This window comes from Bos mutus, chromosome 23, assembly GCF_027580195.1.
Source record: "Bos mutus isolate GX-2022 chromosome 23, NWIPB_WYAK_1.1, whole genome shotgun sequence".
Taxonomy (NCBI): domain Eukaryota; kingdom Metazoa; phylum Chordata; class Mammalia; order Artiodactyla; family Bovidae; genus Bos; species Bos mutus.
The window spans coordinates 37,381,392-37,441,203 of NC_091639.1; the positions used below are offsets into that span (position 1 = coordinate 37,381,392).

The window sequence follows — 59,812 nt, forward strand, 5'->3', positions numbered from 1 at the left end:
TATCTGCATATCTGAGTTATTGATATTTCTCCCGGCAATCTTGATTCCAGCTTGTGTTTCTTCCAGTCCAGCGTTTCTCATGATGTACTCTGCATAGAAGTTAAATAAGCAGGGTGGCAATATACAGCCTTGACGTACTCCTTTTCCTATTTGGAACCAGTCTGTTGTTCCATGTTCAGTTCTAACTATTGCTTCCTGACCTGCATATAGGTTTCTCAAGAGGCCATACAACACAGCAATCCCACTGCTGAGCTTAGGAAACCAGAATTGAAAGAGACACATGTACTCCAGTGTTCATTGCAACACTGTTTACAATAGCTAGGACATGGAAGCAACCTAGATATCCATCGGCAGATGAGTGGATAAGGAAGTTGTGGTATATATACACAATGGAATGTTATTCAGCTATTGAAAAGAATACATTTGAGTCAGTTCTAATGAGGTGGATGAAACTGGAGCCTATTATACAGCATGAAGTCAGAAAGAAAACACCAATACAGTATATTAAAGATGGTATCAATGACCCTATATGCAAGATAGCAAAAGAGAACAGACTTTTGGACTCTGTGGGAAAAGGCAAGGGTGGGATGATTTGAGAGAACAGCATTGAAACATGTATATTACTATATGTGAAATAGATGACCAGTCCAAGTTTGATGCATGAAACAGGGCATTCAAAGCTGATGCACTGGGACAACCCAGAAGGATGAGATGGGGAGGGAGGTGGGAGGGGGGTTCAGGAGGGGGGTTCAGGATGGAGGGACACATGTACACCCATGGCTGATTCTTGTCAGTGTATGGCAAAAGCCACCACAATATTGTAAAGTAATTAGCCTCCAATTAAAATAAATTAATCAATTTTTTAAAAAAGAATATGAGAATTCTGTTAGATGGCTGCTTGCAATATTACTATGCAAAAAATCATCAGTCTTCCTAGTCACAACCATAACCTATTTGAAATATGATAAAAGAATGTTTTACATTGCTATCACAAAACTGTAAACATCTTTTGTCTGCCCAGCCCTCCTTCCTTTGGGTTTGGGGAATTTCTCCTGTCCTCTGATTCTGGAGGACACTGGTCTCAGAGCCCTGCGGGGATATGCATGTGAAAACTAGATTAGTTAGACTCTCGGCAAGACTGTAAATCTTGAATGGAGACACACAAAGATAAAAGGGGATTTGAGCAAATCGGTCTACTGATGAATCCAGAGAAACTATCCTGAATCCATGGAAAGTCTTTATTCCTATTTCTCCCAAGACCTGGATTGTTCAACTAGTTCTAAATTTTGTGAACTACCCAAATGTTTGAATGTTTTGCTTACTTTAGATACTGTCAAATTATTTTCCAAAATGTTTATAATAATTTTGGTTTCCACCAGCAAACATTGCTCCTCATTCACAACAGCACTTGATACTGATAGACAACAAAATTAAAAATTTTTCTCAATCAGAAGAATATGAAAGAAACCTCATTTTTATATTTAATTGCATTTCCCTGTTTTCCAGCAAGTTAGAGCATTTTTTCATATGCTTATTAGCTACTTGTGTTTTGTCTTTTGTAAACTGCTTATTTTTCTCTTTTGACAGTTTTTCTATTGAGTTACCTTTCTCTCATGATTTGTAAGGGTTTTTACATGTTATGGATACTGATCCTTTGTTGGCTATGTGTGTTTCCCCTACTTTCTCCCCCTTTGTGGTTTGTCTTTTTCCTTTTTTAATGGTGGGCTTTAGTGAGAATATTTTTTCTTTTATATTTTGTGCTTTTACATCTCATTAAGAAATTCCTACCATGAATTTATAAAGCAGTTCTCTGATATCTTATTCTTTACATGTTTAAGTTTTGCCTTTTCACTTTTATATCTTTAATACAGTTGGACTTCTGTTTTTCTTTATGGTATGAAATGGAGAAAATTACTTTATTTATATGGATAAATGAGAGTGTTCCAGCACAGTTCATTGAAAAAGTCATCCTTTACCCACTGATCTGCAGTATTAGCTCTGATCTAAATCAAATTTTCATGTGCATGCATGTGTGTGTTAGCTGTGTATCACGGCATAACAAATTACTCCAAAACTTTAGCAGCTAATAAACAACAAAAATTTATTATCTCATAGTTTCTGTAGGTTAGGAATCTGGGAGTGGACCAGCCAGGTAGTTCTGGCTCAAGATTTCTCACAAAATCAAAGTTAAGGAGTCACCTGGGGCAGCAGTCATCTCAAAGTTCCCTAGGAGAGAACTTCCAAGCTCACTTACGTGGTTGTTGGCAAGTCTCAGGTCCTGACTGGCTATTCACGGGAACATCAATTCCTTGTTACCTGGGTCTCTCTATAGTGCTGCTCGCAACGTGGCAGCTTAACTTACCCTCTTAGTAGAGATTGGAGAAAAAGAGAGAGAGAGAGAGATCCCAAGACAAGAATTACAGTCGTTACATAGTGTAACTCGGAAGTTACAGCCCATCACTTCTGCCATATTCTCTTTCTTAGAAGTGAGTCACCAAACTTATATTCAAAGGGAGGGCCTAACTCAAGAGCATAAATACCAGGAGTTGGGGATTACTGGAGTTGTTTTAGAGTTGCTTGCCAGAGTTTCCATTTATTGATCTATACCAGTGCCATCATCGTATTGTTTTCCTGTACATTTATTTATTTATTCATTTCCTTGGCTGCATCAGGTCTTGGTTGCAGCACTCAGAATCTTCATGTGGCATGTGGGGTCTTCCGTTGCAGCTCCAGAGCTCCTCTAGCTGTGGTGTGCAAGCTCCAGGGCTCCTTGGCTCGGTAGTTGTGGCCTATGGGCTTAGTTGCCCCAATGCATGTGGGCTCTCAGTTCCTCGAACAGGGATCAAACCTGTGTCCCTGCGTTGGAAGGTGGATTCTTAACCACTGGACCACCAAGCAAGTCCCTTACTCTTGTTATCTAGATAGGTAGGTTTCCCTACTTTTTTTTTTTGGCCTTGCCAAATGGCTTGGGAAATCTCAGTTCCTCGGCCCAGGCCACAGCAGTGAAAGCGCTGAATCGTAACCACTAGGCCACTAGGATACTCCCCTTATTTATTCTTCAAATGTGTCTTGTCTATTTGGGGTTCTAAAATTAGAATCTACAATTGGCTTATTCAATTCATTGAAAAACCTATCAGGATTTTAATTGGAATTGAATTACATTAATGTATTAATTTATAAAGGAAAAAGCATTTAATGATATTGGGTCTTCCTATCCATTTATATGGTTTATCTCTCATATATTCTGGGAAATTCACCAGAGGGGTTAGAGGAAAAACAGTTTGGAATGTCTTTTCAATAAAATATTTCAGACAAATTTATTTCATCTGGATTTCCTATGCAAAAATTTACTGGTAATACACAGTGTGTTGAAGGTCTTGCCTCAATCCCTGGGTTTAGCAGCTTTAAGGTCTAAGTACTCCATGTCTAAGTACTGTAATTCTAGTACAATGAGTTTTTACTCAATATTCCCCGGTAAGTTAGTACCAAGTGTGAAGGAAAGCTACACGGCTCAAAATAGCCTGGAGTTAAAACTCCCCTCCAGGTCCTCCCCACCATTCTATACAGAATAAAGAACTTTCTCTCCCAAAGAAAGGAATGAACATTAAGATTGATTATGTTCAGCTCCCAGCCAATCCCAGTCTCCAGCCAGTCTCAGGAATTCCTTGCCCCAGTTGTTGAAAGCTAACTAATCAAAATAATCTTGAGGAAAAACACACCCCCTCAAAAGAATGTATCTCCGTATATATATGTTTTCTATATATACCTGCTCTTTTCTTGACCTAGCGCAGCAGTTCACAGTCTGACTGCTGCCCCTTCTCGCCTCATTAAAGGTGATCTGTTCCTGTAGAGTATCGGTCTCATCCTTTCTCCAAACCTCACCTTCTCCAGTTCCTTTACCTTACAATTTTGGTGGCAAAACCCAGGAGGTTGAGGTTCCTTCTCATTCTCCACGGCCAGCTCTTTGGAGGGTGGAAACCTGCCAAGCTCACTTTCCCGCCTGGGCTTTCAAGATCTCCTCTAGAGGACGCCCTGTGCCTTCGTGAGCCATACAAGCCCTGTGTAAGGGCTTTATTGGTTTTCCACATACCCCAAGGAATATTGGCCTCTCTCTCTCTCTCTTTCTCTCTTCCTCTTTTCTCTACACTCTCTTTTTTGAGAAACTGACCAACTCCAGGACAGAGGCCTTTTGCCATTCAACCTCCCTCCATCCACCACGAATTCACGCCTGACCCAGTAGCCCAGGTAAGCTCGGATGGTATTCTAGGGTGCCATAGACTATCCTCCTTTCTGAGTTCCCGGGGAATCCTCCAGCCAAAAGGCCCTCTGGAGAGGGACTTGGGGGATGCCCTTCCCTCCTTCAGAGTCTCTCTCTCTTCCTTTGCCCAGTCGAAGGATTAGGTGACGAACTTTTCTCTCGACCAGACAGTTGCTAGCCATTTGCTATGGGGTCAAGCCAATCTGTCCCGCGGGACTCTCCCTTGGCCTGCGTAAAATGAAACCTCAAACCTCTACTCTTGACTAATCTCAAGGGTCATAAACTCAAGTCACTTTGTACTCAAATTTGGCCTCAGTACAAATTGGATAACCAAAACCGCTGGCCTGAGTTTGGGATTTTCTATTTTAATATTTTATCAGATATTACTAACTTCATCAAACAGAATGGCAAATGTTCAGAGGTCCCCTGTATTCAAGACTTCTGGAACCTTAGAAGCCGTCCTTCTCTCTGCAAGGACTGTTCTACCTATCAAACCTCCTGTTTTCTCTCCCCCTCCACTACAAAAGAATCCAAATCTAAAGACCTTAAAAGGCCCCCTAAACCTCCTGATTTCAACCCAGCGGTTGAGCCTCCTTCCTACCGCCCCGGAGATGAGGCTTCCAGAGACAAGACCTCACCCTCTAGCCCTTCTTCCTCCAAACTGGGAAGCAATGACCCCCCAAAACCCCAAAAGAGATTTCCACTCCCCCTCCATTGACTGGGTCCCGAAGCAAACACATGTTTCTACTCAGAGAATAAGCAGGACCAGAGGGCCTACACGGGTTCATGTGCCTTTCTCAATTTCCGATATGAGCCAAACTGAAGAAAAATTGGGATCTTTTTCAGAAAATCCTACTAGATATAGAAAGGAATTCTTCTGCCTTACACAAGCATATCATTTAATCTGGAATGATCTTTATTACATCCTAAATGCCACTTTAACCCCTGATGAAAAGGAACAGATATGGCAGGCAGCCGGAACTCATGCTGATCAGCTCCATAACCAAGATAGGACTAATCCAGTGGCTGATGATGCAGTTCCTTTAACTGAGCCACGGTGGACATAAGCTGGCAATGCCGGTGTCTGGTACCTACATGATACGATCACTTGTTTACTAAAAGGAATGCTAAAAACTCTCACATTCACGTGAACTACGATAAGATTAGAGAAGCTACTCAAGAAAAGGATGAAAACCCTGCCCTTTTTCTTTCACAGCTTACTGAAGCAGTCCAGAAATACAATAACCTGGATATTTTCACCCCCGCCGGACTCCTATACTTACACATCCAGTTCATAAGTTAGTCAGCCCCTGATATTCACCAAAAACCCTGAACCCCCTCAGCAAGATCTCCTAGAAATAGCCTTTAAAGTTTTCAATAATAGAGAGGAAGAAGCGAAAAGGGAAAAAGAAAATGAAAGAAAGGCCAAATATGCTTTATTCGCTACAGCTATCCAAGAAAAAAATTCAATCCCTTTGGCCCATCAACCTTGGCCCACCTGTATGGGACCTAACCTTCCAGGCCCCTGCTTCAGATGCAACCAAATGGGACACTGGGCTAAGTCCTGCCCAAACCCCCGGCCACCCACCAAACCCTGCCCCACCCGCAAAGAATGGGGCCAGTGGAAAATGGATTGTCCTTGGGCACTACCTACCAAATCTCGGGGTCCACCTCAGGCCCAACAACAATGGGCCGGGAACCAGACTCTGGGGGGCCCTGACACCCCAGACCATGGTTCATCAGATGAGCTGAGAGACGATCCAATTGTGCCTAAATTATTCCAGTGACAGAGCCCAAGCTCCAGACCCCAAGTATGCCCCATGTGGACAGACTCGGAGCTTCAGGTAATTGGCATAGTGACCAGACACGAAGTCTCGTTCATAATAGACACTGCAAGTGAAAGTGAAGTCGCTCAGTCATGTCCAACTCTTTGCGACCCCGTGGACTATAACCTACCAGGCTCCTCTCTCCATGGTCTCCAGGCAAAAATACTGGAGTGGGTTGCCATTTCCTTCTCCAGGGGATCTTCCCAACCCAGGGATCGAACCCTGGTCTCCCACATTGCAGACAGACGCTTTAACCTCTGAGTCACCAGGGAAGCCCTGTAATAGACACTGGAGCGGCCTTTTCAATTTTAACCTCCTCTCAGGGCCCTCTCCAACCTTCAGAAGTGGCCATCAAAGGGGTCTCATGAAAAGGTCCTTTTTCATCCCAAAATAACCCCTCCTCTCCTTTGTTCTTTTGGCAAAACAACATTAACACATTCTTTTATAATAGTTCCTCAATGCCTAATGGCATTAATGGGATGTGATCTTCTCGCTAAGCTGCAAACTTCTTTAAATCTCCCATTCTTAGATCCCACATCAATTCTTTGCATCCAAATGGCACCTGAACCTTTGGCCAGCCCTCACTCCCAAAACCTGCTCCCTGATCTTCCCCCAATAGATCCTCAGGTTTGGGACACCGAAGCCCCACCAGTAGCTCAGCACCATTCCCTGTGCAGGTTTTTCTTAAGAATCCCTCTCAGGTCACAACCCAAACTCAGTATACCCTGACTACAGAACCCCGACAAGGGCTTAAACCAATAATCTCCCGACTGCCCAAAGCCGGCCTTTTGTGGCCTATCTCTTCACCTCATAATACCCCCATGCTGCTGCTGCTGCTAAGTCGCTTCAGTCATGTCCAACTCTGTGCGGCCCCATAGATGGCAGCCCACCAGGCTCCCCCGTCCCTGGGATTCTCCAGGCAAGAACACTGGAGTGGGTTGCCATTTCCTTCTCCAATGCATGAAAGTGGAAAGTGAAAGTGAAATCGCTCAGTCGTGTCCGACTCCTAGCGACCCCATGGACTGCAGCCTACCAGGCTCCTCTGTCCATAGGATTTTCCAGGCAAGAGTACTGGAGTGGGGTGCCATTGCCTTCTCAATAATACTCCCATACTGGCAGTCAAAAAGGTACCCCACTCCTGGTGTCTAGTCCAAGATCTTCGCAGGATCAATGAGGCCATAATAGCCGTACACCCTGTGGTCACCAATCCCTACACCCTTCTCTCACATATTCCCCCGACACACTCTATTTCACAGTGTTAGACCTCAAAGGTGCTTTCTTTACTATACCTCTACACCTCTCCTCACAGTCCCTATCTGCCTTTACCTGGACGGATCCAACCACATATCAGTCTCAACAATTAACTTGGACCGTTTTGCCACAAGGGTTTAGAGATAGCCCTCATTTTTTGGGTCAAGCCCTTCAAAGAGACCTACAAACTTTAGACCTAGGCTCTACTACCTTACTTCAATATGTAGACGATTTATTGTAATGTAGTTCCTCTCACCATAACTGCCTAGTCCACACTGCGATGGTATTAAATGCCCCAGGCAACTGGGGCTACAGAGCCTGTCTCTCCAAGGCACAAATCGCTTCCACCACTGTCCTTTACATGGGATTGTGACATGGCCCTATCTCCTTTTATAATAATATAGCAGATCACGAAGCAAAGAGGCAGGCCGCCTCTGTTAGTCCTGTCTTTACTATAGCCCAAATTGACAAGCCTAACATCCGCACATTACTTTCATATTTACATTCCCTTGTCCACCCCTCTGCAAAAGTACTTAAGACTTTACTTTAGAACTTTATTGAGCTGACTAAAGATAATGTGGCTTATTTAAATAATCTCACCCAAACATGTATCACTTGTCAGAGGACAAACCCTGATTCTAACATTCGCTCTCCCCCCTCCTTTCCCCACCCACCAAATTTGCGGGCATCTTCCTGCACAAGACTGGCAAGTAGATTTCACCTACATGCCACCCAAAAAAGGATTAAATTCCTCCTAGTCTTTGTAGATACATTTTCTGGATAGATTGAAGCTTTCCCAGCTACTAACAAACAAGCCCCTACTGTGACTCACCTTACTCTTACTGAAATTCTCCCTAGGTTTGGAATGCCCTCCTCCCTCCTGTCTGACAACAGGCCCGAGTTCACATCCCAAATCACCCAAAATATTGCACAAACCCTTCAAGTTCCTTGGAGGTTTCACATTCCTCATCATCCCCAGTCCTCAGGTAAGGTTGAGAGAGCCAACCGAATCTTAAAAGAAACTCTAACCAAATTAACAATTGAACTTCATCAAGATTGGACTAAACTCCTTCCTTTAGCCCTCTTAAAGGTCCGGGCCTTACCGAAAAAACCTCTAAATATCAGTCCATTCAAGGCCATGTATGGGAGGCTCATAGTACCTTTAGGATTCCCCTACTCCCATGACGGTCCCAAACTACCATCCCACCTTCCTTTTCCCTTACTTGCCCAGATACGAGATGCCCTTTGGCAACATATGGATAACCTACTCCCTTGACCACATCCCAATCTCCTGTACCCATCCCTCCAAATGGGAGAAAAGTCTATATGACAGTTCAGTTCCACTCAGATCTAACCCCAAAATGGCAAGGACCCTACAAGGTAATTCTCCTGACCCCTACTGCTGCAAAATTAAAAGAAATCACCCTTTGGGTGCACATTACTTGACTAAAAAAGATTATGCAGCCCAATGATGAGAATGCTTATGACTAATACTTACCAAGTTCCTCACAGAGGCCCTACAGCTCTAAAGTTCTCCCAGCTTCCACTGGCCCCAACTGATGACGGATGAACCTATCGGTTTCACAGCTACAATTATTTCTGGAACACCTCCTGGCAGATATCTGGGTTGTGAGTCCTCAAGGATCCACATTCAAACACGTTGAAGATTACATCTTCACCCTGTGGCTGCAGGAAACCTTTTATAACTTTTACCCTTTTGAAATCCAATTCTTCTCCACAGTAGTCTATCATATATTCACTTCCCCAAATGTTGCTTGACATCTTCTTTTTATCTTCTCTCTTTCCTCTGACCCAAGAACTCTTTCAAAATCCTCACCTCAACTATCTATTCCAGACCCTTAATTTAACCCATACTCTCCTCAATGCATCTAACCAACAATTGGCTAAAGACTGCTGGATATGTCTATCTATAACTCCTCTGGGAGATTCAGCCCTCTCCACATCCATCCTTGACTGGACCACTGATAACATATCCCTACACCACTCATACTGTGGAGAGCCTTTATATGTCTCAAATCTTAAATATCTTCACACTAATGATCAAATCTGAAATTCGGACAAACTTAGAATCTTTACTCACTGACCTTCCCTCCTACAATGGAAAACCTCCAATAGGAGGCCCTATCACCCAGAGAGTAACACTATTATGACCAGCTCCTTTTTGCATATCTAGAAATTCCAGAAATATCTCATATGACCAACCCGTGGGCATAATCCCTAAATCCATGTGTAATCATACCTCCACTTTACTCTTTGCCACTGGAAAAGCTATATATAATGTTTCTGGTCCTACAGGACACTCTTTAACCTTTACAGGACAGTTTCCCTCAGCATATTCCTCCACTTCTCCCATTGTTGGGGCCACCTTAGTGGGTTCCCTGACTGTTCTTGAACGAATGATCAAACCCCCACTCCCCGACTCCTCTTCGCCATCAACTTCTGCTGTTGTATGGTCAAAGTCAAAGTGAAGTTGCTCAGTCGTGTCCGACTCTTTGCGACCCCATGGACTTCAGCCTCCCAGGCTCCTCTGTCTATGGATTTTTCCAGGCAAGAGTACTGGAGTGGGTTGCCGTTTCCTTCTTCGGGTTGTATTGTGACACCTGGCCGTTTTTCTTGTGTGGGGCGTCTGCATATCTCTGTTTACTACTAATTGGACTGGAACCTGCACCCTGGTATACTCCAGTCCAAACATTTTTATAGCCCCCAATGATCAATCCCTACCCATTCCTCTCATTCACAAACGAATGAAACGAACCATCATTTCATTCCTCTCTTAGTGGGACTAGGAATAGCAGCTAGAATTGGAACAAGAACTGCTGGCCTAACCACCTCCATCCAAAGCTACCATGCACTATCTAAAGACCTATCAGACAGCCTCCAGGAAATAGCCCAAGGTCTAATAACTATCCAGTTCAGTTCAGTTCAGTTCAGTTGCTCAGTCGTGTCTGACTCTTTGCGACCCCATGAATTGCAGCACGCCAGGCCTCCCTGTCCATCACCATCTCCCGGAGTTCACTCAGACTCACGTCCATCAAGTCAGTAATGCCATCCAGCCATCTCATCCTCTGTCTCCCCTTCTCCTCCTGCCCCCAATCCCCCCCAGCATCAGAGTCTTTTCCAATGAGTCAACTCTTCTCATGAGGTGGCCAAAGTACTGGAGTTTCAGCTTTAGCATCATTCCTTCCAAAGAACACCCAGAGCTGACCTCCTTCAGAATGGACTGGTTGGATCTCCTTGCAGTCCAAGGGACTCTCAAGAGTCTTCTCCAACACCACAGTTCAAAAGCAGCAATTCTTCAGTGCTCAGCTTTCTTCACAGTCCAACTCTCAAATCCATACATGACCACAGGAAAAACCATAGCCTTGACTAGACGGACCTTTGTTGGCAAAGTAATGTCTCTGCTTTTGAATATGCTATCTAGGTTGCTCATAACTTTCCTTCCAAGGAGTAAGCATCTTTTAATTTCATGGCTGCAGTAACCATCTGCAGTGATTTTGGAGCCCCAAAAAATAAAGTCTGACACTGTTTCCACTGTTTCCCCATCTATTTCCCATGAAGTGATGGGACCAGATGCCATGATCTTCGTTTTCTGAATGTTGAGCTTTAAGCCAACTTTTTCACTCTCCTCTTTCACCTTCATCAAGAGGGTTTTTAGTTCCTGTTCACTTTCTGCCATATGGGTGGTGTCATCTGCATATCTGAGGTTATTGATATTTCTCCTGGCAATCTTGATTCCAGCTTGTGCTTCTTCCAGCCCAGCATTTCTCATGATGTACTCTGCTGCTGCTAAGTTGCTTCAGTCGTGTCCGACTCTGTGCCACCCCAGAGACGGCAGCTCACCAGGCTCCCCCATCCCTGGGATTCTCCAGGCAAGAACACTGGATTGGGTTGCTAGTGCCAGAAGGATTGGGTTCCTTTTCCAATGCATGAAAGTGAAAAGTGAAAGTGAAGTCATTCAGTCGTGTCTGACGCTTAACGACCCCATGGACTGCAGCCTACCAGGCTCCTCCATCCATGGGATTTTCCAGGCAAGAGTACTGGAGTAGGGTGCCATTGCCTTCTCCAGATGTACTCTGTATATAAGTTAAATAAGCTGGGTGACAATATACAGCCTTGACGTACTCCTTTTCCTATTTGGAACCAGTCTGTTGTTCCATGTCCAGTTCTAACTGTTGCTTCCTGACCTGCATACAAATTTCTCAAGAGGCAGGTCAGGTGGTCTGGTATTCCCATCTCTTTCAGGATTTTCCACAGTTTATTGTGATCCACACAGTCAAAGGCTTTGGTATAGTCAATAAAGCAGAAATAGATGTTTTTCTGGAACTCTCTTGCTTTTTCAATGATCCAGTGGATGTTGGCAATTTGATCTCTGGTTCCTCTGCCTTTTCTAAAACCATTCTGCCCCTTCTTGGACCATGCATATTCATTATGCTCCTATTCACATTTGGATCTTATTTGCTTAATCTTTTCAAGGGATTCCTCCAGGACCGAATCCGAGTCATTTCTCAAGATCAAGTCAAGACTGTTGCTTGACTGTCTGCTCGAGACCTTGGCAGCTAGAATAGAAAATCAACACTCAGGGCCTTAGACTTCCTTCCTCCCAGACCACAAACCCCCGACCCTTATTTACGAGCACGAAAAAGCCCTGAACATTAACAACATCCATCTCTCTTTCTCTTTTTATATATTCCTTAAGGGTCTGGAATGAAGGAAAGCTACATGGCTCAAAATAGCCTGGAGTTAAAACTCCCCTCCAGGTCCTCCCCACCATTCTATACAGAATAAAGAACTTTCTCCCCCGAAGAAAGGAACATTAAGATTGATTACGTTCAGCTCCCAGCCAATCCCAGTCTCCAGCCAGTCTCAGGAATTCCTTGCCCCAGTTGTTGAAAGGTAACTAATCAAAATAATCTTGAGGAAAAACACACCCCCTCAAAAGAAAGTATCTCTGCATATATATGTTTTCTATATATACCTGCTCTTTTCTTGACCTAGCGCAGCAGTTCACTGGTCTGACTGCTGCCCCTTCTCGCCTCATTAAAAGTGATCTGTTCTCATTAAAAGTGATTAAAAGACTTATAGAGTATCGGTCTCGTCCTTTCTCCAAACCTCGCCTTCTCTAATTCCTTTACCTTACGAGGTGTGCACAAAATTTATTTTGAAAATCTTATCCTGCCCGCCTTTTTGCAGTGGGCATCTATGCTTCAGTTTGCACAGGATGATAAAGAATCTGGCTGCAATGTGTGAGACCTGGGTTTAATCCCAGACTTGGGACAATCCTCTGGAGAAGGGAATGGCTACCCACTTCAGTATTCTTGCCTGGAGAATTCCATGGACAGAGGAGCCTGGTGGGCTACACTCTATGGGGCTGCAGAGAGTGGACATGACTGAGCAACTAACACTTTCACACTTTTCTTCCTATATGAGCAGCATCTCTTTCCTTTGGGAGAACTGCTTCACCCCCCAACTCCAACCTGTTGGTTCTAACCCAGGCTGTCAGTCACAGTGCCCTGACCATAGGAGTAAGTACAGGTCCTAGTCTAGGCCAATCATAGGCTCCTCTCTGGATTTTATCAAAATCAGAATTCAGGGAAGAGGTTCCCTCTCTCTCTGGTGAGAGGCTGAGAGTTCCAGGTTTCTAGACTAGTGGAGCAGGTGTATGGAACAAAATGAAGCTGAGATGAGAAATGGAGACATCTTGGTGGTGGCCAGGTGCATGGTACTAGGTGCCTCCCTGCCCTGCTTGTTTGATTTGGTGAGTAAGTTAGTTTCTATTTTGCCCAACTCCCTGCAATCCAAATTCCTGACATCCATCTGTTATCTTTTTGCTAATTTAGAAAGACCCTGCTCTTCATTAGAAACTCTTGTCAAATCTCATGCCTCATTCATTTATTAACATAAAGTCCTTTTCTAAATTATTTTTACATTGGTCATGATCATTTAGTCTTAACAACATGAAGTATTTATCGACAATCTATTATGTGCCAGTCACCAAAACACAGTGATGACTAAGTCGTCCAATGAACATAATTAAAATACATGCCTTAGCAAAATCAACATAAAAGACAATGAAAGTCATGGACGTTTAGATAAGTAGTGAAACCGTAACTTAAATCGTATTTGATCCTCACCAAAATCCATCAAGGAAGCTCAGAGAAACGTCAGTAATTATTCCAGGCTCCTAGAACTAATAAATAGTGGAGCCAAAACTCGAAACCTAGGTTTTTCACTAAGTCAGAGTTGCTTTAATTATCCTCTGCTGGTTAAACTGAGAAAATCGTTTTGGGTCCTTACAATTTAAAAATTATAGCTCCCAATTCTCTTTTCATCAGATTCCTATCTCCTACCACGTGGCAGCCTTGAGGTATGGGTGATTATTAAACTTTAATAGTTAAATGGAAACAAAATTAGGTTATCAAGCGACGTAGAGAAACCGCACTTTCTTCGGGCCGATTTGGGTTTGGTTTTTGTTTTTTTTTTTTAAACCACACGCAGGCCTCCATCATACGCAAAGCACCTTGGGAATTGTAGTCTTGGGCGTAGAGCGCTGTGGGCGGAGGAACTGGGACCCAATCAGCAGAAAGCCAACTTCCTTTCCAGCAAGCGAGTGGCTGGAAGTCAGCGGCGCCCGCCCCTGGGCGCAGTCGCGCCGGCGCTGGTGAAAAGCGCTTAGGAGCCGGCGGAGTGTGGGTACGTCTTGAATTCCCGGGGACAGGCGTCCGTGATACAGCAGTGCGGCCATGGCAGAACCACAGCCCGCGTCCGGCGGCCTCACCGACGAGGCTGCCCTCAGCTGTTGCTCCGACCCGGACCCCAGCACCAAGGTGGGCACAGAACCTAATTTTCCCGAGTCGGGGCCCTCTCTGCGTGGCGCGGCTGGGGCCCCCAGAGGGAGCAGTTCCCGGGCTCGACGAGGCCCGGCTTGGGCTGGATGATTCGAACTCTGGACTTGAACCTCATCCGGCCACCGCTGCCCTTCCGCCCGCCTTGGACGGATCGGAGTGGGCTGTCCCAACAGGAGATCAGAGAAAGCATCCGTTTCTTTTAAGTTGTTTGAAAGACTGTGACCCTGCTTGCTCTACCTTGTTTGACTTGGGACAGTTACCTGAAACGTTGGCTCAGTCAGGATCAGAGTCCTTGTCTGTGGGTTGTGAGTGTTCCCCAGGTCAATAGCCCTGGCGGGTAAGAGCAGTTTCAGAACTCAAGTCTTGGTCGAAAGTTTCTACGTGCCGCCGGATCCTCCCAGCCTGGATGATTTTTCTTTATTTTTTCTTTTAAAAAAATTATTTATTTTTATCGATTTGCGGCGTGTCTTAGATGTGGCAGGCGAACTCCTAGTTGTGGCGTGTGGGATCTAGTTCTCTGACAAGGGATCCATCGGGAGCTTCTTATGTTGAGAGTGCAGAATCTTAGCCACTGGACCACCAGGGAAGACCCTGTCATTTTTCTGTAACTGCCCTGGCCCCGGGTTTAACTCCTCCAAACCAATCTGATGGCTCCTGACTTTAACCGCGCCCAGAATTTCGCTTTAGGTTGGCCTTTACAGTTGTTAACAGCTTTACTCCTCTGCTTGGGCTTAGTGCCCCACGGGAGGAATGTTAGAATCCTGGAGCTTAGGTCCAAAGAGAATCATGGAAATTCCTTCACTGATCCTCTTATTGCAGCTGAGACCCATTGAGAGGAATAACTGGTTGCATAGGAAGGCTTTTCAGCTTGCTTAACGTGTTTGTACTGAGAGTCAGTTGTAACTCACTCAGGTGTGGTGCCTACAGGCCTTATCAAGTTCAGACAGGGCAGCCACTCCGGGGTTTGCTCCAGCATACTCAACACTGTCTGCAAATGCCTTTGTATGCATTCATTTGACTGGATAAGCTCTAATTCCTTGAAGATTGAGTGTGTGCTTTGTACAGACCTTTAAGACCAGTTGCTGACTTTATTCCCTGCTTGCTTTTTACATTCAGGGTGAAGAGTCAAACACTTCTAATTGCTAAAGCCTTTGACTACCACCTGATAATACTTAGCTTAGGAAAAATGTTAGTCACTGCAAGACTAAGGGGGAAGAAATAAATATATACATTTCCTCTCACACTTATCTTATTTTTACACTCTTTAATGTTAAATACCTTGTTATTTCACATAATACCGATTGAGTTATTCAGTGTAAATTAATTTCCCAGATAGGACATTTTATATACTGGACTATTTAAAAAAAAAAGATTCCAAAGAGAGCTTGATGAAATTGATTGAATACAATCCCTGTGATCTTAATTTATGCATTCTTAATTTAAGTAGATTTCTCTTGATTTGAAGGAATTATTTTTGGGAATTAGTCATTTTCGCTCTTGAGGTGCCATATGGGGGACATAAAATGGACTGTGTAATAGTAATAGTAGCTGGTATGTGTGGAGTTGTGCCAGACCCTGGTTTGTTAAGTGCGTGTGCTTAGTTGCTCAGTCCTGTCCAACTCTTTGCGACCCCATGGACTGTAGCCCACCAGACTCCTCTGTCCATGGGATTCTCAAGGCAAGAATACTGGAGTGGATTGCCATTCCTTCTCCATTGTTAAGTACATTACTTCATTTAATCCTCACAACTGTGCGAGGAAGCCTACTCATTTCCATGTTACATATAAGTAGACAATGGCACAGTGGTGCTGAGTAAGTTGCCTAGGGAGAGCCCACACTCTAGTCTCCACCCTGTTCTGCTTCTAGATACTGACTATAGTGTTTTGAAACTTGACTCAAAGAAGGCGTAAATTCAATGATCATTGATCATCTGATATATGTAAAGAGCATGATAGGTACCTTGGGGGATATTGAAATAAACGAAAAAGTGAAGTTCCTTCCTGCACCAAACATACACCAACTATAACATAAGGTGGAACTGGGATTATATATATTGGAATTATAAAGCACTGTGGGAGCACAGAAGATAGAGATTTTCAAGGGTGGCATCTCTTGTTGTTCAGTTGCCAAGTCGTGTCTGACTCTTTCTGACCCCATGGACTACTGCACACCAGGCTTCCTTATCCTCTGCTATCTCCCAGAGTTTGCCCAAATTCATGTCCATTAAGTTGTTGATGCTATCTAGTTATCTTATGCTCTGCCACACACTTCTCCTTTGCATTCAGTCTTTCCCAGCATCAAGGTCTTTTCCAGAGTCAGCTCCTCCCATCACGTGGCCAAAGTATTGGAGCATGAGCTTCAGCATTAATCCTTCCAATGAATATTCAGGATTGGTTTCCTTTAGCACTGACTGATTTGATCTCCTTGCTGTCCAAGGAACTCTCATGTCTTCTCCAGCACCACAGTTTGAAAACATCAATTCTTCAACACTCAGCCTTCTTTATAGTCCAACTCTCACAGCCTTATGTGACTACTATGGAAAAACCACAGCTTTGACTATACAGACCTTTGTTGGCAAAGTGATGTCTCTGCTATTTAATATGATATCTAGGTTTGTGGCACTAGTGGCAAAGAACCCACCTGCCAGTGCAGGAATCATAAAAAGACACAGGTTCATTCCCTGGGTGGGGAAGGTGCCCTGCAGAAGGGCATGGCATCCCACTCCAGTATTCTTGCCTGGAGAATCCCATGGACAGAGGAGCCTGGCAGGCTACTGTCCATAGGGTTGTAAAGAGTTGGACATGTTGAAGTGACTTAGCATGCATTAGGTTTGTCATAGCTTTCCTTCCAAGGAAATGTCTTAATTTCATGGCTGCAGTCACTGTCCAGAGTGATTTTGGAGCCCAAGAAAATAAAATCTGTCACTGCTTCCACTTTGTCACCTTCTATTTGCCGAGAAGTAAGAAAGCTGATTGCCGAAGATTTGATGCTTTTGAACTGTGGTATTGGACAAGACTCTTGAGAGTCCCTTGGACTGCAAGGAGATCCAACCAGTCCATTCTGAAGGAGATCAGACCTGGGTGTTCTTTGGAAGGACTGATGCTAAAGCTGAAACTCCAGTACTTTGGCCACCTCATGCAGAGTTGACTCATTGGAAAAGACTCTGATGCTGGGAGGGATTGGGGGCAGGAGGAGAAGGGGATGACAGAGGATGAGATGGCTGGATGGCATCACTGACTCGATGGACGTGAGTCTGAGTGAACTCCGGGAACTGGTGATGGACAGGGAGGCCTGGCGTGCTGCGATTCATGGGGTCGCAAAGAGTCGGACACGACTGAGTGACTGAACTGAACTGAACTGATGGGACCAGATGCCATGATGTTAGTTTTTGAACGTTGAGTTTCAAGCCAGCTTTTTCACTCTCCTCTTTTTCATCCTCATCAGGAGGTTCTTTAGTTCTTTTTCACTTTCTGCCACTAGAATGGTATCATCTGCATATCTGAGTTTGTTAATATTTCTCCCAGCAATCTTGATTCCAACTTGGGATTCATCTATCCTGGCATTTAACATGATGTTCTGCATATAAGTTAACTAGGCAGAGTGACAATATACAGCCTTGTTGTACTCCTTTCCCAATTTGGAACCAGTCTGTTGTTCCATGTCCCATTCTAACTGTTGCTTCTTGACCCACACATGGGTTCCCCAGGAGTCAGGTAAGGTGGTCTGGTATTTCCATCTCTAAGAATTTTCCACAGATTTTTGTGATCCACATAGTGAAAGGCTTTAGTATAGTCAATGAAGCAGAAGTGGATGGATTTTTTTTTTGGAATTCTCTTGCTTTTTCCATGATCCAATGATTGTTGGCAATTTGATCTCTGGTTTCTCTGCCTTTTCTAAACCCAGCTGATACATCTCAGAGTTCTTGGGGGTACTGCTTAATCCTATCTTGAAGGATTTTGAGCATAACTTTGCTAGCACATGAAATGAGTGCAATTGTATGGTGGTTTGAACATTCTTTGGCATTGCCCTTCTTGGGGATTGGAATGAAAACTCACTTTTTCCAGTTCTGTGGCCACTGCTGAGTTTTCCAGATTCGCTGACATTTTGAGTGCATCATTTTAACAGCATCATCTTTTTGGATTTGTAATAGCTCAGCTAGAGTTCCACTGCTGCCACCTGCTTTGTTTGTTATATGCCTCCTAAGGCCCACTTGACTTCACACTCTGGGATGTCATGCTGCAGGTCAGTAGCATCTATAGTATGATATGTAATCAGAGTATTTGGAGGCTGAAGACCTACGTTTGAATCCCTAATTCTATCATTGGCCATAATGATCTTAGCAGGACACTTGGGCCGAGTTTGTAAAAGCAGCTGCTATAAGGATAAAATGTATCTACGATCTCTAAACTATGAAAAGCAATACAATTCAAGGTTGTATTTTAACTGTGGATATCAGGGAGTGAGTCAAGAAGAAGGTGGGGGTGAGCCTAGACCTTGAAAGATAGATGGGATCCCAACATCACATAGGAGATGGTTGCATGGGAAGGCTTCTAGGTGGAGGAGACATCTGAGCAAAACTGTGGTGAGGTGGCAGAAAGATGCAGTGTGAAACGTGTTCTGGAGAAATGAGTTATGTGTTTTTGGTTCAAGTTATTTAAGCAGTGGTAGAGAAGACTGGAATGGTAGGTTGAAGCCAGATCTTGGAGAGAGCCTGGAGTGTCACTTCTAAGAAAATTGGATTTCATATAGTTAGTGGGGAACCACTGAGGGATTCAAATCATTCTATAGAATAGATTGGAGAGATCTAAGCCTAGAGATGATGAGGACACCTAAAAGGTGAGAAAAGTGATGAGGACCTGGTTTGGAAAGGAGAAAGTGGTAGAAGGTCAACTTGTTTGTTGATCATTTGCATCTTTGTCATAGAGGCAGATCAAAGAATATACAGCTACACCACATCCCGGGCAGACATACTAACTTGCTTCAAAAAGCCAATGCTGCTATCCCCAAATAGTGATCTCCTGACATTCTGTTTACTGTCTCTGTCAGTCCTCTTTGATACAGTTACTTGATGTCCCTTCCCATCTGAGTGGTAGATGAGGAGGTCAGGGAATACTTTTAGTGTTGGTGACTCTTCAGTTTAGTTCAGTCGCTCAGTCATTTCCGACTCTTTGCGACCCCATAGACTGCAGCATGCCAGGCCTCCCTGTCCATCACCAACTCCCGAAGTTTACTCAAACTCATGTCCATTGAGTCAGTGATGCCATCCAACCATCTCATCCTCTGTCATTCCCTTCTTTTCCCGCCTTCAATCTTACCCAGCATCAGGGTCTTTTCCAATGAATCAGTTCTTTTTATCAGATGGCCAAAGTATTGGAGTTTCAGTTTCAACATCAGTCCTTCCAATGAATATTCAGGACTGATTTCCTTTAGGATGGACTGGTTGGATCTCCTTACAGTCCAAGGGACTCTCAAGAGTATACTCCAGCACCACAGTTAGAAAGCATCAATTCTTCGGTGCTCAGCTTTCTATATAGTCCAACTCTCAAATCCATACATGACTAATGGAAAAACCATAGCTTTAACTAGACAGACCTTTGTTGGCAAAGTAATGGCTCTGATTTTTACTATGCTGTCTAGGTTGGTCATAGCTTTTTTTCCAAGGAGCAAGCGTCTTTTAATTTCATGGCTGCAGTCACCATCTGCAGTGATTTTGGAGCCCCCAAAAATAAAGTCTCTCATTGTTTCCATTGTTTCCCCATCTATTTGCCATGAAGTGATGGGACCGGATGCCATGATCTTAGTTTCCTGAATGTTGAATTTTAAGCTAACTTTTTCACTCTCCTCTTTCACTTTCACCAAGAGGCTCTTTAGTTCTTCTTCACTTTCTGCCATAAGGGTGGTGTCATCCGTATACCTGAGGTTATTGATATTTCTCTTGGCAGTCTTGATTCCAGCTTGTGCTTCATCCAGCCCAGCATTTCTCATGATGTATTCTGCATATAAAGTTAAATAAGCAGGATGACAATATACAGCCTTGACGTACTCCTTTCCTGGTTTGGAACCAGTCTGTTGTTCCATGTCCAGTTCTAACTGTTGCTTCCTGACCTGCATACAGATTTCTCAAGAGGCAGGTCAGGTGGTCTGGTATTCCTATCTCTTTAAGAGTTTTCCAGTTTTTGTGATCCACACAGTCAAAGACTTTGGCATAGTCAATAAAGCAAAAGTAGATGTTTTTCTTGAACTCTTGTTGCTTTTTCGATGATCCAACGGATGTTGGCAATTTGATCTCTGGTTCCTCTGCCTTTTCTAAATCCAACTTGAACATCAGGAAGTTCACGGTTCATGTAGTGTTGAAGCCTGACTTGGAGAATTTTGAGCATTGCTTTACTAGCATGTGAGATGAGTGCAATTGTTCAGTAGTTTGAGCATTCTTTGGCATTGCCTTTCTTTGGGATTGGAATGAAAACTGACCTTTTCTAGTCCTGTGGCCACTGCTGAGTTTTCCAAATTTGCTGGCATATTGAGTGCAGCACTTTGACAGCATCATCTTTTAGGATTTGAAATAGCTCAAATGAAATTCCATCACCTCCACTAGCTTTGTTTGTAGTGATGCTTCCTAAGGCCCACTTGACTTTGCAATCCAGGATGTCTGGCTCTAGGTGAGTGATCATACCATCGTGATTATCTGAGTCATGAAGATCTTTTTTGCATAGTTTGTATTCTTGCCACCTCTTCTTAATATCTTCTGCTTCTGTTAGGTCCATACCATTTCTGTTCTTTATTGAGCCCATCTTTGCATGAAATGTGTCCTTTGTATCGCTGATTCTCTTGAAGAGATCTCTAGTCTTTCCCACTCTATTGTTTTCCTCTGTTTCTTTGCATTGATCACTGAGGAAGGCTTGCTTATGTCTCCTTGCTATTCTTTAGAACTCTGCACTCAAATGGGTATATCTTTCCTTTTCTCCTTTGCCTTTTGCTTCTCTTCTTTTCACAGCTATTTGTAACACACCCTCAGACAACCACTTTGCCTTTTTTGCTTTTCTTTTTCTTGGGGATGGTCTTTATCCCTGTCTCCTGTACAATGTCATGAACCTCCGTCCATAGTTCTTCAGGCATTCTGCCTATCAGATCTAATCCCTTGAATCTATTTGTCACTTCCACTGTATAATCTTAAGGGCTTTGATTTAGGTCATACCTGAATGGTCTAGTGGTTTTGCCTACTTTCTTTAAGTCTGAATTTTGCAATAAGGAGTTCATGATCTGAGCCACAGTCAGCTCCCTGTCTTATTTTTGCTGACTGTATAGAGCTTGTCCATCTTTGGCTGCAAAGAATTTAATCAGTCTGATTTCAGTATTGACCGTCTGGGGATGTCCATGTGTAGAGTCTTCTCTTGTGTTGTTGGAAGAGCGTGTTTGCTATGACCAGTGCTTTCTCTTGGCAAAACTTTATTAGCCTTTGCCCTGCTTCATTCTGTACTCCAAGGCCAAATTTGCCTGTTACTCCAGGTAGCTCTTGACTTCCTACTTTTTCATTCCAGTCCCCTAGTCCCCTATAATGAAAAGGATACCTTTTTTGGGTGTTAGTTCTAGAAGGTCTTGTAGGTCTTCATAGAACTGTTCAACTTCAGCTTCTTCAGCATTACTGGTCAGGGCATAAACTTGGATTACTGTGATATTAAATGGTTTGCTTTGGAAACGAACAGAGATCATTCTGTCATTTTTGAGATTGCATCCAAGTACTGCATTTCAGACTGTTTGTTGACTGTGATGGCTACTCCATTTCTTCTAAGGGATTCTTGCCCACAGTAATCTCCTGTTTGACCACTTCCAATTTACCATGTTTCATGGACCTAAAATTCCAGGTTCCTATGCGATATTGTTCTTTACAGCATTGGACTTTACTTCTATCACCAGTCATATCCTCAACTGGGTGTTGTGTTTGCTTTGGTTCTGTCTCTTCATTCTTTCTGGAGTTATTTCTACCTTGATCTCCAGTGGCATATTGGGCACCTGCCAACCTGGGGAGTTCATCTTTCAGTGTCCGAACTTTTTGCTTTTTCTTACTGTTCATGGGGTTCTTAAGACAAGCATACTGGTGACATTTATGTTGGGTTTTACCGAATACAAAGGAAGTAGCTAGGTAGAATTGGGTGCAGGGATTGAGGGAAGAAAAATGGAAAGGAAAGAATAAGGACAGTGGCTAGATGGATGAATGACTTTTCTCAGCAGAGAGAACTGTAGTTTATATAAAGCACAGTGAAAATAGAGAACCGATGCAGGGACTTGCAAGTATACAATGAGACTGAAGTTATAAGGCAGAGGAGTTAATGGTGAGGTACACAAAGCAGTCACTGGGATTCTCAGAGAAAATATGAACATTCCCACTTGGTTCGTTTTTCTCATCCTGCGAAGATTTTTGTTTGGCAAATACATTTTTAATATATTTGGTTTTTTTAGTATATTTCTGTGCATAATTTTAAAAAGATATATATGTATATACACACACACACTTATGGTGGGTGCATGCTCTTTTTTTTTTTTAAACTGCTAAGAGTATGAAATCAGAACCATTTAAGATGACCAGTTTAGTGGAGTAATGACAAAAGATGAAGTTAGAGAAGTATGCAACAACTGTATGCGCTTGCTTTGGGGATTTTCTTCTTAAAGCTGTAAGGCACCATTGAAATTCTGATCTTTAACCCAGAAATGACACAACTGGGTTATTATAGAAAGCTCAGTCTGGTAGCGTTCTCGGAATTCTGGATTGCATCACTCTGGATTGCATTTGGGTTTGAACTGTGGTGTTGGAGAAGACTCTAGAGAGTCCCTTGGACTGCAAGGAGATCCCACCAGTCCATTCTGAAGGTGATCAACCCAGGGATTTCCTCGGAAGGACTGATGCTAAAGCTGAAACTCCAGTAGTTTGGCCACCTCATGCGAAGAGTTGACTCATTGGAAAAGACTCTGATGCTGGGAGGGATTGGGGGCAGGAGGAGAAGGGGACGACAGAGGATGAGATGGCTGGATGGCATCACTGACTCGATGGACGTGAGTCTGAGTGAACTCCGGGAGTTGGTGATGGACAGGGAGGCCTGGCGTGCTGCGATTCATGGGGTCGCAAAGAGTCGGACACGACTGAGCGACTGAACTGAACTGAAGCTCACAAGAAGCAGACAGACCTGGGAGGCTTCTTTTTTTTTTTTAATGTGGATCACTTTCAAAGTCTATTGATTTTGTTACAATGTTGCTTCTGTGTTTATGTTTTGGTTCTTTTGGTGGCAAGGCTTGTGGGGTCCTAGCTTCCCACCCAGGAATCAAACTGCACCACCTGTACTGGAAAGCCAGCTCCTGACCAACGTGACCAGCAGGGAAGCCCTCCAGGGAGGTTTGGACACTCGCTCAGGCAGGAAGTAGTGAAGACATGAGCAAGGTAGTAGTGATCATTGGAGAGGCAAGGACAAAGATTCCAGAGGGACTTGAGCAGTCAGGTTGATCCAATCCAACGCTTGGATTGGGTTACAGAAGGAGTGGCAGAACGAAACTAGGAACTAGGAAGATTTGTCCATATGTCTGACTTGGGCTAACAAGGGATTCTAGAGACATTCCCTGAGGGGGATGTATTAATAGTAGGAGTGTTTATCTGGGCTGTGATTAATTTGATATTTGACTCAGGTGGAAATGAGTAGACAGATGGAGATGTAAATCCAGAGCTGAGGTTAGAGGTATGGGCTGGGGAATACAGACTTGGGAATCAAAAGCAATAGTTGGTAGTACAAATTCTGGGGTATATTTTATAATAATAACAACAAGAGCAATAGTAAGTAGAGTAACTTACTCTGAGACAGTACTCTGCTAAGCACTTACATGCATTTTCCCATTTATTTTCCAACTCAGCCCTAAGAGCTGAAAACCATTATTATTTCCATTCTAAACATGTGAAAACTGATGTTCAAGAAAAGTAATGATTTACTCAGGGTAACAGAGAGAGCCAGCATTTGAATCACATTGCCTCTGAAGAATTATTAATATTTCTTTCCTACTTGTGTATGTTTTTCTCCCTTTGCATGAGATTTGAAAGGCCTCATGATACTGAGGGCTTCCAGGATATTCCTGTTTCTTTTATTTGTTGTAAGAGTAGTCGGGTGCAGGTATGTTTACAAATACCATAGGTAATTTTTAAAATAAAACTAATTTCCTTTGTGTCTCCTACCTGTTTTTGTCTTCCTTATTTATAGGTCAAGTATACTTGCAGTATGTTGTTAGCTGTTGAGTGGGAAGAAGGAAAGAACCACATGAAATCAATTTAGATAGGACAATAAGTGTAGAGGAAGTGGCTGAATTATTTTCTGGAACAACTGTTATTCTCTGACATAGGTTGAATCAGAGAAGTAATAGTAGGAAAAAGATAGTAAAAAAAAAATGTATCATAGCATAGTATATCAACCATGTGCTCCAGCTGTCACATAGTAAATAGTCTTCCCCTCAAATACACTTCTTTTTCCAAAATGAACTTTCACAGAAGGCAATTGCAATTTTTTTTTTAAGTCAGGAAAAAGCAAAACTTTATCCTTTTCTAATTCATAGGAGATGTGACACCTAGGGGTTAAAGAGTTAGGCTTTTTTTCCTTGATAAGAATCTGACCTTTGGTTATCTCTAGCTCTCTTTCCTCGGAGAAGGCAATGGCACCCCACTCCAGTACTCTTGCCTGGAAAATCATATGGACGGAGGAGCCTGGTAGGCTCCAGTCCATGGGGTTGCTAAGAGTCGGAAATGACTAAGCGACTTCACTTTGACTTTTCACTTTTATGCATTGGAGAAGGAAATGGCAACCCACTCCAGTGTTCTTGCCTGGAGAATCCCAGGGACGGGGGAGCCTGGTGGGCTGCCATCTATGGGGTCGCACAGAGTCGGACATGACTGAAGCGACTTAGCAGCAGCAGCAGCTCTCTTTCCTACGAAAATGCTATTTGCTACTTGGCAATATTGCTTTCAGTAGAAATAACTTGACTGGAAGGTTGCATCTGCAAAGGGAGAATTATAAATATCTAATATAGCTTTGGGTATGCCTGAATTCAGTGACTCTTATCACTGTCCCATGTGAAAATTCTGAAAGCTGTGCCTGTGGAGTTGCTACTAGAGATAGTGGTACACAGGGCTTCGACACCAGGGTGATTCCCACTCCTGCCCTAACGTGGATCTTCTCCCTGCACCCGAGCTGTATAGATTCTTTTCCAAACTCTTGCTGAAGAGAGACACCTAACACCACTCTGTTGGTAAACTGTCTTTTCCTGACGGATAGCCTCCTAGCCTATAGTTGTCTTGTGACTCTGAATGCTTAGTTGAACCTGAAGAAGACCCTTTGCTGGGGGTAATGCATCACATTTGAAAATTCATTGGGAGAGAGAGTTGATAGGCTCCATGGAGAGTTGGCCTCACTGTTATTAAGACGAGAACACACAGTTCAGACAAGTATAAAAATTTCTGAAAGTTTAGCTAATGCAAGATTGAAACTTTTATCCTGAGGTTGCACCTATTCAGTCACATCTTCAGGATCCACTTCTAATTTTAGTTCTCTTGTTATTTCCACCACATCTGCAGTTATTTCCTCCACTGCAGCCTTGAACTTCTCAAAGTCATCCGTGAGGGTTGCAATCAGCTTCTTCCAAACTCCTATTAATGTTGATACTGTGACCTCTTCCCATGAATCATGAATGTTCTAGATGGCATCTAGAATGGTGAAGCCTTTCCAAAAGTTTTTCAATTTACTTTGCCCAAATTCATTAGCGGAATCATCATCTATGACAGCTATAGCCTTACGAAATATATTTCTTAAAGAATAAGTCTTGGGAATCAGAATTACTCCTTGATGTATGGACTGCAAGAATGGATATTGTGTTAGCAGGCATGGAAACAAAATTAATCTCATTGTTCACCTCCGTCAGAGCTCTTAGATGGCCAAGTGCATTTTGAATGAATGTATTAAAGGAATCTTATTTTTTTTCTGAGCAGTAAGTCTCAACTGTGGGCTTAAAATATTCAGTAAACGATGTTGTAAGCAGATACGCTATCATCCAGGCTTTATTGTTCATTTATAAAGACCACAGGCAGAGGAGATTCAGCATGATTCTTAACAACCCTAGGATTTTCAGAATGGTAATGAGCATTGGCTTCAACTTAAAGTAACTAGCTGTTTTTGCTCCTAGAAGAGAATGAGCCTATCCTTTGAAGCTTCGAAGGCACTGACTTTTCTCCAATTGTGAACGTCCTAGATGGCATCTTCTTCCAATAGAAAGCTGTTTCATCTACATTGAAAGTCTGTTTAGTGCAGCCACCTTTGTTCATTATCTTAGTTAGATCTTCTGGATAACTCACTGCAGCTTCTACATCAGCACTTGCTACTTTACTTGCACTTTTATGTTATGCAACTAGCTTCTTTACTTAAACTTCATGAACCAACCACTGATAGCTTCAGACTTTGCTTCTGTAGCTTCCTCACCTCTCTCTGCCCTCTAGAATGGGAGAGAGAGCCTTGCTCTGGATGAGGCTTTGGCTTGAAGGAATGTTGACTGGTTTGATCTTCTATCCAGATCTCTAAAACTTTCTCCATATCAGGAATAAGGCTGTTTTACTTTCTTATCATTTGTGTATTCACCAGAGTGCACTATTAACTTTGTTAAAGAGCTTTTTCTTTGTCTTCACAACTTGGCTAACTTGGTGCAGGAGGCCTAGCTTTCAGTCTGTCTTAGGTTTTGAAACGCCTTCCTCGCTCAGCTTAATCATTTCTAGCTTTTGATTTAAAATACGAGACATGGAATTCTTCCTTTCATTTGAACTCTTAGAGACCATTGCACAGTTATTAATTGATGTAATTTCAGTATTGTGTCTCAGGAATAGGGAAGCCTGAGTATGGGGAGAGAGATGGGGCAGTGGTCTGTCAGTGGAGTAGTCAGAACACACACAGTGTTTTTCAATTAAGTTTGTCATCTAATGTGGATGTGGTTCATGGCACCCCAAAACAATCACAATAATAGCATCAAAGATCATTGATCACAGATCATCATAACAAATGTAATGAAAAGTTTGAAGTATTGTGAGAATTACCAAAATGTGATCAGGGATACAAAGTGAGCAAATGCTGTTGGAAAAGTATCACTGATAGACTTGTTGGACACAGGATTGTTACAGACCTTCAATTTGGGGGGAAAAAACAACCAGTATCTGTGAACTACAACAAAGTGATGTGCAATGAAACAAGATATGCTTATATAAAATAAAAATAGGAAGACTCTGCAAAGCAGAGAGAAGAAGGCAGACTGGGTAGGGACTTTGAAACCCTAGGAACCTCATGGCAGTAAGTTTTCTGGGTTTTCTCTCTGCCTCATATAGCCCAGACTTAGAGCTAAAGGCTTAGTGATCTGGAAATGCCAATGGATGCACACACAAAAAAGCCGAATGAATGCTTACTTTCTCTACCCACAGGACCAGGAAATACACAGTATTTCCTGATAAGTCAGAAAACTTTTAGACAACAAGTGCTCTACTACAACCAAATCCCATAGAGAAAACAGTGGCCTCAGCCACACCTGTGCCAGCAGAGGCTGAGTGGGGAGTTTAGTCTTCCAGCCAACTGGCTATAATAAGGTGCTCAACCTCCCCGTGCTACGGTAGCATCAGAGAAGACTAGGGAGCGATGATTTCGTCTTGCCAGGCAGTAACAATCTTTCCCCTCGTGCTGTTATCAGTGGAGAAACACGGAAAACCTAGCATTCTGCCCTGGCCCAGCAGTGGAAATATTTTAAGACAGTTATAAATCAGAGAGAGGAAAGGGATATAAGGAGAGATAAGGTTTCTACACTTCACTCAAACCATTTTATGATGATGCCAAATGCTGTGTGAGTTACAACTGATATAGATCAGTGGAAAAGAGTAGAACCCAGAAATAAACTCACTAATAAAAACCCAACAAATTTTTCACAGAGATGCAAAAGTAATTCAGTGGAGAAAGGATAGATTTTTTGAACAAATAGTGCTGGAGCCATTGGACATTCGTAAAAAGTGAAGCCCTACGTTCACGTCTTATACCAAAAAAAAGGTCCATTTAAAAGTGCTTAAAGGGACCTTGACCTTGATCCTCTGGTTCACTCCCGGCTCCACTTTTTATAGTTTTGTCAAGATTATATTGTAGGCACATAGTACATGTACTAGAAACATGCCTGATTGGACCTTTAACGTTTTTACACTGTAGTTTTAAATTAATTAAATTTGGAAATTGCCCTCTCCCACTCCTGCAAAAGACTGATTATTTCTATTATTCTTTCTTTTTGTAAGCAGAGGAGCAAATCTTTGTTGCTTAGCAGTTAACCGAGAAAGCCTGAAACTTTTTGAGCATAAAAGACATCTTTTACTGTTCTGAATTTAGAGCATAATAAGGGAAAGACATCCTTGGGGGCTCAGTTGTAAAGAATCCACCTGCAATGCAGGCAATGAGGATTCCATCCCCAAGTTGGGAAGATCCCCTGGAGAAGGAGATGGCAACCCACTCCAGTATTCTTGCCTGGGAAATCCCAAAGACAGAGGAGCCTGTCAGGCTGTAGTCCATGAGGCTGCAAAGGTTGGACACGACTTAGCAACTGAACACCCAAAGGGAGAGACAAAGTTAAAAACTGTCCCATGAGATAAGACATCAACTTTTAGGCACAAGTCTTTTTTTAGACACAAGATATATTTATTTCAAACAATATTTTAGAACAATAGCAATAAACAGTGATTTTTAGTAACTTTTAAAGAAACTTTTTTCCAAAATCATTTGAGTGTTTATCAGAAGTAACAGAGTGGTTTAACATTCTGTTACAGAGAATTAACAGAATGTTTTGGTGATAAAAAGAAAACTGTTACCTGAGCATAGAATAACTAAATCATTTTATAAAAAGCAAACCCTGCTTGTTTTTTTAACTATCATCCAAATAATACTTTGGCAGCAAAGGATTTATATGCCTTTACTTTTATGAATAAATCCATTAACATTGAATGTATTTGTTAATCTTTTTGCCATATATAGACTTTTTTTTAAGGTTAAATGATTTTGGAATTTATATTACTCTGTGTTTTCTTAGAAATAATGTATTTATCTTATTAAGTCTTCTCAATCAGAAAAGTGGTGTATCTTTCCATTTTCTAAACTGTTTTTGCCATCTTTATTGAGATAAAATTGACATATAACATGTATGTCATAATATCATATGTATGTCCACATACTTCTAAAACAGCATTTTAAATGTCTTCATATATTCTATTATGCCTGTGTTAAAGCAGGAGATGCAAGTTCAATCCCTGGGTCGGGAAGATCCCCTAGAGAAGGAAATGGCAACCCACTCCAATATTTTTGCCTGGGAAAACCCATGGACAGAGTAGCCTGGTGGGCTACAGTCCATGGGATTGCAGAGAGTCTAACACGACTTCACTACTAAGCAACAACAACTAGTTTATCTAACTATTTCTTCATTGTTAGAGGCAGTTTAGCAAGGTGGTTGAAAGCAAGGACTTTGGAACCAAACTGTTTGGACTGAGGTTTTTTTTTTTCTCTCTGCCAGTTACTTTCTCAATAGTAAAATGGGGATGGTATAATATATACATTATATATATATATAATATATATATCATAAGGAGGGTTGTTATGAAGATCATATAAGTTAATTTCTATAAATCATTTAGAACAGTATTTGGCACACAGTTACTTTGTAAATGCTGTGATGAATGTCTTTATACATAAATCTTTGTCAAAGTTTCTAATTATTTCCTTAGATAGATTTTTAGAAGGGCAATATCTTGATCAATGAGTATGAACTCTTTAGGATTCTTGAGATCCAGATTGCTGCTTAAAAAGATTTTAGGATAGAATAGAAATAGGGATAGGATAAACAGAGTTGTTGAACTTGTTTTATAGAACTTGGCACAAAATCTATAGAAAAGAAAAAAATTTTAAAAACCCAACTCTTTGACCGAGCTACACAAATTTCAGCATAGCTTTTATGGACCGAACAGAAGCAATAATAAAGCCATGATGGACTAAGGGATTGCCATAGTGGGCTGTTGGTATCTTGTTACAGAAAGCAAAGCTAATGTTGGTAACAAGTAGTAAAAATTAAAGGTGTTTAATACATGGACAGGGAGGCCTGGCGTGCTGCAATTCATGGGGTTCCAAAGAGTCGGACACGACTGAGTGACTGAACTGAACTGAACTGAATACATACTGTTTCCCCTTAGGATTTTCTCTTGCAGCAGACCATGTTGCGAATTAAGGATCCTAAGAAGTCACTGGATTTTTATACAAGAATTCTTGGAATGACGTAAGTAAACTGTTGGTACCTGTGATGTTTAAATACATAGCTTTGCAAATATAGGCAATGTTTTCAGATCTATTTTAAAAATAGATTAAAGTTTGCTTCAAAGGTCACAAAAGTGCTTTTGGCCAGGAGTCTGGGACTAGGCTTGACTGACTGGCCAGGGCTTCCGTCAGGTTCCTGTCCTCTCTCCCAGCCAGGTTCACTGGGCAGCAAGACACCAGTGCTTGCATTTTCTCTAACTCCCTTTTCACTGAGAGCTGCCAGTTAAATCCTTAACGTGCCCAGACCATTTTGATGTTATGGCCACTCTTAGCCTCTTATTTTCTTCAGAAAAGATATAGCTATAAAGACACATTATTTAGAAAATTTAGTGAGTTTACCTAAAGTTGACCATCTGTCCCATTTTATAGGATATGTTCTCTTTTTCCAAATAAGTAATATTCACTGATTTGATACCTTTAACATATTTGCTTTTCTTGATTTGTTTCCCTAAATAATATGAGGGTTTTTATTTATTTCTGGTAGTATAGAGAGTAAAATAATCTTTAATTTACTGCCTAGATAACCTTCATTGACATTAAGAGAAAACGTCAAGTAATACAGTATATGTCTATATTTAGAAAATCTGACTGCTTCCGAGAAATACAAAGTGAAAAATGACAGCCTCCCTCTCCTAGTTCTCTTCAAAGATAACGGCTGTTAACAGTTTCTTGTCATTCTTTCCAGAAAAAGTGGTTTTGCGCATAGCTCAGTCAGTAAAGATTCTGACTGCAATGCAGGAGACCTGGGTTGGATTCCTGGGTTGGGAAGATCCCCTGGAGAAGGAAATGGCAACCCACTCCAGTGTACTTGCCTGGAGAATCCCATGGAAAGAGGAGCCTGGCAGCCTGCAGTTCATGGGGTCATAAGAGTCAGACACGACTTAGCTACTAATGCACCATGACATATTTAAAGGACGTAATGAAACAAATGTATTGAATGTCTGCTATTTGCCAGGCCCTTTATATGTTCTTTCATTCAGTCTTCACAAAAGGCTTATGAAATAGCTTATATTTCCATTTTACATGGAAAGGAAGAAACCAAAGCTTAAAGGCATTAACTTATGGCACTAAATCCCACAGTGGGAACATGGCAGAGCTGGAATTTGAATCCAGGTCCAAACAACTCCAGTGTTGACATTATTTTTAAAGAGCCCCAAATAGAGTACTCAGATGGTGAAGAATCTGCCTGCAATGCAGGAGACCTGGGTTCTATCCCTGGGTTGGGAAGATCCCCTGGAGAAGGAAATGGCAATCCATTCCAGTATTCTTTTTTTTTTTTTAAACGTATATCTTCATTTTATTTGCCTGGAGAATTTCATGGACAGAGGAGGCTGGTGGCTACAGTCCATGGGGTTGCAAAGAGTCCGACATGCCTGAGCGACTAACACAAGAGTACAGCTTGATGTTCTAGTGAAAGATAATGCTGTGCTGAGAAGAGCAGTGTAAAACACATTCAAGTGCTCCATTTGACTGGTCTGTAAGAGCTTAGGCAGTCTGCTTTGGTAGGTGCAGAGATAGTTTTTTGTGATTGGAGTATTTGAATTGTATGACACTTCATCATAAACATGTTTGAGTAAGAGCTATTTGTGATGAGTCAGTGGGTAGATCTTAGTGGGCTAAGGCATATTACATAGCAGTAATAAGTAGAAGATTTGGAACAGAACTCTAGAAACTTTTTATTTGCTATGCTTCAGTCATTCCCTCTTATTGGTGTTGAATGAAGTCATTTTTGAGCATTTAATCCTCCGTAATCTAAAGAAAACTATACTGTGTGTATCCTCATTTCACCCTACTCCTTGCGAAATAACGTCACACTCTAAGTTCATTTTAGAAGCCACAGCTTTGTTGAATCTTCTTCAGAACCTCAGGATGCGGAATTCATGCACTTCCTCTCACAGTCTCTCCTTTTCCACTGCTCTTTTCAACCTACAAAAGAAACTTAAGTCTTCTCTATTGTAGGATAATTGTCGCTCTCTGCTCTCTTGCGGTCCATCCCATCATTAGGACTGTCTGTACAGATAGATCCCACTTGCTCACCTCCCATTCTCCAGCCTCTGCTGTGCGTGCTGGTGAAACTGCCCTCACAGGACCTTTCTGTATCTACTCACCTCTCCTCAAACTTAATCCTGTCTGACCTTTCTGCAGTATTTGGTACTGTCAACCACTTTATTATGGACATTCATGTCTTCTGTGCTGTTAATCTGCCCTCTCTTAACACCTGTCCTCACCTTATCTTCCTAGGAGTTTTGGCACAGTAACTGAATGCCATATATCCTAAAGGTGTGAGACATTATATTTTACACTGAAAAACAAAATTTTCTTTTGAAGATATCTTTTGACACTTATCCAGGTACCATAAATCCAGCTAATTTTCATTGTATTTGAAGAACTGATGAATTACAAGTTTACATTTAATTTTTTAAAATTTCACTGATATTTACAGATAAGTTTTTTAATTAGACTTTTTTATTGATTTTTCCTTGCTTTTTCTATTAAAACAGCCTCAATGTGTACTGTTCTTATTCTCAGTAGAACTCGAATATCGTCATGTTGATTTTAGTATTAATCGACTTTTCTTGTAAGTTGAGTCAGGCTTGTTATTTAATTTCAGACTACTCCAGAAACTTGATTTCCCCACTATGAAATTTTCACTCTATTTCTTGGCTTATGAGGATAAAAATGACATCCCAAAAGATAAAGATGAAAAAGTAGCGTGGGTATTCTCCAGAAAAGCTACACTTGAACTGACACAGTAAGTATGAGTCTTTATTTTGTTTATATATTCTACATTTTTTGGAAGCTTTTTTTTTTTTTTTTTAAACTTTTCCCCCTTACTTACCAGCTTAATTCAAACTGGGTCTTATCTAACCACTTTCCATTTGTAACAATATCTTTGAGTATTTTTTCATGGATCTTTATATTGTTCTTATGGTGCAAGTAGGGCAAATGAGATCATTTGCAGAGAATGTAATAATGAAATGGCAAGATGTTTGTCAAAATGTAGCTAATGAATGTTTGGATACTACAGCTGAGATTGTCATAGGCATTCTCCTTTCTGTTTTATTCTGTATGCTGTTTTTGTGCAGTCTTTAAAAATAAACAAAACAGATTTGTTTCAGGGTGTGGTATTTCATGTGTCTCCTGAATCAGAACAGCTCTGGAGTCAGACAGACCTGGCCTGAGTCTTGCCTCTGATGACAGCTCTGTGATCGAGTTATACCACCTCCCTAAGTGGCAGTCTCATTTGTAAAATGGAGATGCTCAGATCTAACCCATGCAGCTGTTTTGAGGGCTTCATGAAATATAAAGTCCATAGCACAATGAATGGTAGTTGCTATTATTATCATTTTTATTCTTATCCAGATGCCTAGTTTTATTGTCTCCTTAGTCTAGTTCATCATTCTTTGCCTGTTTGCTCTTTCTGTTGTTGAAAACTTAACGTGTACAGTAGCAGAGATTAGACCAAGTGTATTAAGTAGCATATATACATGGAAAGATTTCAAAGATTGTTGCAGCTTTCTTTTCAGAATTTCTGTTCTCCAGGTCACTTAGAATTATGTTTTCTCTCCATCTGTAGCAATTGGGGCACAGAAGATGATGAGACCCAGAGTTACCACAGTGGCAATTCAGACCCTCGAGGATTTGGTATGTTTGCCTATTTGTGTGTAATACACTTTTATGGTTTTGTGATTTTGCATTGGGTACCTATTTATGATTGTAAGCAATCTAAAACATTAATTTTTAGATTTTTGTTAGTATGGCTATTTTTATTTCCACATGTAAGTTGTGTCCAACTCTTGGTGAACCTATATACCCTGTGGAATTAGACAGAGGACTAATTCCTCTGTCTGTGGAATTCTCCAGGCAAGAATACTGGAGTGGGTAACCATTCCCTTCTCCAGGGCATCTTCCTAACCCAAGGATTGAACTTGTGTCTCCTGCATTACAGGTGGATTCTTTACCATCTGAGCCACCAGGGAAGCCTAATTTTATTTAGGAATATAATTTCATCATGTCAATCTAAACTTTACATTTATTCTCTCACCATGGTTTCATTTTTCAGTCTCAGTACTGTATTTCCAGTAGACTTTTAAATTAAAGAACAAAACCAAAAATGATGGTTAATAATAATCCTAATTTCTTCTAGTATACACTTCTGCCTTAATCTAAAATCTCTCAATCAAATGCCAGGATTATCAGTTTAAATGGACTGGTATATAGTCATTATCAACAATTAGCTTATTAAGCATGAATAAATGGATATCGTTTTTTTAAGTAGGTTATTAACAGGTTGAACTGTTTATGAGCAAATATTGGGCTTATGTCAAATAATTTATAATTTAGAGCAACTAATTATTATACCCAGCCACTTAGATTCTTGTTCTTTAATATTTTATAGGTTTTGAACCAACTTGATTCAGTCTGTTTACAGATGCCTTGTGTTTTGAAATTAACTAGTTTTGGAAGCCACTTGTGGCACATGGATACCCTGTTGTAATTTTTCCTTCTTTCTCTCTGCCTTGTTTTGGGGGCGGTTTTACCTAAGGTCACATTGGAATTGCTGTTCCCGATGTTCATGGTGCTTGTAAAAGATTTGAAGAACTGGGAGTCAAATTTGTGAAGAAACCTGATGATGGTGAGTCTGCTACTTGTTTTTTTCAGGCCTCTCTTTAGTTCTGTGACATTTACTAAGCACTCACAGAGGGTGCTGTTGTAGTTAAACCTTTTGGTTGCAAGTGACTTTGAATCCTACTCCAACCAGCTTAAGGAAAGAGAAATGATTGGAAGCACACTGGGTTACCTTAGGAAACTGAAAGGCAAACTCGAGGGTGGCTTCACATGGGACTAATTGCAGGATCTGGAGAGCCATCAAAGACCGAGGCCGCCTCTCCACCCCTCATCCCTGCCCGTTTCTCAGTGACCACCAGCTTTTACTATCTCAGGTCTATCTAGCCACCCAAAAACTAAGTTCCTTAAAGTCTGTTTCTTCTGCTCTTAATGTAACTACAGCAAGTCTGTTCAGTTCATAATTATTTGATTTTTCTTTTTCATCCTTTTACAACTTTCGCATGTCCTTATGATTTAGGTATGTCTCTTGACAATAGTATGTATCTGGATTTTGTTGGATTTACATGCATTATAATTATTTTATTTAGATCTATTTTTGCCATCCCATTTTATTTTTTAAATTTTTAATTTGGAATATTTCACTGTTTCATTTCCATCTTTTTTTTTTTTTTTTAATTCCAATTAGGGGATTTGATATCCAAAAATCATCCTCCCCAGTAAGACAAGAACTTGCTCCCTTCTACCTCCATTATCTTACTATACCCAGGCTGGGATAGTATTGATTTATTTTTCTTTTTTCTTTGGCTTGTTTTTTTAAGATAATAAATATGTAAAGGTATATTTTTTTCTCCATATATCTCTTGCTGTAACATCTTTTGGATTTTTCTGTCCCTTTATTAAGTACCTCAACCAAAACTGCTTTCAAAGGGTTTGTGAGGCAGCACTCTTGAGGCATTCCAATTACCCCAGAACCTCGCCTTTATATATATATAAATGACAGTTTTGTTGTCTATAAACCTTAGGTTTATTTTCCTTCAGTCTTGAAAATACAACTCTGTTGTCTTATTTTTCCCATCCAGTGTTGCTGCTGAAAAATCTGCTGATTTGTGTTCCTTTGTTTATTTTCTTCTGTTTTGTCCTAGAAGCTTTTTATATTTGTTTTCTTTGTCCTTGACTTCCTTCTGGGGATTTCTTCAAACTGGCATACTAATTAGCTAATTTTCCCTCAGATGTATCTGTTCTTATATTCGTCTTTTGTATTCTCATCTATTGTATTATTTCACCTATTATAATTTTGATTTCTAATTTTTGCTGACTTCCTTTTATATTGCTCAGCTGGTAAAGAATCCATCTGCAGTGCAGGAGACCCCAGTTCAATTCCTGGGTCTGGAAGATCCCATGGAGAACAGATAGGCTACCCACTCCAGTATTCTTGGGCTCCGTTGGTGGCTCAGACAGTAAAGAATATGCCTGCAGTGCAGGAGACCTGGGTTCATTTCCTGAGTTGGGAAGATCCCCTGGAGAAGGGAATGGCTACCCAGTCCAATATTCTTGCCTGGAGAATTCCATGGACAGAGGAGCCTGGAAGGCTACAGTCCATGGGGTCACAAAAAGTCGGACACGACTGAGCAACTTTCACTTCACTTCATTATAATTTTGATTTCTAATTTTTGCTGACTTTCTTTAATATTTTCTTATTCTTATTTCATATTGGTTATATTTAATATTCCTCATTGTTTTTACATATTTCAATAGTTCTTGGTCCATCAATCTCATATTTGTTCTTCAGTTAGAATTTATAATCCGTTGTTTGTTTTATAGTTATATTCCTCAAATTCTTATTATTTTGGTCTCAGAGATTTGGGTGGGTTTGTTTTTATTTTTTTACTGAAACTATTAGCTATTCCAACCATCAGTTCAGTTCAGTCGCTCGGTTGTTTCTGACTCTGTGACCCCATGAACCGCAGCACGCCAGGCCTCCCTGTCCATTACCAACTCCAGGAGTCCACCCAAACCCATGTCCATTGAGTCGGTGATGCCATCCAACCATCTCATCCTCTGTCATCCCCTTCTCCTCCTGCCATCAGGCAATGTGAGTGGGGGAAGACCAGACCTTGGTTCTTAAAATTCCAAGTGATATCAGGGACATGTGCAGGGCAGAGAGAGAAAATAAGAGTTAAGACAAATACTTCACATTCTGTAGTCATATCCTTTTCCCCCTTTGTCCCTGATGTAGTATTTGTAGGAGACGCTCCTGGCATTGTTTTTCCCTAACTCTGGTTGTGTGGCACGTGTAACCTCTGGGAGATGAGTTGCTCCCCACCTGTTTTTCTGCCCTTACCTACCCCCGAGGACATCTGAACCAGTCGTTCGAACCTCCCGCACTGTGGGAGTAGGTGCTGAGGCCCAAGGCACTGGGAGAAGCAAGAGCCAAACTAGCAAAACTCCTTGTTTATTCTCCCACAGCCACGATGGCCTGCCTTGTGGTCTGGCCACAAGTACCCCTTCCACACCAAGTGGGTTAAAATAGTCACCACCTCACCCCTACCATTTCTCTCCCCAACTGTCACATCAGAGGCATCATACTTTTCCCCCCCCATTTTTTATCTGTGTTCCTCTGAAGCTGATCTTGAGGAGGGGAGCCAGAGATAAAGTCAAACTAATTCAGCATCTTGGTACCAAAATAAATTTCTGAGGTCACACTTTTTCCATTTAGGCAAACAACTCTACTCCTAGACCTATTACCCTCTCAGTCCCAGTCATGAGGTCCTGGGAGAAAGAATCTGATTGGCACAGCTTGGGTTACACAGAATAGTGTATGACCAAGCATCTGGGTCCCTTGGCTGGCTAGATGCGCCATGCTACCGGCTCCCTTGAGCATCTGCTGTCGTTTTCCTCTTTAAAATAAGGCAGTTTCTGTGACTACTCAACTAGCTGCATGAAGTTACATTGTGCAGGTGCAGTAGTTACCTGATACCTACAAGATACAGCCAGTCCCACTGTTTATTTCAGGAGAGTTGGTTTACAGCTATGTGTAGAAGATAAAATGTGTCATTCTGAAACTCGTGCATCTGGGCCACACCAATAGATTTTTTGAAGTTAAAACTATAAACGAAATAATGTAATTAACTAAAATGCAAAATAAAATTTGAATAAACATTATTTTAAATTTATATATATATATATATATTTTTTAGGTCTCTCAAATAATGAAAATTATTTTGTTTTACAGGTAAAATGAAAGGCCTGGCATTTATTCAAGATCCTGATGGTTACTGGATTGAAATTTTGAATCCCAACACATTGATAACTATTATTTAGTTCTGTGAGAATGCTGATTTGAAATATCAGTGGAGACATTGTAGAAGGTAAAACAGGAAATCATGTGATTCAAGATATTCAGATAACAGAAGCATCCAGGACTGATGGATCCTTGTCCCAACTCAGATTATTCTTAAATCTCTCTCCCTTTACTCTTTCAGCTGTTTCCCCCTAACTGTTGTTCAGTCATCCTAGTTTTAATGTAGTGCCTTGTTTTATGTCCTTGAATATAGTTGTATAATTTTACTTTTTTAGGCAATAATTAGAACAGTTCCCTTCAGAGGCTGCATTTGCCTTCCATCTCCTGAAGAGATACAAGTCTACAAGTCTGCCTTTGAACCATCATTTAAAATATAAAAAAACACTGAACATGTTTTTGTTATGGTTACCTTCTGGGGTTTCAGTTCCTCAGAAGTAACTTTTCACAATGAGAAGTTAAAAACCCTGAACAAAAATGAAGCTTCACGTATATTTCAAATAGTATAAAGTTTATTTTACAAAAGAGAAGTGACTCTCGGGAGAAATTTAGAATCATGCTGACACGGATGCAGATAGAAATACTAATTTTTTCTTTACAGAGTACTCTGAAAGTTCAAGGACTAGCCTCTTTGGGGATGGGGAGGAGGATGGGAATATTATATACTGGTTATGCAGACACAAACTAGACTGTCACATACTTTATCTCACTTAATCCTCCACAGTGTCCTGTGAGATAGAAAGCAGACTAACATGCAAAATCAGTGAATCCAAGGCAATATAAATAGGCTCAAGTACTCAAGATCTCATCATCATCATCACTTTTAGTATTTAGCTGTACCTCACAACATCTCCTTCATTAGTCTTCTTTGTAAAAGCCTTCAGTGAGTTTAAGCATTGCCCTCTCAGCTTTGGAGGCTTGAGTACCATGGTGAGGAAGAAGCAGTGGAGGAAGTCAGGAGCACACGGCTGCTCTGGGAATGCCCGGGCCATTCCTGTGCAAGTGGTGCTTGTGTTACTTATGAAAAGCCCCTACCCCAAGGTCTTCCGTATGGCAGCAATCATGTAGGATACGTTACGTTCAGTGATAACATAACTTAGTTATCAGAAGTCAGCTCAGTGGTCTTCCTTGCCATGACTGATATTTGATGGGTTTTTAAAAACAAACTGATGTTGAATATTTCTTACGGCACAGATAATAAGAACATCCAGTTTATGGCTTAACTCCATTTAGATTTTTTTTTTTGCGTGCGGACACTATTGGAAGACCTTTGGATAGGCCATGCCAACTGTGCTTATGCTGTTAGAAGCATTTTATATTTCCTTTTTGGATGGAATGGGTTTATGTGAGCTATTTGAACAAGTGGCAATACTCAGACTGAAATAAAATAAAATTTTAGATAAGACTATGCTTAATTTGTACACTTCTATCCTGTACATTCTTTCTTAAAAAAAGAAAAGAAAAGAAAAACTGCCCTTGAGGAGTACTGCAAGGATTTGAAGGGGCTTGCAGACTCATCGAGAACTGGGAATAGTTTGTAATTCTCTACATCCAGCAAAGCACACAGTTTGTATGAATAATGAAGAGTGAGGAAGATGAGAAGAGGAAAGGAGATAAGGATGAAGGATTTTGATAGAAAAAGTGCAGAGAAGAAAGCTGAAATGTCAACAGTGAGTTGTGGTTAAGCATTGCTAGTACATTTTGGGTTAATGGGTTATTAGATTCGTAAATAAGCCTCCCCTAGTGGGAGGGTTATTAGATTCATAAATTTAATCATTTAAACCGTATTCCCACAGAAAGAAGCCTTCTCTGCCTGCTAAGTAAAACTTGCCAAAAAGATAGCCCTTGCTTATTCTTGAAGTTCATCCTTAGATGTGTTGAAAAATATGTGTTGTATCACCAGGCTTTGCTAGGGATTAGGACAACTCACTTCTAGATTAATTTACCTGAGCAGTGGTGACATGAAAGGATGAATTCGAGCACAAGAAATGTTGTTGCTTTCCATGGTTGGACAGCAAGACTGTATAGCTCACTGTCAATGTAAAATAAATCAGTCTCAGGAACCCTCCACACCTAAGCCTGGGACTCAGTTATAACTCAGATGGTCTGAACAGGAGCTGCTGGCTGAGAGAAAATCACTTAGAGCTTCCCCATGTAGCATTCTCACCAGGATTGGGTACTGTGTGTATAACTATTCCTCAGCAACACAACTGCTTGTGAAGAGGTCTGTATCAGTAGACGTGCATACTGCTGACAATAAGAAAAGACCCAACTCTGTTGGATGTAACACACACTTTAGAGGTTCTGCAATGGGTTGAGAGAGGGTTCAGAAATAACAAGTATCGTGGTTTTCTCCTATCTTTCCCAGCAATTTGGGGAGGGGGGTTGCGAATAATACTTGCAATCAAAAAACCCCGACTATGATTCCAGGTGTCATTGTATAAACAATGTTCAGTGAAAGAAAATAACCTTTTCTTCTTGGTGTCTGTAACGAGTGTAAAACCTTGCTCAAAGCTCATCAACAGAATCCTCTTCATGTCTCAAAACTGGGATCAGGTCACTCGCCTGGCTCTGATGATCGGCAGAGGGAATGAGGCCATTCTGATTTGGACTGGTCATATTTATCTGAGTTACCTGCCTTAGGGTGGACACTGCATCAAAACTGGGACTTCCAGAATGCAGGAGCAAATGGGGGCTTCTGAAGAGGCAAACAGAAACTGCAATAGGGTGATATTAAATATTCAGAACTTGGTGCAAGGGTGCTCATAGAAATCATAAGGCATTTTCTGCCCTCGAAGAACTTGTTCTGAGATTACGGTTCTCAACTATATCAGACTTAGCAGATCCTCATTAAAACATGGGAACATTTATAACATCTATTACACCACTATCCTGAAACAAAATTCATATATAATGTAAACCTATATACACAATTTCAGAAAGGATTAAGCCAATGCCTTTATTGTAATAAAAAATAAGTCAATTTGTGATAAAATGTGCATTTCAGTATGTAAATGCCCATATACTACCACACTAAGAAACAATGGAGTAGTCAAGTGCTTTCTCTTAGGTATACAAGTGTGTGTGTGCTCAGTTGCTCAGTCGTGTCCTCCTCTGCAGCCCCATGGACTGTAGCCCACCAGCTCCTCTATCCATGAAATTTTCCAGGCGACAATACTGGAGTGGGTTACCATTTCCTACTCCAGGGGATCTTCCCAACCCAGGGATGGAACCTGTGTCTCTTGCATCTCCTGCATTGGCAGGTGGATTCTTTACCACTACTGTATAGAAGAAGTAAAATCGTTTAATAGTGCACTGGTAACTCTACTGGTACTTTAAAATAGAGGCTGAATTCATGACTCCTGTAGAGTTCTGTTACAACTTTTAAATGCATATTGATAACAGGTATGTTTTATTGGTCACTCAAATTGAGTGATGGTAACTGTTGGAAACATCATTTTCCAAAATGGTGATCAATTCTTGTGGAAGTTTTGAATAAAAGAATAATATTCCTTCTGTTTATGAGATAGTTTTGTCTCTAGTGAATATTAAGATTAGGTATACAAGTAAGTAGAAATTCTAGGCTCAGATGATAAAAGAAGGTGTTATAATTTTTTAGTTGACGTGTGTAAGTTTAAGGTGTGTAGTATGATTTGATATTTATGTTTGCAGTATTACCACCACAGGCTTAGCTGACACTTCTGTTGTCACATAATTACCTCTTCTTTTTTGTGATGGGAATAATTAAGATCTAGCCTCTGCCTAAAAATAAACAAGGAAAAAAAAAAGCTGCAAGAAAACACAAACACTGAGGCTGAACAATATGCTACTCAATAACCAGTGAGTCACTAAAGAAATCAAAGAGGAAGACATTGGAGACAAGTGAAAATGGAAACAACGATCTAACAGCAAAAGCAGTTCTAAGAGGGAAGTTTATGGTGATACAAGCCAGCCCACCTCAGGAAACTAGAACTCTTGGTCTTAACCTTACACCTAGAAGAATTAGAAAAAAGAACAAGCAAAACCATCCTTGGCTAGCACTTCTGCTGGTACAGGTGGAAAATGGTGGAGTAACCCATACCGTCACCTCTGAGAGGTCTGGGCACCTGGACAACGTGTCCTTTTCAGACCAGCCAGGGTTGCTGCACTTGTCCACTTACCCTTAAACCTGGGCATGCGGATACCAACAGGCACCTAAGCGGGTCACAGGGATGCTAAGGAGCAGTACTCCGGCTGCTCCCATTGTGCAGCAGCAGCCCTACTTCGTAATGATAAGGGTCACTTACTAACACCAGAATGCTGATGATGATTCTTGCCCAAAGTAACAGGGCATCAGCCACAACTTAAAATTAATGGGATTAATCCCAAAGCAATCTATAGATTCAATGAAAAACCTATCAAAATTTTAATGACTTTTTTTTTTTCCAGAAATAGGAAAATTCAAACTAAAATTCACATGGAATCTCAAGGGAACCCAAATAACCGAAACAGTCTTGAAAAAGAAGATTAAAATTGGAGGACTCACACATTGTGATTTCAAAACTTACCACAAAGCTTCAGTAATCAAAACAGCATGGTACTGGCATGAAGACAGACATACAGACCAATGGGTTTGTTCCTGGGCACTGAGCCTCACACATATGTTCAGATTTTTGATGAGGATACCAAGACCATTCAATGGGGAAAGGAAAATGTTTTCAACAAATATGCTGGTAAAACTGAGTATCCACACAAAAGAGGGAAGTGTAGTGTAGGTGGATCTTTATCTCACACCGTCTGTAAAAATTAACTCAAAATGAATCAAAGGTCTAAATGTAAAAGCTGGAAGTATAAAACTCATAGAAGAAAACATGAGAAAAGGCTGCATGACCTTGTATTTAGCAACAATGTCTTAGCTATGACACCAAGAAACACAGGCAACAAAAGGAAAAAAGTCAACAAATTGTACCTCACTAAAATTTAAAACATTTAAATTTAAATTTTAAAGGATGCTATCAACAGTGTAAAGGCAACCCACAGAATGGGAAAACATACTTGCAAATCATATGTCTGATATAACATTCAGAATATATAAAGAACTACATGCAACAATAACAAAAACAACCCAGTTTTTAAATGAGCAGAGAATTGCAAGTCAAAACGGCAGTGAGATACCATCCATACCCAGCCATACCATAAGATGGCTGTTGTTTACTGGCTAAGTTGTGTCTGACTCTTTCGATGCCATGGACTGTAGCCCGCCAGGCCCCTCTGTCCATGGAATTTCACAGGCAAGAATTCCTGAGTGAGTTGCCATTTCTTTCTCCAAGGGATCTTCCCAACCCAGGGATTGAACCTGAGTCTCCTGCATTGGCAGGTGAATTCTTTACCGCTGAGCCACCAGGGAAGTATGTAAAAACAAAAACAAAAAATAACAAATGTTTTAGGGAAAGCCTGAATATTTACATTTTGGATTAATACTTTTATTACAAGTAACTTCATTTGTACATGCAATTTATCCAAATAGGTCACTAGTTATCATATTTACATCCTATAAATGTTAACATTATGGATTAATATGAAGGTGAAAGTTGCTCAGTCATGTCCGATGCTTTGCAACCCCATGGACTAAACAATCCATGGAATTCTCCAGGCCAGGATACTGAGTGGGTGGCCTTTCCCTTCTTCAGTGGATCTTCCCAACCCAGGGATCAAACCCAGGTCTCCCGCATTGTAGGTGGATTCTTTACCAACAGAGCTATCAGGGAAGCCCCAATATAATATATCCTATAAGAATTTAGAAGCTTTTTTTCCCTACTAAATCAGAGTCAGGAATGAACACTGAGCTTTCAGGCTCTGCAGGTGATTTTTATGTGTCATTGAGAAATAAAAATCAGTTTTAAAGATGTTTGGGAGTTCCCTGGTGGCCTTGTGGTTAGGATTCTGGCTTTCACGGCCACGGCCCAGGTATTGCTGGCGGGAATGTAAACCAGTGCAGCTGCTGTGGAAAACAGTAGGGCAGTTCTTCCAAAAATTAAACAACTACCATATGTTCAGCAATTCAACTTTTGGATATATACCCAAAAGAACTGAAAACAGAGACTCAAACTGATACTTGTACACCAAGGCTTGTTAGCAGCAGTATTCATGTAGCCAAAAAGTGGATGAGTTTGAGCAGACTCTAGGAGATAGTGAAGGACAGGGAAGCCTGGTATGCTTCAGTCCATGGGGTCGCAGAGTTGGACATGACTGAGCGATTGAACAACAAAAGGTAGAAACAACCCAAATGTCCACTGATGGATGAATAAGTAAAATGTGATATAGGCATACAATGGAATGTTATTCAGCCTTGAAAAGGAACGAAATTCTGAAACATGCTACAACATGGATGAACCTTGAAGACACTGGGCTGAGATAAGTCAGACAAAAAGATAAATACAGTATGATTCCATTTATATGAGATACCTGCTGCTGCTACTGCTGCTAAGTCGCTTCAGTCGTGTCCAACTCTGTGTGACCCCATAGACAGCAGCCCACGAGGCTCCGCTATCCCTGGGATTCTCCAGGCAAGAGCACTGGAGTGGGTTGCCATTTCCTTCTCCAGTGCATGAAGGAGAAAAATGAAAGTGAAGTCACTCAGTCATGTTCGACTCTAGGAACCCCATGGACTGCAGCCTACCAGGCTCCTCTGTCCATGGGATTTTCCAGGCAAGAGTACTGGAGTGGGGTGCCATTGCCTTCTCCATATGAGATACCTAGATATGAGATACCTAGAATAGTTAAATTCACAGAGACTGAAAGAATGGTGGTTTCCAAGGACTGGCAGGTAGAACAAATGGGGAGTGATTGTTTAATAGATGGAGAGTTTGGGAAGAAGGAAAAGTTTTGGAGATGGATGATGGTGATGGTTTTACAACAATGGAAATGCACGTAAAGCCATTGAACTGTATACTTTAAAAATGGTTAAAAGGAAAGACTTTGTTTTCATATATTTTACCACAATAAAAGAAATTAATGTGTGCTCTGGTGAAAGTGTCTCACTTTTTAGAAGAATGACCTCTAGACAAGCAGAACCTGGAGTTATCCAAGTGAATAACTGGGAGCGATGATGGTAAGGGGCTGCTCATATTTCCCCCCTTGGTTCCTGAACCCATATGATACCTATTGGGAATAGAGCACTGGTAATGATATTGACAGGGTATATCATGTGTCCTGGCAGTTGGCATCTCATCATTACAGGGTATCATCTCCAAGCTGGTACCTCAGCTGCACCTTCAGAAGACCATTTCATCACTCTCAGAGCAGCATCTTCTGATGGTGCAGTAGGTGACAGGTCCAGTGGACCCATGGTCATGTGCCTGCTGCCGCACTTGCTGTGCTCTAAAACGGGCCCCTTGGGCTGCCATCACCAGGAGAAGGACATGCTGCAGAGAACCATTGACCTTCCAGCGGGGATCTTAGGATGGGACAGTTAGAGCAGAGAGAGTGTCATCCCAGGTGTTCCACAGCCTGAAGCAGAGTGATCTGCTTACACAGCTGATCTCTGTAAGCTAGAAATAAATCCTGATCGTATGCGACTGAGACTTTCTGCATGTGTGTTACACAGAATTTTGTGGCAATAGCTGATTGACACACTTTTCTCTATCCTCCCTAAATTTCTTTATCTTTTTCTTTGTTCTAACTTCTTAACTGGAATGATTGGTTTGCTTATTGAAACTATTTTTAAAGCTCAAAGGTGCATTTTAAAATGTTATTTTTTCCCTCAGAATTGTTTTGGCAGCATGCCCCACAGTTTTTGCTATGTAGGCTCTCATTGTTATTACTTTGCTATCTTTTGATGTTGATTTTGTGTCCAGTGAATGTGAACTGTATTGTTCCTTTTTGAAATTTACTATAATTTGTGAAAAAGCATGTGCTTGATTTTGTGAATATTCCTCGGACAAGAACAGTATCTTCTGTTGTGGGATATTCAGTTCAGTTCAGTTCAGTCAGTCAGTCGTGTCCGACTCTGCGACCCCATGAACTGCAGCACGCCAGGCCTCCCTGTCCATCACCAACTCCCGAAGTCCACCCAAACCCATGTCCATTGAATCAGTGATGCCATCCAACCATCTTATCCTCCGTCGTCCCCTTCTCCTCCTGCCCTTAATCTTTCGCAGCATCAGGGTCTTTTCAAATGAGTCAGCTCTTCACATCAGGTGGCCGAAGTATTGGAGTTTCAGCTTCAACATCAGTCCTTCCAATGAACACCCAGGACTGATCTCCTTTAGGATGGACTGGTTGGATCTCCTTGCAGTCCAAGGGACTCTCAAGTCTTCTCCAACACCACAGTTCAAAAGCATCAATTCTTTGGCACTCAGCCTTCTTCACAGTCCAACTCTCACATCCATACATGACCACAGGAAAAACCATAGCCTTGACTAGATGGACTTTTGTTGACAAAGTAATGTCTCTGCTTTTGAATATGTTATCTAGGTTGGTCATAACTTTCCTTCCAAGGAGTAAGCATCTTTTAATTTCATGGCTGCAGTCACCATCTGCAGTGATTTTGGAGCCCAGAAAAATAAAGTCTGACACTGTTTCCACATCTATTTGCCATGAAGTGATGGGACTGGATGCCATGATCTTAGTTTTCTGAATGTTGAGCTTTAAGCCAACTTTAAAGTTCTGTTTAAAACTGTTGTGATCAAACTCAGTGAGTTTCAACTAAAAATCCTCCACAGCAGCTGTTGTCTGTTCCTCTTCTTCCCCTTCTTCTCCCTCTTCTCCCCACTCCTACTCCCCCTTTCTGAATTCCATTATAGGAAAATTAATATTGCTACCTCTCCTTTCTGTTTGCATTTACCTGAAATTTTTGCTCTTCTCTGTTTTTTCCCCAAATTTTTCAATTTTATTATTTTTAGCAAGTCAAACAAAGTATATACAAAAACATCTCTTTCCCCAGCCACATCCATTTGAAAGAAACTTGTGTTAAAAAGTTGGTGATATTTATCCTTCAACCTTGGTCTCTCTGAGTTCATAAATCTGTATAAATATGTTGTGGTAGGCCAAATAACGGCCCTCAACATGTCCAGATACTAATCTCTGGAGCCTGTGAATGTCACCTTATATGGGAAAAGGGTCACAGTACCGGTGATTCAGTTAGGAATCTTGAGATGAGGTTATCTTGGATTATCTGATGTGCCCTAAATGCAACCATATGTGTCCTAAGAAGGAGACTGATAGAGATTTAATACAAAAGCGAGAAAGGTCATGTGAAAATGACTGTGGGGATTGGTGTGATGTGACTGTAAGCCAAGGAATGCTGTCTGCCACCAGAAGTGGAAAATATAAGGAACATTTTCCTCTAACTATTCAAGTGAGTGTGGCTCTACCCAGATGTTGATTTTAACTCAGCAACACTGATTTTGGACTTCTGGCCTCCAGAAGTCTAGAGAATAGAATAAATGTGTACTGTTTTAAGCCATCTTTCTGCTGCTGTAATTTTTACAGCAGCTGCTGCTAAGTCACTTCAGTCATGTCCGACTCTGTGGGACCCCATAGTCGGCAGCCCACCAGGCTCCCCTATCCCTGGGATTCTCCAGGAATAACACTGGAGTGGGTTTTTACAGTAGCAATAGAATGCTAATATGTAAGTTTAAAATTTCCCCCTTTTTAATATTTTTGATAAATATAACATCATACTCATGGTGCTCTAGAACTTTCTATCCCTCTTAATAATAAATCAATTATATAAAAATAATGTGTAATTATATCTTCAAAGGTCATTATCTATAGATGCCATTCTTTTTAATAACCAAGTAATAGTCCATAGTATGCTCAGTGGTAAAGAATCTGCCTGCCAATGCAGGAGACGTAGGTTCAATCCCTGGATTGGGGTGATCCCCTGGAGAAGGAAATACTAATCCTCTTCAGTATTTTTGCTTGGGAAATCCCAAGGACAAAGGAGCCTGGTGGGCTACAGTCTGTGAGGTCACAAAGGGTTGCATACAACTTAGTGATCAAAAAACAACAGTCCATAGTATAGATGTTTTATAATTCATTTAAACATTCTAGACTTTCTAGTTTCCAGTTTCCCATTGTAAATAGTGCTGCTGAGGGGAGAGGACAGTAGACTCCTATGAGGATCTATAGATAAGTATTAAATTTTAATAGAAGTCAACAGTTTTACTTTCCAGGAAGGTTGTAACACTTCCCATCTGATTTGAATTTTCCTTTTTATAAGTGACGATGACTGTTTTTTTCATATTTTTTGGCAATTTGTATTTCCTATTTTATGCAATGCTTGTTTAGTTCCTTTGCTTCTGTTTCCTTTGGATTATTTTCCTTAACTCATGCGTCATGAGTTTTAGAAATATTTCTTGTCTTTTGACTGAACTGTGATTTTTACTCCCCTTTCATGATATTGGGAGAGAATTCTCCCCATTCTTGCCCACTCACATCTAAAGAAGCCTGAGAACCTAAAATACTCTCCTCTCTATGCCTTAATCAAGAAATCACCTGTAAGTTCCTCTGGCATTTTAGAACAAATATTTCTCCCTTATCTCTCATTCTAAATTTATCGTCTGCCTGATGGATCTCAACGGCTTCATCTGCATAGACACTGAAAGAATAAATATACTATCAATTAGTATGAGTGAGGTTACACTGCAGAAACAAATGATCCCCCAAATCTCAGTGGCTTACAAGATTTATTTCTCCCTCACACTGCACATCCACCGATTCTCTCAGCCTCAGCTAATGATGCAGCTGCACAACAGGCAAGTCCTGGTGTCAGTGGAATAAATGCCTTCTCCAAGAGCTGCCTTTATTGAGAGATACACAAGGGGGCTTTCAGGCAACCACCAGACTGAACATTCTTCTCCCCGGATTCAGAAAGAGGCACGTTTCCTTCAAGGCCACTGGCTTCCTAGTCTTTCTCTGGCATGGTAACATCATACACAGATGTGTCTCTGTGTCTCTGTCATAATGCCCTACATCAGCCTCTAATGAAAGAATCTTAAGCCTCGGATAAGATCTGTTTCAGAAAGAAGAGAAGGATGTTTAATCCTCTCTGCAGGATCAAACATCCAAGTAATTAAGGATGTTCGTCCAGAAAACACTAACTCAGCATTCTGTTCTTGGTCATTTTACCTTGGCTTCTTTCTCCAAACCAAGGAATTTTCCCCCAAAGTTCATCCTAGTCCTTTATGTCTTGGCCATTCACCACCCTGCTGTGTGTTTCTGGAGGTCTCACCTCGCTTGTAGTTTGATCACCGTGTCTCCTTTACCATCACGGGGTAATCATTAGTGCTGCTCACAAGTGTCTGGTTCTCCTCTCCTCTGGTCACATAGTAGGATGCATGTCCAGACTTCCTTAAGGTTTGGTTCTGTGACTAATTCTGGCATGAATTGTCAGTAGAAGTGGTGACTGTCACTGTGAGGGTAAAGAATTTAATTGCTAGTGTAAGCCTTATGTTTCGGGGTTATTTTTTGCTGTTGTATAGGATAGCCTATCTTGACTGAAACTACCACATACCTTTTTAGGTATTTAAAATATACATGACAAATTAGAGGCATTTAAAATAATACAAGTCTTCAGATACATAATGGGTAGAAAATGCTTCGTAAGTCAAGGTACAAGTGTGGTCCCAACACTCTTGTCGCTCTAACTCAAATTTAAATTGTTTCAAGCGCCCAGATGCCAATTAGGTAGGAAGTTCAGAATCACTCTGTTGAGCTATTCCCACTTACCCAGGTTGGTTTTTCTCAATGTAGTTTATACACCCTCTGTATCAAATCACCTGGGTTGTTTGTTAAAAATAGACTCCCACATTACCCGTCAAACCAGAATCTGGCAGGACTCAATGTGCCCCCAAGTCATTCTTTTTATTTATCGGTTGCACTGGGTCTTGGTTGCTGCATGCAGGCTTTCTCTAGTTGCAGCAAGAGGGGGCCACACTCTAATTGCAGTGCATGGGCTTCCCATGGTGGTGGCTTCTCTTGTTGCTGAGCATGGGCTCACATGGGCTTCATCAGTTGTGGTGTGTGGGCTCAATAGTTGGGGCGCATTGGGCTTAGTTGCCCTGTGGTATACAGGATGTTAGTTCCCGGACCAGGGATCAAGCCAGTGTTCCCTGCTTTGGCAGGCCGATTCTTACCCACTGGACTACCAGGGAAGTCCCTCCAAGTCATTCTTATGCATATTTCACACATGATCTTTCTTAGGCTGAAATCACCTTGCTCTACCTCATGGTTCCCACACAACTTCTAGAGCAGCATTATCCAATAGGACCTTCTTCATTGAGAGAAATGTACTTTACACGTACTGTCCAATATAGTAACCACTAGCCTCACTCAGCTCCTCAGGTGTGACTAGTATGACTGAGGAACTGATTTTTTAATTCAACTTAAATAGCCACACATAGCTAGAAGCTACCATATTAGACAGCACAGTTCTGGACTGTTAGCCCTTGAGAGCAGGAACTGTATCTTCAGTCTCTGCATCTTCTTTGTTTATGACACAGAATAACCCAGTAAAGAAAAACTGAAATACGGCTACACTACTCCCATTTATTTTTTGAGGTTCCTGGTATATTAAGAAAAGAAATGCCAAAACAGGATTACAAAAGTGTTTTCTGGACATTCTAAGTCTTTACTTACAAAGCAGCTTTATTGTCCTTTCTCAAGATAAACACAGGATTAAAATATTAAATCATAGACACATTGATGTCTGAGAACAATACCTAATAGTCATGGGGGTACTCAATTACCTTTCTACCTTTGATTTAGCAAATATAAAAGATGTATTAAGACAATGATGAATCTTGCTTAGGATCTTTCTACCTTTGATTTAGCAAATATAAAAGATGTATTAAGACAATGATGAATCTTGCTTAGGATCTTTCCATGTACCTTCAGTTGAAGTGTATATGTACAAATATGAACACCAGTGTATACAAACCAGATCACTAATACATTAGATAGAAAAGGGTTTAAAACAAGGAATATGCTTTAGATATAGGGCAGCTAGTTCTTTACCTCATGGCCTACTAGAACACCGTACTGAGAGAGGCTATGAGAAAAGTGTTTGGAGATTTTGGGACTTGAAGTATCTCATTTATGATTGTCAGTCATTAATCTATCTGTTAATACCTCCCTCAGAAGAACAAAAGCAGAGTTAAAAGTGACACTTTATTTTTTTTTTTTTGACATTCTTTAGATTTACAATAATATTAAAACTTCTTTGAAAATAATTTATTGTTCTGGTTATTTAGTTAGTGTAAAACCCTGGACATGTTATAAATAAAATATTCTTATCGGCATGGAAGGGTTCATGGTTTTTATTTATTTTTTATAGGAGGGTGATTGCTTTACAATGGTTTATTGGTTTCTGCTAGACAACAACATGAATCAGCCATAAGTATACATACATCCCTTCCCTCTACCCTCTAGATGGGGGCTCCCCACCGCCCCCATCCCACCCCTCTAAGTTATCACAGAGACCAGGCTGAGCTCCCTTTGTTGTACAGCAGCTCCCCACTAGTTATCTGTTTTACACATGGTAGTACACATACGTCAATGCTCCTCTCTCAGTTAGTCCCACCCTCTCCTCCCCCTGTTGTGCCCACAAGTCCGTTCTCTATGTCTGCATCTCTATTCCTGCCCTGAAAACATGTTTATAAGCACCATTTTTCTAGATGCCATATATATGCGTTAATATATGATATTTGTTTTTCTATTTCTGACTTCCCTCTGTATAACAGGCTCTGAAAGTGAAAGTGAAGTCGCTCAGTTGTGTCCGACTCTTTGCAACCGGTGGACTGTAGCCTACCAGGCTCCTCTGTCTATGGGATTCTCCAGGCAAGAGTACTGGAGTGGGTTGCCATTTCCTTCTCCAGGGGATCTTCCCGACCCAGGGATCGAACCCTGGTTTCTCGCACTGCAGGCAGACGCTTTAACCTCTGAGCCACCAGAGAAGCCCCTTAACAGGCTCTAGATTCTTCCTAATTCAAAAAGACACGTGTACCCCCGTGTTCACTGCAGCACTGTTTATAATAGCCAGGGCATGGAAGCAACCTAGATATCCATTGACAGATGAATGAATAAAGAAGATGTAGTGCATACATACAATGGAATATTACTCAGCATAAAAAGGAACAAATTTGGGTCCATAAGTTTTAACTCTTGTCTGAAGTAAGGATTCAGTTCAGTTCAGTCGCTCAGTCATGTCCGACTCTCGGCGACCCCATGGACTGCAGTACACCAGAGTTCCCTGTCCATCACCAACTCCCGGAGCTTACTCTAACTCATGTCCATTGAATCGGTGATGCCATCCAACCATCTAAAAGGTAGTCATTATTAAGCATAAGTATCACTCATTTCCCTAGCTTTTCCATGATCAACCTGAGTTGCCCAGTGCGATTATACACACAATCCAGAAAATTACAGATAAATCTGAGTAAGAGAAAACCCAAATTTAAATAGAAGATAAGGACCAGGGAATAAATTAGAACACAGATGCGTAGGCCACAGTTCCTATGCAAGCACTAAAGCTGAGCTAAGAACGGACTTGGAGCTTCATGACATCGAAAGTGAAGAGAAACGTTATCTAGTTACATTACCTGCTTGACTGTGAGGAAAACATATCACTTACTCAAGGGTAACCAGCATTTCCTGACACTTGGCTCTGAAAGAAAATTCTCCTGTGGGGTTTTCCATAAGGAACATAAATGACTGAGTGCACAATAGCTCTGCAGCAAATGCAACAGTGTGCTTTGTAGACCTGTTTCTTTTAGAATTCCTTAATATGTGTAGAAGCCACAGTATTCAAAAGATAAGTCAGTAAAACACTCCTGGTAAGGGGGTGAGAAATATTTCTGTGTGTATGAGCTCAGGACAACATGGTCAGGGATGCAGTTTTCCGATGGACCAGCATTTGACTAAAAGCAAATACATATTGTTCAGTAATCTGATCAGCAGATGGTGGGTGGGTGACAGCCTTTTGTGAACAGTGAGTCATCCCCTTGAGATTCTCACCTAAATAGGAACATTCCTCTCTTCATGGGGGTGGACAGAGGGAGCACCTGAAAACAGTCTAGAATTTTCTTTAAAAAACACACAAAAAATACAAACCCAGTTCTTCAAAATAAGAAGAATGAAGTATTCAAGTTTGTGAAGTTCCATCTAACAGGGCAGAGGGTCTGCAAACTCACAGACAAGTCATTTGTTTTTTAACCCATGTTCACATTAGTTACCACTATTAAGAGATGAATAAATTAAAAACCTGGCAATCCAAGATGTTCACATACCACTCAGCAACAATCTGCTGGCTGCGGGTAGAGCGTTTGCCCACTCTTTAGGCATCTGAACTGTTGGAGGATGAAGATTTGGGTTGAAAAATTTTCAAAGAGGAAATTATCAGCTGCTCACTCTGGCTACAGAAAAATCTGAATAATACTCCCATGAACTGTATGGCTTTTAGCAAAGTATCAATAACTGGTCAGTAAATCTACCTGGAAGAATTCCTTGTAAAACACACCTTTAAGTAAAGAAATGAATCTGGAATTGAGTTACTGGATCTAAGTCAGTTAAATTGCAAGACATGTACCAAAATACCTATTTTCGTTTTAGAATAAGTGATCTTCATCCATTTCTGATAAATGCTAAACCACAAAATCAGCTGTACATTAAAGTTAATTATAATAAAATATCAGCATTAAGGAAGATGACTGACTTCTTATCTCTAAAGCAAGGCAGAATATTTTCAAATAATCCAAAAGTGGTTTCAAGTTATTTAGATATGTTAAAAATAAGGAGGGTCACAACTTGCCTGTTTTATGCTACTTGAAATACTTTCTGATTTGTCTGAACACCAATTCTATTGATCTGGACTTTCGAGGTCACAGAAGTCCTGGTTTCATAGGGACTAGGATTCTACATGGAGAAGGCGATGGCACCCCACTCCAGCACTCTTGCCTGGAAAATCCCATGGACAGAGGAGCCTGGAAGGCTGCAGTCCATGGGGTTGCTGAGGGTCAGACACGACTGAGCGACTTCACTTTCACTTTTCACTTTCATGCACTGGAGAAGTAAATGGCAACCCACTCCAGTGTTCTTGCCTGGAGAATCCCAGGGACGGGGGAGGCTGGTGGGCTGCCGTCTATGGGGTCGCACAGAGTCGGACACGACTAAAGCGACTTAGCAGCAGCAGCAGCAGCAGCAGCAGCAGCAGGATTCAACATTGAATTCATGGAAGTTAATCTGAAACTACTTCTTGTCCACAGATTCAAAGTCTGAGAAAGCATGCCAAGATGCAACCTTTCTTTTAAAAACAAGGTTTACTTTTTTTAATTATAAAACAAATGTATAATATCAACAATCTAGAAAATGCAGAAGAATTTAGATTTCCCCTAGCTTTTAATTTTGAAAAATTTCAAACCAACAGAATGTAGACATGCAAGCCAAGAGTCCTTCCAGTTACTAATGCTGAGCCACAAATTTCTCAGAGCTTCTTGGCAGTCAGAGTGAAATGAGGAAACAGCCAGTTATGTAACACACATCACCTATAATCAGAAAACATATCAGTTACTCAAGGGTAGTCAACTGTTTCATGGCATTTGGCTGAGAGTGAAAAATTCTCTTATGGTCTTTTAATGAGGGATACACAGCAATATCACACACAATAAGCCAATAATTACTGCACTAGAGAGTTCTTTAAAGTATGTCTAGAACCTCTCAATGTTAGCAGAGGATGCATGGTATGAAGGAAGGCAGCAATCTAGGGGTTAAGAGCATGGACTCTAGAACCCAGCTATCTAAGTTTGCATCCGACTCCATCACCATTGTGTTACCTTGAGTAAATTACTTAATCTTTCTATGCCTTAGTGTCCTGAATTATAAAGCACTGTGATTAATAATATCCCCTGCCTCAAAGGGTTATTATGAAGCTTAAGTGAATTAATGCCCAGAACTACCTAAAACTGTACCTGGTCCATAGGAAGCCAGGTCATCAGTATTACAGTAAATGCTAAAATAAAGGAGTGCATAGTATGTAATAGTGTGCTTCCCTGGTGGCTCAGTGGTGAAGAATCTGCCTGCCAATGCAGGAAATGTGGATTTGATCCCTGGGTCAGGAAGATCCCCTGGAATAGGAAATGGCAACCCACTCCAGTATTCTTGCCTGGGAAATCCCATGGACAGAGGAGCCTGGTGGGTTACAGTCCATGCGGTCACAAAGAGTCAGACACAACGCAACAACCAAACAACATCACCATGATGTAACAGTACAGAGAAAGGACACTTAGACTAAATAATGGCCGGAGGGAAGGTTTCCTAAAGAGAGGATGCCTGGTCTATTACATAACTGCTCTTAGCAAGACCTTGGCCCAGTTACTTAAACTTTGTATCCTTATCTGCTAAAACAGAGATATAATATCAGTTTTGATACAATAAGCTGAAGTTTGTGATATAAATGAGATAGTATAGAGGATTAGATGAGCAAATGGAACAGAGTGTGGCATGTATAACAGATAAATATTTTCACTTAAATCTGGTGGGAAAGTAAATAAATTACTCTTGCATTCAATTTTTACACATGTCCGTTTCTCCAATTAAATGGTATACTTAAGTTCAGAAGTAATTGTATATAAGTATTCATTCCAATCACAACAAAGCTATCTAGAAGTAATGTTAAATGATAAGTGGTGGATTAGCACAATTCCTCTTTTTTTAAAATCACCATGGAAATGTCTTATGGTTCTGGTTATGTCATTTCTGAGGCACACTGTCCACCTGAGAGTAGGTAAATGTAACACCTTGATTTCCATTTGGCAAAAATGATTGCTCCCTCATCTGTATTACTTTATATATCCCTCATTTCACTTCATACAGAATTCTAATATAGTATGTAGTATACTGTGTCATGACCCAGATAATCACGATGGTGTGATCACTCACCTAGAGCCAGACACCCTGGAATGTGAAGTCAAGTGGGCCTTAGAAAGCATCACTACGAACAAAGCTAGTGGAGGTGATGGAATTCAATTGAGCTATTTCAAATCCTGAAAGATGATGCTGTGAAAGTGTTGCACTCAATATGCCAGCAAATTTGGGAAACTCAGCCGTGGCCACAGGACTGGAAAAGGTCAGTTTTCATTCCAATCCCAAAGAAAGGCAATGCCAAAGAATGCTCGAACTACCTCACAATTGCACTCATCTCACACGCTAGTAAAGTAATGCTTAAAATTCTCCAAGCCAGTCTTCAGCAATATGTGAGCCATGAACTTCCTGATGTTCAAGCTGGTTTTAGAAAAGGTAGAGGAACCAGAGATCAAATTGCCAACATCCGCTGGATCATGGAAAAAGCAAGAGAGTTCCAGAAAACCATCTATTTCTGCTTTATTGACTATACCAAAGCCTTTGACTGTGTGGATCACAATAAACTGTGGAAAATTCTGAAAGAGATAGGAATACCAGACCACTTGACCTGCCTCTTGAGAAACCTATATGCAGGTCAGGAAGCAACAGTTAGAACTGGACATGGAACAACGGACTGGTTCCAAATAGGAAAAGGAGTACGTCAAGGCTGTATATTGTCACCCTGCTTATTTAACTTATATGAAGAGTACATCACAAGAAACGCTGGGCTGGAGGAAGCACAAGCTGGAATCAAGATTGCCGGGAGAAATATCAATAACCTCAGATATGCAGATGACACCACCCTTATGGCAGAAAGTAAACAGGAACTAAAAAGCCTCTTGATGAAAGTGAAAGAGGAGAGTGAAAAAGTTGGCTTAAAGCTCAACATTCAGAAAACGAAGATCATGGCATCCGGTCCCATCACTTCATGATAAATAGATGGGGAAACAGTGGAAATAGCGTCAGACTTTATTTTGGGAGCTCCAAAATCACTGCAGATGGTGACTGCAGCCATGAAATTAAAAGACGCTTGCTCCTTGGAAGGAAAGTTATGACCAACCTAGATAGCATATTGAAAAGCAGAGACATTACTTTGCCAACAAAGGTCCATCTAGTCAAGGCTATGGTTTTTCCAGTGGTCATGTATGGATGTGAGAGTTGGACTGTGAAGAAAGCTGAGAACTGCAAGAATTGATGCTTTTGAACTGTAGTGTTGGAGAAGACTCTTGACAGTCCCTTGGACTGCAAGATCATCCAACCAGTCCATTCTAAAGGAGATCAGCCCTGGGTGTTCTTTGGAAGGACTGATGCTAAAGCTGAAACTCCAATACTTTGGCCACCTCATGCGAAGAGTTGACTCATTGGAAAAGACCCTGATGCTGGGAGTGATTGGGGGCAGGAGAAGGGGATGACAAAGGAGGAGATGGCTGGATGGCATCACCGACTCGATGCACCTGAGTTTGGGTGAACTCCGGGAGTTGGTAATGGACAGGGAGGCCTGGCATGCTGTGATTCATGGGGTCGCAAAGAGTCAGACACGACTGAGTGACTCAACTGAACTGAACTGACTAATACTGTGTTAGAGTCACAGTTCATTCAATTTATACCTTGATTTGTTTAAAAAAGAACTATGGCAATTAGTTACCTACTTTTATGTTTATCTTCCTTCCAAAACTGTGAGTTTCTTGAGTAACTGTATCATATCCATATCCATAGTTTCTGGCCATAAGCTGAAACATAACATACTGATTCTCACTGTGTGGTGAAATGAGGATTTGAAGTGTGCTGTTATAAGGAAATGAGTCTAATATAAAGTTAAGGGGACTGTGGGAATCTATATGAAGATCATAGACATCTCCTTTGGTAGATGGGAAACCAAAGTGTGGAAGAGTTAAGTGATTTGCCAAAGGTTACTTAGCTAGTTAGTGGCCAGAACCAAGATTGGAATCTCAAACTCCCATCAACTAGTCCAGATGGCAACCCACTCTACTGACCTGCCTTTCAGACCCCAACAGTTTAGTACATATCTCTACTACCTCACTCAGCTGCAGTTGTTGCTCACCAATCACTCTTGTGTTGCTGATCCAGTCAGCGCTTTCCAGCCCTTCACATGTTTGCCCTATTTGTGGTCTCTGACTCTGCTGAGACCATCTTGCAATTCTTTCCCACCTGGGCTTCAGAGGCACTACTACACTCACCTAGTTCTTTTCTCTCTCTGGCCATTCTTCTTCAGACTTTGTGCGCTTCTGTTCATCTGCCACAGCCTTAGTGCTTCCCGGGGATCTGTCCTTGGTCCTCTTTATCGTTTCTTCTGTGTTTTGATTGATCTCATCCACACCCCGTACTCATATTACCAAATTATAAATTAACGTCCTCTAAATCTATTTTAACTCAACTTGTCTCCTCACTCACAAATCTGTGTAATTTGACTGTTGATTGGATGTTTATTTCCCTCTGGATGTGAAGGTTCCCTCCATTATGTCACAGTCACATTGCAGTCATCTCTGAAAGAACCTAATCAATTGCATTCTTTAAATGAAAGAGAATGTGGCAGGGGACCAGCTATCATCTTTATTATGGAATGTATTCATTTACTATTGCTGTTGTATCAAGTTACTACAGAGTTGGTGGCTTAAAACAACACAAATTTATTATCTTACAGTTCTGGATATCAGAAATCTAAAAATCAAGGCATTGGGAGGGCTCTGTTCTCTCTGAGGGCTCTGAGGAAGAATCTTTCCTGGCCTCTTCCAGCTTCCAGAGGTCGCCTGCATTCCTTGGCTCCATCTTAAAAGCCGGCAGTGCAGATTCTTATCATCCTTCTCTCTGACCTCTGCTTCCATCATCATCTCTCAATCTCTGACTCTGACCCTCCTGCCTCCAGTCCAGCCAGATAATCCAAGATGATCTCCCCATCACAAGATCCTTAATTTAACCCACCTGCAGGACTTCCCTGGGTGGTCCAGTGGTTAAGACTTCAAGCCCCCAGTGCAGGGGGAGCAGGTTTAATCCCTGGGAACTAAATCCTGTGCGATGTGTGGTGCAGCCAAAACAAACAAACAAACAAAAACCCAAACCAAAATAGCAAAACAAACAAAAACCAACTTAAAAAAAAAACACAAAGCAAACAAAACCCTTCAAAGTCTCTTTTGGCACGAAAGGTAACATTCACAGGTTCTGGAGATAAGGGCATGAAAATCTTTCAGGACCTGTAATTCTGTATACTACAACTGAAAAAACTGATATTGAATATTACCTGTGGACAGAGAGCTTCCTAATGCTAAACTCTAGAATTACATAGGCTTATTAACTCTGCAGCTCTGGACCAAGCACCCTCAACCCACCCCCAGGCTCTACTCCTGATGGATCAGAGTAGAACACAAAGATAGTTCCCCGATGGATGCTTTCCTTTAACAGGGGGGTGAAAAATGGATGGGCTACACATATTCAGTTTCTCCTTTTAAATTCACCAATCAGGAAGT

The 59,812-nt window shown here is 41.2% G+C and overlaps 1 protein-coding gene across 1 annotated transcript; it reads left to right on the top strand.

Annotated features, from left to right (window-relative positions):
• Positions 1–13,995: 13,995 nt before the first annotated feature.
• GLO1 (glyoxalase I) lies at positions 13,996–40,525 on the top strand. Its single transcript, XM_005906772.3, has 6 exons — positions 13,996–14,180; positions 30,466–30,548; positions 33,198–33,338; positions 34,164–34,231; positions 35,133–35,222; positions 38,388–40,525. The coding sequence occupies exons 1-6, from the start codon at positions 14,097–14,099 to the stop codon at positions 38,474–38,476; spliced, it is 555 nt and encodes a 184-aa protein (XP_005906834.2). The 5' UTR covers positions 13,996–14,096; the 3' UTR covers positions 38,477–40,525.
• The last annotated feature ends 19,287 nt before the right edge of the window (positions 40,526–59,812 follow it).

What these genes read in the sequence shown, in the direction of transcription:
- GLO1 (XM_005906772.3), top strand. Translation starts at nt 14,097, where the DNA reads ATGGCAGAACCACAGCCCGCGTCCGGCGGCCTCACCGACGAGGCTGCC. An exon ending in ACCCGGACCCCAGCACCAAG is followed by an intron (nt 14,181 to 30,465) that starts GTGGGCACAGAA and finishes GTTTCCCCTTAG; the next exon opens with GATTTTCTCTTGCAGCAGAC. An exon ending in TTCAGACCCTCGAGGATTTG is followed by an intron (nt 34,232 to 35,132) that starts GTATGTTTGCCT and finishes GTTTTACCTAAG; the next exon opens with GTCACATTGGAATTGCTGTT.